The following is a 72,089-nucleotide window of genomic DNA, read 5'->3' as shown; positions in this document are numbered from 1 at the left end:
ATATTGAATGGACTCTTTCTGGTTCTCATAAGCTATGTGTAGGCAATGTGGCTTCCACCCACTGGGCACTTTCCTGCCTGAGTTTCCTTCCTTCCAGTGATGTGTAGGGCTAGACAAAAGATAAAATGGTGCTTGCATGACTCTGTGTCACTTTCTACAGGAGCTATCATTTTACATTTAATAGAATTTGTGACTTAGCAGCAGCAGCAGCATAACCTTCAATTGGGCTTCCCTGGGGCTCAGAGGGTAAAGAATCCATCTGCAATGTGGGAGACTTGGGTTCAATTCCTGGGTCAGGAAGATTCCATGGAGAAGGAAATGGCTACCCACTCCAGGATTCTTGCCTAGAGAAATCCATGGACAGTGGAGCCTGGTGAGCTACAGTCCATGGGGTCCCAAAGAGATGGACACACCTGAGCAACTAACACATTCACTTTTTACTTTCACAACATTCAGTAATTTTTTTAAAAAGAGTGGATCATAAAAATGAAAAAAAAAAGAGAGAAAAAGAGAAAGAAAAAGGGAAGTTAATTTTATTGTGTGGACTGAGACATATTTTAGGATTTCCACTCATTCTCTGAATGAATTCCCTGAGATGTGATAGGCTTCTAATTCTACTTCATATATATAAAATATTGGAGAAGAAATGGCAACCCACTCCAGTATTCTTGCCTGGAGAATCTCATGGACAGAGGAGCTTGGCAGGCTACAGTCCATGGGGTTGGAAGAGTCAGATATGACTTAGTAACTAAACCACCACCATAATAGAATATAAGATCATTAAACTAATATTAGAATTGTATTTCATTAGCTAACTACTTCAATAATAAACCAAATTCTGTACACCTAAAACTATCACAACATTGTTAATCAACTATGTGAAAGTGAAAGTGAAGTTGCTCAGTTGTGTCCGACTCTTTGCAACCCCATGGACTCTAGCCTACCAGGCTCTTCCATCCATGGAATTTTCCAGGCAATAGTACTAAAGTGGGTTGCCATTTCCTTCTCCAGGGGATCTTGCCAACCCAGGGATCGAACCCAGGTCTCCCACATTGTAGACAGACGCTCTACCATCTGAGCCACCAGGGAAGTCCTAAAAAAGTGAAAGTCGCTCAGTCATGCCCGACTCTTTGTGACCCCATAGACTATACAGCCCATGGAATTCTCCAGGCCAGGATACTGGAGTGGGTAGCCTTTCCCTTCTCAAGGAGATCTTCCCAACCCAGGGATCAAACCCAGGTCTCCCACATTGCAGGCAGATTCTTTACCAGCTGAGCTATAAGGGAAGCCCAAAGGAGAACTTTCAGTGCCTTATCCATCCCCACCCCAGATGGGACTCGAGCCCACGCCAGTGCCTTATCCATTAGGCCACTGGGACTTCAGAGAAATGAAATGAAAGTCACTCAGTCGGGTCTGAGTCTTTGCAACCCCATGGACTTCTCCATGGAATTCTCCAGGCCAGAATACTAGAATGGGTAGCCTTTCCCTTCTCTGGGGGATCTTCCCAACCCAGGGATCAAATCCAAGTCTCCCGCATTGCAGGCAGAGTCTTTACCAGCTGAGCCACCAGGGAAGCCCAAAACACAAGGTGTGGCAGTGGTGGGATACTCCAGTATAAAATAAAAATTTAAAAAATTTTTATTTAAAAACTGTGACTGAATATTTGACCTGGACAAAGGAGCCTGTCGGACTACAGTCCATAGGGTCACAAAGAGTTGGACATGACAGAAGCAACTTAGCACACACAGGGGCTCCCCAGGTGGCACTAGTGGTAAAGAATCCTCCTGCCAATGCAGGTGATGCAAGAGACACGGGTTCAATCCCTGGGTCGGGACGATCCCCTGGAGGAGGGCATGGCAACCCACTCTAGTATTCTTGCCTGGAGAATCCCATGAACAGAGAAGCCTGGGAAGCTATAGTCCTTTGGACTGCAAAGAGTCAGACACAACTGAGCCACTACTGGGGATCAGGTTGGGCTGCCCCAAAACACGCAAAATGGCATATTGGTTAGTTATAATTGATGTTATTTAAGAAGCAGCTGATTCAAGGAGATTCTGATTCTTGTCTCTTTCTCTGAAATTAGTAAATAAATCTCTCACATGAAAGGGGCTGTCCTGTATCTGGAGATAGAAGGACCCCTTTATCATCAGAGATGGGGGATTTGGAGCCTAGAAGTTATATGTAAGCAAAGCTTGTTATTTCTTTAATATACTACCCCAAGTCCAAGCTGTTAAGATTCTTTACTAATGAAGAACCCAAAGCCTAAATTTCTTTGTCCCATAAATTCCTCATCAATTTATTGTTTCTCTGAAAAGGGATACAAGTTGCCTGCTTCAGACACTTCTTAGGCCCCATCTATGAGACCTTCATGTGCATGAATTCAAATTTGTTATCCTTTTTCTCTGTTAATCTGACTTGTGTCAATGTTATTATTAGTTTGGCCACAAGCACTCAGCAGTGGTAGATGGAGAAATTTCCCCTTCCTCAACATCACACTGTCCTACAAATGATATTATTATTGGTCTGACTGCAATGTAAGGGATACCAGTGCAGAGAGGTGGGGAGATTTATACACACTCCACATTTAGTGGGTGAAAGATGCGAGTCTCACACAAAGGCTTCCTTATTCCCACCCCATGGCTCCCACCAGAGTGAACTGATTGTTTTCTTTTGAAACCTGCTTTAGTCCCAGATGAGCAAATGCAGTTAGAACCATAGATTCCTCCTGCTGGGATATGGTGAGTTTATCTGTGAATTAGCAGAATGGAACAAGTGGTTTTCAGGAGCATTTTACTTGAATATTATGAATGATGGAGTTTCTATGAATAGAAATACATTTTCCAGTGAAATGAAAATCATTCAGTTGTATCCGTGTCTGTGCTACCCTACAGACTGTAGCCCGCCAGCCTCCTGTCCACAGAATTCTCCAAGCAAGAATCCTGGAGTGGACAGCTAGTCCCTTCTCCAGGGGATCTTCTGAATGCTGAGGTTGAACTCAGGTCTCCTCTACTGCAGGCAGATTCTTTACTGTTTGAGCCACTATTTTCCAGACCATTCTGTAAATCTGAGCTATGGAAACATCATTCCCTATGCAAGTCGGAAGAAGGATCTTTTTAATTTTATCCCTTGACAGTCGGAGCGTGTACTTGCTTTTGTCTGATATCTTGGTCAGGAAAATAAGCCTAGGTCATTAATAGGAAAGTTGCCATTTCAATTTTTAGAACTGAGGCAATAGTCATAGGCTTATATATTTTGGAAATACTCTCTTGTGTAGGATGGAAGGCAGCATTAGAATTCTTTTATCTGTATCATAATAAGAAATTGAAAAATAAATGAATTCTAACCCTCAGGTAGTACTTTGCATGATTTTATATGCTGAAACACCTATATGGTCTTAGTTCCCCCACCAGGAATCAAACCTGAACCACCTGCATTGGAAGTATGGATTCTTAACCACTTGACCATCAGAGAAATCCAAAACCTCTCTATTTTTATCAGTAATAAATATAAGTTCTAAAGCAAGTATTGCTAAATTTTTGCATTTTAATATGTGAAGTGGATAATCATGGTATTAATGATGCCAAAATCTTGGCTCCCTGTCTGCCAAGGCCAAATATAAATACAGAGACAGAGTCTGGAGGAAATAGAAAAGAGTTTCTTTATTTTCTTTGCCAGGTAAAAGGGAAGCACAGCAGGTTAGCACCTCGAGAACTATGCCCCCACCCCTTTCTCAGGAATAGGGAGAGGTTTTATATCCTCTTGAAGGTCTTGGATTTTTTTCTTTTGCAAAGTTTCAAAATGGTCACAGCTGGCATCAGGCAACTCAGCAACCAGGTCTGGTGCCCCTGTGGTTATTGGCCCATGATCTTTCTGAAATGCAGAATACTACAAGACAGTGTAGGGGAGAAGATTGCCTGGTGCAGAGTAAGATCTATATGGAGTCAGAGAGTAATTCACTTTGTGAAAGATTGTCCAGCCACAGGTGTTTGTTAGGAGTAACAACTAAAGAATAACCAAGATTGTTTAACTCTTGTAGGCCTGTTTGGCTGGTGTGTGCCAAAGATTGTTCATTCATCTCCATTTTTGCTGCAATGAATATCCCGTTAGTTATTCTCTCTGTATCAGTGGGGGAAGGGAAGCAGGCATCGTTCTTGTGTGGCTAAAGACAAAAACTTCAGTTTTGCTCTGTTCGACAAACATTAGCTGTCTGGTCCAGTGGCCCATCTATCTCCTGCTTCACATTTGAGTGCTTCTTTGGGCTTCTCTGGTAGCTCAGCTGGTAAAGAATCTACTTGCAATGCAAGAGACCCCGGTTCGATTCTTGGGTTGGGAAGATCCCCTGAAGAAGCGATAGTTTATCCACTCCAGCGTTCTTGGGCTTCCCTAGTGGCTCAGATGGTAAAGAATTCACCCGCAATGTGGGAGACCTGGGTTCGATCCCTGGGTTGGGAAGATCCCCTGTAGGAGGGCATAGCAATCCACTCCAGTATTCTGGCCTGGAGACTCCCCATGGACAGAGGAACCTGGTGGGTTACAGTCCATGAGGTCATAAAGTGTTGGACATGACTGAGCAAGTAAGCACATTGTGTTCTTTAATGAGATTGATTTTTTTTAAAGAGAAGAGGAATTTTTAGTCCACATTTTTCCTTAACATGTAGGGAACAAATGTTTTACTATGTTCATGGATCTGTGATCTCAAAATGTCCTTACTTGTCTCATATTCTTTGGACCTATGCCTCAAAAACAGATGTGTGAAGAAACAAGTGAATGCCCTGGGAATCAATAAAGATGTGTTCAGACTCAGAAAATTGTGAAATAAACTGGGGGGTATGGTCCTCAAGCATGAACACGTTATTTATGAATTGCTCAAAGTATGAACACTTATCTGAGTACCTGTACAATTGTTGTGTGTATTCAACACTCGCTTCTTTTTCAAAAGGTGCCCCATCTACATGGAACCACAGAATCATACACGTGTCTCAGAATTCCTCCTCCTGGGCTTCTCAGATGATCCAGAACTTCAGCTCCTCCTCTTTGGGCTCTTCCTGTCCCTGTACCTGGTGACTGTGCTTGGGAATCTGCTCATCATCCTGGCTGTCAGCTCTGACCCTGACCTCCACAGCCCCATGTACTTCTTCCTCTCCAATCTGTCCTTGGCTGACATCAGTATCAGCACCACCACCATCCCTAAGATGCTAGTGAATTTTCAAACGCACAGCAAATCCATCACCTATGCAGGGTGCATTGCTCAGGTGAACTTTTTTGCTCTTTTTGCGTGTTTGGAGAGTCTGCTTCTGACAGTGATGGCCTATGACCGGTTGGTGGCCATTTGTCACCCCCTATACTATCTGGTCATCATGAACCCTCGCCTCTGTGGTTTGTTGGTCCTGGCATCACTTTCCATTAGCTTTTTGAACTCCCTGCTGCACTACTTGATGATGACACAGCTTGCCTTCTGTGCAGGTGTGGAACTTCCTCATTATTTTTGTGAATTTTCTCAACTCTTTAACCTTACTTGTTCTGACACCTCCATCAGTAGCATATTAATCTATTTCATTGGTACCATCTTTGGTGGAGTTCCACTGTCAGGGGTCCTTTACTCTTATTCTCGAATTATTTCCTCCATCCTCAGACTCTCATCATTAGGTGGGAGGTATAAAGCCTTCTCCACCTGTGGTTCTCACTTGTCAGTTGTTTGTTTGTTTTATGGAACAGGCATTGGGGTGTATATAAGTTCAGCTCTCTCATCTTCCCTAGGAAGAGTGCGGTGGCCTCAGTGATGTACACTGTGGTCATCCCTATGCTGAACCCCTTCATTTACAGTCTAAGGAACAAGGACATCAAGAGTTCCCTGTGGAGGATTAGCCACAGAATAGCCTAATCTCAAATCCTGTGCCATCTTGCTTTTTGGTTCATAAGACATGAGTTTGAGCCAACTCCAAGAGATAGTGAAGAATAAGGAAGTCTGGCATGCTGCAGTCCAAGGGGCATAAAGAATCAGACACAACTTAGTGACTGAACAATCACAAAAAAGATCTACAAAGGCAGTAAAATCAAATATGTGCAACAAGAAGTTCTGAATATGCAAACACATAGTGTATATATACTTATCTGGCTTCCTGCTTTCTGTTTATGCAGGTTTTCCTCTTAGAATAGCTTTAATCACTTAGGAGATTCTTTTTGAATTCTCCACATAAGTCATATTCCCACCAGGATTTTTCATAGTACACCAGTATACCATTCTGTCTTTCCTTATACATGATCCAGGACCTTTGATCATGGGCAGTCTTGTTTCTATCACTACAAAATAATCATAGCCCTCTCTTTCTGAAATTTACTGTTTCTATATTTTCCTATGATTTTTTCCACTATTTGATATGAGAATCCAAATCTTACCTGAAAGCCCAAGATGTTCAGGATGTTTTTATCCCCTAAAGATCTTGGGCAGGTTTTTGAGCAAATAGGGTGACTAATTTCCCATTTTAAATCACATACTTCCACTAACTCCCTTTCTTCCTGGATCACTGGACCTTGTATAGAGTGCTCTACAACTCCCCAAAGAAGCAATGTTTGGTTTATTTCTATTAGTATGTATACAGAGTAGGATCTGTTTTTGTCCAACTACTAGTGTGCACACGATTGTCACAAAATACAGGGTGTGTTTATATGATTCACAAAAAACAAAGTGATAAAAAGTGAGGATAGACATTTCTCAATTGGACGTCTCAAAAGACAATACAAGAAGGTGTTGATTTACCTGTTTCCTTGAAGAATAAGCATAATAGCAGGGAGGGGAGATTCAGAAAATCACAAAACAAATCTATGAAAAACACATCATGGTTTTCAAATGCCATGTCTTCTAAACTCATTTCGGTAGTTTTCTAACAACCAAACTCTGCTTCCCACTATGAAATGATTTCACTTACTTTTTACATTTTGTCACTGCTCAAGCATTCTATTAATAAAATTTATTGGTACTCACAGAAAACTAGTCAATCTAATCACACTAGGACCACAGCCTTGTCTAACTCAATGAAACTAAGCCATGCCCGTGGGGCAACCCAAGATGGACGGGTCATGGTGGGGAGATCTGACAGAATGTGGTCCACTGGAGAAGGGAATGGCAAACCACTTCAGTATTCTTGCCTTGAGAACCCCATGAACAGTATGAAAAGGCAAAATGATAGGATACTGAAAGAGAAACTCCCCAGGTCAGTAGGTGCCCAATATGCTGCTGGAGATCAGTGGAGAAATAACTCCAGAAAGAATGAAGGGATGGAGCCAAAGCAAAAAGAATACCCAGCTGTGGATGTGACTGGTGATAGAAGCAAGGTCCGATGCTGTAAAGAGCAATATTGCATAGGAACCTGGAATGTCAGGTCCATGAATCAAGGCAAATTGGAAGTGGTCAAACAAGAGATGGCAAGTGTGAATGTCAACATTCTAGGAATCAGTGAACTGAAATGGACTGGAATGGGTGAATTTAACTCAGATAACCATTATATCTACTACTGCGGGCAGGAATCCCTCAGATGAAATGGAGTAGCCATCATGGTCAACAAAAGAGTCTGAAATGCAGTACTTGGACGCAATCTCAAAAACGACAGAATTATCTCTGTTTGTTTCCAAGGCAAAGCATTCAATATCACACTAATCCAAGTGTATGCCCCAACCAGTAATGCTGAAGGAGCTGAAGTTAAATGGTTCTATGAAGACCTACAAGACCTTTTAGAACTAACACCCAAAAAAGATGTCCTTTTCATTATAGGGGACTGGAATGCAGAAGTAGGAAGTCAAGAAACACCTGGAGTAACAGGCAAATTTGGCCTTGGAATATGGAATGAAGCAGGGCAAAGACTAATAGAGTTTTGCCAAGAAAATGCACTGGTCATAACAAACACCCTTTTCCAACAACACAAGAGAAGACTCTATACATGGACATCACCAGATGGTCAACATCAAAATCAGATTGATTATAATCTTTGCAGCCAAAGATGCAGAAGCTCTATACAGTCAGCAAAAACAAGACCAGGAGCTGACTGTGGCTCAGATCGTAAACTCCTTATTGCCAAATTCAGACTTAAGTTGAAGAAAGTAGGGAAAACCACTAGACCATTCAGGTATGACCTAAATCAAATCCCTGATGATTATACAGTGGAAGTGAGAAATAGATTTAAGGGCCTAGATCTGATAGATAGAGTGCCTGATGAACTATGGAATGAGGTTCGTGACATTGTATAGGAGACAGGGATCAAGACCATCCCATGGGAAAGAAATGCAAAAAAGCAAGATGGCTGTCTGGGGAGGCCTTGCAAATAGCTGTGAAAAGAAGAGAAGTGAAAAGCAAAGGAGAAAAGGAAAGCTATAAACATCTGAATGCAGAGTTCCAAAGAATAGCAAGAAGAGATAAGAAAGCCTTCTTCACTGATCAATGCTGGGAAATAGAGGAAAACAACAGAATGGGAAAGACTAGAGATCTCTTCAAGAAAATCAGAGATACTAAGGGAACATTTCATGCAAAGATGGGCTTGATAAAGGACAGAAATGGTATGGACCTAACAGAAGCAGAAGATATTAAGAAGAGACAGCAAGAATACACAGAAGAACTGTACAAAAAAGATCTTCACGACCCAGATAATCATGATGGTGTGATCACTGACCTAGAGCCAGACATCCTGGAATGTGAAGTCAAGTGGGCCTTAGAAAGAATCACTACGAACAAAGCTAGTGGAGGTGATGGAATTCCAGTTGAGCTATTCCAAATCCTGAAAGATGATGCTGTGAAAGTGCTGCACTCAATATGCCAGCAAATTTGGAAAACTCAGCAGTAGCCACAGGACTGGAAAAGGTCAGTTTTCATTCCAATCCCAAAGAAAGGCAATGCCAAAGAATGCTCAAATTACCACACAATTGCACTCAAATCACACACTAGTAAAGTAATGCTCAAAATTCTCCAAGCCAGGCTTCAGCACTATGTGAACCGTAAACTTCCTGATGTTCAAGCTGGTTTTGGAAAAGGCAGAGGAACCAGAGATCAAATTGCCAACATCCACTGGATCATGGAAAAAGCAAGAGAGTTCCAGAAAAACATCTATTTCTGCTTTATTGACTATGCCAAAGCCTTTGACCATGTGGATCACAATAAACTGTGGAAAATTCCCCTGCCTCTTGAGAAATTTGTATGCAAGTCAGTAAGCAATAGTTAGAAATGGACATGGAACAACAGACTGGTTCCAAATAGGAAAAGGAATACGTCAAGGCTGTATATTGTCACCCTGTTTATTTAACTTGTATGCAGAGTACATCATGAGAAACGCTGGACTGGAAGAAACAGAAGCTCCAGCTCAAGATTGCCAGGAGAAATATCAATAACCTCAGATATGCAGATGACACTACCCTTTTGGCAGAAAGTGCAGAGGAACCAAAAAGGCTCTTGATGAAAGTGAAAGTGGAGAGTGAAAAAGTTGGCTTAAAGCTCAACATTCAGAAAACGAAGATCATGGCATCCAGTCCCATCACTTCATGGGAAATAGATGGGGAAACAGTGGAAACAGTGTCAGACTATTTTTTTGGACTCCAAAATCACTGCAAATGGTGACTGCAGCCATGAAATTAAATGACGCTTACTCCTTGGAAGGAAAGTTATGACCAACCTAGATAGCATATTCAAAAGCAGAGACATTACTTTGCCAACAAAGGTCTGTCTAATCAAGGCTATGGTTTTTCCTGTGGTCATGTATGGATGTGATAGTTGGACTGTGAAGAAGGCTGAATGCCAAAGAATTGATGTTTGAACTGTGGTGTTGGAGAAGACACTTGAGAGTCCCTTGGACTCCAAGGAGATCCAGCCAGTCCATTCTAAAGGAGATCAGCCCTGGGGTTTCTTTGGAAGGAATGATGCTAAAGCTGAAACTCCAGTACTTTGGCCACCTCATGTGCAAAGAGTTGACTCATTGGAAAAGACTCTGATGCTGGGAGGGATTGAGGGCAAGAGGAGAGGGGAAGACAGAGGATGAGATGGCTGGATGGCATCACTGACTCGATGGACGTGAGTCTGGGTGAACTCTGGGAGTTGGTGATGGACAGGGAGGCCTGGCGTGCTGCGATTCATGGGGTCGCAAAGAGTCGGACACGACTGAGCGACTGATCTGATCTGATCTGATTAATATTTGTCATAGAGTCTATCTTGTATTGTCTGATGTTTATCAGGATCCCTGGTCTCTACTCGTGAGATGCCAGCACTGAGTTGTGATAAGCAGAAACTGGTTATTCCAGTGTTCTCAGCCAGGCTGATTTTGCCAGTTGTTCCAGAGAGGGCAAATTCAGTCTGGTTGAGAACACTGGAATAAAATAAAATTCTGTGGGTACTAAAATTGATGGTGTATGCTTTCAAAGAGATGGGATCATAGAAAAAGCAACATTTTGGGGAGGATAAAATGTCAGGTTATCTTGGAAAGGTTGAGTTGATGGCCTTCAGAACACCCCACTATTATCTGAGAGGTAAATGGTATTGGTTTGGATATCATTAATCTGCATAAGTGACAGTAAAAGTTAATTAATCATACAGACAGAAGAAGTTTCTGCTGAGAGATTCAGGAGTTATTAATAGAAAAAGAAGCCCATGCTTGAATGAATCCTACACATGATGCTTCAGTTCTCAGTTGTAGAGCCTCATCTGGATATATGATCTCATTTGACCTGTTATAATATCCAATCATTCCCATTCCCATTTCTTTCAAGGGAAATAAAACACTCACAGACCCATACTCCCCTTTGGGTATCGCTCCAAACTTCTAAAGAATTTGGTCAGTATCTGTTACTTCCATTTTCACAACATTCACTCTCTTCTCAACCAACTCATCAGGAGTATTTCTACCTCCATCACAACTGCCTTCCCTAAGGTCTGCAGTGACCTCACATGCCAAATAAGTTATTTTTTTTTTTTTTTTAATTTACATTTATTTATTTTAACTGGAGGCCAATCACTTTACAATACTGTATTGATTTTGCCATATATCAACATGAATCCACCATGGGTGTACGCGTGTTCCCAATCCTGAACCCACCTCCCACCTCCCTCCCCATACCATCCATCTGGGTCATCCCATTACACCAACCCCAAGCATCCTGTATCCTGCATCAAACCTAGACTGGCGATTCATTTCTTATATGTTATTATACATGTTTCAATGCCATTCTCCCAAATCATCCCACCCTCTCCCTCTCCCACAGAGTCCAAAAGACTGTTCTATATATCTGTGTCTCTTTTGCTGTCTTGCATACAGGGTTATCATTACTATCTTTCTAAATTCCATATATATGCATTAGTATACTGTATTGGTGTTTTTCTTTCTGGCTTACTTCACTCTGTATAATAGGCTCCAGTTTCATCCATCTCATTAGAACTGATTCAAATGTATTCTTTTTAATGGCTGAGTAAATAAAGTTTTAAGGGATATTTTCCTTTTGTCAAAATGCTTGATGTCTCAGTAGCAATATCACTAATGGCTGCATTCCATTTCTTGAAATAGGAAACTTTCTAAAGCATTTTGTTTCTGTTACAATGGGATTCCCAGATTCAAGTCCACTGGGCAACTTGCAGCATTAACGCATCCCTGAGGGAGAAACTTCTAACTTTGAAATCAAATCCTATAAAGGGGAAGAAAGAATTAGGGCAGAATCTTACAGAGCCCTGGGAGACTTCTTCATGAAGAAAGCTTTTTAATCTCCAGGGGAATAATCTGGACTGCAAATGTTTGAGCATAGCCAGATAAATTAAGAATAATTGGAACAAAGAAATTTGCCTCTCTTTACTATGATCTTCAGGGAAACAGCAGTGGCAGAAAGTTTCTTTTCTATTATTCTCCTTCTACCCCAAGGGAGCTTAATTGTTTAAAGAGTAGAGTGACAACAGGCCAATTTATTTAATGAGACAGCCTGAGAATTCAGCTACCAAAGTTCTCGAAACTTTTGAAATAAGCTTTCTGTGTCCCCAAGGCAAAGCATCTTGGGCTTCCCAGACATATGGTGTGAATTCCCTTCTTGGATAATCTCCCTGTACTTTCTGGAAGAAAATGTGTGCTATAGGAAAACAATCAAGACAACTAGGGGTTTCCATGATGTCATCTGAAAGAGGCAGGGTACCAAAGTAAAGGTTGGGGGTGGTATAGAGGAGGGAGATGTAAGCAATGGAGGGAAAACTTATTAGACAGAGTCCTAGGGACACAAAGAAGAGTAGTGTTTCTCATAGTTTTGTCTCCAGACCAGCAGCATCAGCATCACCTGGGAGCTTGTTAGACATGCACATTTTTCCTTCATCCTAGATCTACTGATGCTAAGTCAGAAACTCCAGAGTCAGCCCTAGCTACTTGTGTTTAACAAGCCACCCAAGTGCATCCTATGGGTGACTAAAATTTGAAAACAACTGCCTTAAGGGATTTGTTGAAATGAGTGATGAAGGACCCTCACAAAGCTGCATCTTCAGAGATTTGAAAGATCTTCACCTCCAACATCTGATCAACAAATGATGATACATTTGTTGTCACTTTAAAATGTTTATCTCCCTTTCTTGTTTTCATTTTATGCATTTGTTTGAATTCTCAAAATAATATTAAATACTGTGGTTTATAGCAGTTAATTTTTGCATGTTTGCTAATTGCCATTTCTTAAAGCTTCCACATGGAACCCCACTCCAGTACTCTTGCCTGGAAAATCCCATGGATGGATGGAGCCTAGAAGGCTGCAGTCCATGGGGTTGCTGAGGGTCAGACATGACTGAGCGACTTCACTTTCACTTTTCACTTTCATGCATTGGAGAAGGAAATGGCAACCCAGTCCAGTGTTCATGCCTGAAGAATCCCAGGGACAGTGGAGCCTGGTGGGCTGCCGTCTGTTGGGTTCACACAGAGTCGGACACGACTGAAGCGACTTAGCAGCAGCAGCAGCAAAGCTTCCACATGCCATGGAATGTTACCTCTCATTTGAAGATCAAAATTTATTATTTTAAAGATATATCTTTGTTTTTCTAGCTTGAGATCCTGCACCCTTCCCTTCCACATATTCATGTACACATTGCCCTTTGCAGCAACGGCTGTTAAAAATGAACAAATACATTTTAAAAATTAATTTTTATTGGAGTATAGTTGCTTTGCAATGTGTTAGTTTTCACTATATAGCAAAGTGAATCAGATATAGAATCTGACATATATATATATATATATATATATATGTATACATATATATCCTCTCTTTTTGAATTCCCTTCCCATTTGAAAAAGTGAAAGTGTTAGTCCCTCAGTTGTGTCTGATTCTTTGTGACCTCATGGACTGTAACCTCTGTCCATGCACTTCTTCAGTCAAGAACACTGGCTTAGGTAGCCATTTCCTTCTCCAGGGGATCTTCCTGACCCAGGGATAAAACTTGGGTCTTCTGCATAGGCAGTTTCAGATTCTCTAAATAGGCAGATTCTCTACTGTCTGAGTCACTAGGGAAGCCCTGACTCTAGTTAGATCTCCAGAATTTATTCATCTTCTATCTGGAAGTTTGGATCCTTTGACCAGTATCTCCCCATTTGCCCCACCCTTAGTCCCTGGAGAAACTGCTTGCATGAAATAAAAATTAAATTGGGTAGAGTCAACAGAGATAAGGAAAGAGATTTATACCTGTGCCATTGAATGTAGGAGCATGTGAGAATACATAGCTGGGATCTTTGATTCTTGATTCTAAAAATATTATGGAAAATTGTAATTCTTACTGGCCCTATTTTAAAACTAAGAAACTGACATTTCAATAGACTGAGCAACAAACTCTTTAGAGACAGTAGATATTAATAGTTTCAACTACAATTCATACTTAGAATTACAAGTTGATTCAAGAGAGGGGTTATGGACTTCACTTTCACGTGTGCTCAGACGCTTTAGTCATGTCCAACTCTTTGTGATCCTATGAACTGTAGCCCACCAGACTCCTCTGTCCATGGAATTCCCCAGGCATGAATACTGGAGTGTGTTGCTATTTCCTCCTCCAGGGGATCTTTGACCCAGGGATTGAAGTGAGACCTTCCTCACTGCTGAGCCACCAGGGAGAGGAATATAAAAGAATTTGCAAACCATGTCTTAAAACTGCCACAAATTGTGTCAAATATGGGTTTACTGAAGGAGCTACATGGAGAATAGCAGAGTTCCTGCAAAGCTCTTAAATCAGTAAGACATGGAAAGAGACAGAGAGAAAGAAGGTGGTAAACTGTTCACCTCTTTTGCAAGGCACTCACCCAGTTCCACTCTCCTTATTTGCAATCCATGAAGCAGATGGTGTTCCATGTTTCTGTGCATTATGGCACTTGAGGCTCCCCTGAACATGCATTCCATCCCTTCCAAGTGTGACTGCAACTGTCTCCAAGACCACGGGGCTTGATTTTATTCTTGTCCCAACTGGCATCAAGTTACTCCAATTGAAGGTCCTGCCATTTTGAAGGCATTGACTTAGAGAAAGATACAATCTCCATGACTCAAGATATTCAGTTCCCTTATGGTTGTCAGGAGGAGGGCCTGGCAGTATTCTTGCCTGGAGAATCCTATGGACAGAGGAACCTGGTGGACTGCTGTCCATAGAGTGGCAAAGAGTCAGACACAACTGAAACCAGTCATGCATGGTTGCCGGAGAAGAAGGGAAGGGATACTTTGGGAGTTTGGTATAGACATGTACACAGTGCTATATTTAAAAGGGTTACCAACAAGGACTTACTGTATAGTACATGGAACTCTGCTCAATGTTATGTGGCATCCTAGGAGAGTTTGGGGGGAGAATGAATACATGTATGTGTATGGCTAAATCCCTTCTCTGTTCACCTTTCAGGATCCCAACATTTGTAATTGGCTACACCCCAGTACTAAATGAAAAAAAAAAAAAGATATTTAGTTACCCCTTCTCTCTGCCAAGTCCTAAGAGATTAAACTCTTGGAGACAGATAGGAAATGGATGGCCCATCAGTCTCATACACTGTCCAACTTAGCCCCTGCTTAGGACCAATTTGTACTTTCCATAGGTTCTGCATGCTGGAAGGAAGGGTGTTCAGGGTTCATTTCATTTCAATCACTCAGTCATGTCCTACTCTTTGCAACCCCATGGACTGCAGCATGCCAGGCCCCCTTGTCCATCACCAACTCCTGGAGCTTACTCAAACTCATGTCCATTGAGTTGGTGATGCCATCAAACCATCCTATCCTCTGTCATCCCCTTCTCCTCCTTCCTTCAGTCTTTCCCGGCATCAGGGTCTTTTCCAATGAGTCAGTTCTTTGCATCAGGTGGCCAAAGTACTGGGGCTTCAGCTTCAGCATCAGTTCTTCCAATGAATATTCAGGATAGATTTCCTTTAGGATGAACTGATTTGATCTCCTTGCAGTCCAAGGGACTCTCAAGAGTCTTCACCAACACCACAGTTCAAAAGAATCAATTCTTCAGCACTCAGTTTTCTTTATAGTTCAACTCTCACATTCATACATGACTACTGGAAAAACCATAGCTTTGACTAGACAGTCAACAAAGTAATGTCTCTGCTTTTTAATATGCTGTCTAGGTTGGTCATAGCTTTTCTTCCAAGAAGCAAGTGTTTTTTAATTTCATGACTGCAGTCACCATCTGCAGTGATTTTGGAGCCCCCCCAAAATAAAGTCTGTCACTGTTTCCATTGTTTCCCCATCTACTTGCCATAAAGTGATCAGACTAGATGCCATGATCTTTGTTTCTTGAATGTTGAGTTTTAAGCCATTTTTTTCACTCTCCTCTTTCACTTTCATCAAGAGGCTCTTCAGTTGCTTTTCACTTTCTGCCACAAGGGTGGTGTCATCTGCATATCTGAGATTATGGATATTTCTCCCAGATATCTTGATTCCAGCTTGTGCTTCATCCAGTCTGGTGTTTTGCATGATGTACTCTGCATATAAGTTAGATAAGCAGGGTGACAATATACAGCCTTGATGTACTCCTTTTCCTATTTGGAACCAGTCTGTTGTTCCATGTGCAGTTCTAGCTGTTATTCTTAACTTACATACAGATCTCTCAGTAGTAGATATAACAGTGTTCAGGGTAGCCATCCTGTTACTGAACCAAACCCGGGTTCTCTTGCCTGCATCCAGAAAAGCCAATCTACTAACTTCAGGTTCAGGTAAAGGAAAGTGCAGACTTTATTTGCAAGGCCAAACAAAGGGTATAGGCAGCTAATGCTCAAATGGCTCAGACCTCCCTGATGGCTTTCCAGGAAATGTTTCTAAAGACAGGGTGAGGAAGAGGATTGTGGAGTGCATGATCAGCTGGTGCACAATTCTCTGGTTGGTTGGTGATGGAGTAATCGAGGGTCAGTATCATTAACCTTCTGGTTCCAACCAGTCTTCTGGGCTCTTTGTGCTTGTAGTCAGCATGCATTTAAATTCTACCATCTGGTGGGGATTCAAATATGTTCAAAACAACTCAAACATATGGCTCAGGTTATAGCCAGCATTGGGTTGCCCAGGTGGCTCAGTGGTCAAGAATCTGCCTGCCAACCCAGGAGACTCAGGTTCAATCCCTGGTTCAGGAAGATCCCCTGAAGAAGGAAATGGCAACCTACTCCAGTATTATTGCCTGGGAAATCCCATGGGCAGAGGAGCCTGATGGGCTACAGTCCATGGGGTTGCAAAAGATTCAGACATGACTTAGCAACTAAACAACAACAATCAGCCCCTATATTACTCTTTGTTCCAGGTTCTTTCTTTGCAGATTTTTTTTCTTGGTTTAGGTTCAGGGTTTGAAGAAGCAGGTTTTGCTGAAAACCTGGCAAACTGTCTGGTAGGCCCCTATTCAGTTACTTTGGATCCATCCTTCCCCTATGTATTCTCTGGGGATTTTCTCTTTGGCATAATAACTATGTTCCTATGCTCATGCAGCTAAAAAGTAAAGCAGTGGGCTGGAACTGATGGCATTGCTGCTAAATAATGTTGCCCCCACAGCTGCTCAGGCCCCTTGAAATCCTTTTAAAGGTATATTTTCAGGATTCATCAATTCTGTGTATGTATATGCCCCAAAGTATTAAAGGCAGGAATTCAAACAGATTCTTGCACACCAATGTTCAGAGCAGCATTAATCACAGGAGCCTAAAAGATAAAAACAAGCCATGTGTCCATCAATAATGTAAGAATAAACAAAATGGGATATATACACACAATGGAATATTATTCAATCTTAAAACAGAATGAAATTTTGATAGGTGTTGCAGCATGGTTGAATTTTGAAAACATTTTACTAAGTGAAATGTTTACCATTAAGTATTTTAATGTCAGACATAAAAGGATAAATGTTATATGATTTCATTTACATGATATATCTAGAATAGGCAAATTCATAGAGACAAAAGGTAGAAAGGAGGTTTTCAGGGTCTGATCAGAGAGAAGAATGGGGAGTTGCTGTTTAATGGATTTAAAGCTTCTGTTTGGATGATGAAAATGTTATGGAAATAGATGGAGGTAATGGTTGCACAACATTGTGAATGTACTCAATGCCACAGAACTTTTATACATAAAAATGATTAAAATGATGAATTTCATTATATATACACATATACAATATAAAATATACAACATGAATATTGTATATATTGTATGTTGTTGTTGTTCAGTCACTAAGTGGTGTTTGACTGCAACCCCATGAACTGCAGCATTCCAGGCTTCCCTGTTCTTAACTATCTCTCAGGGTTTCCTCAAACTCATATCCATTGAATTTGTGATGCCATCCAACCATCTTATCCTCTGTTGGCCTCTTCTCCTCCTGCCCTTACTCTTTCCCAGCATCAGGGTCTTTTCCAATGAGTTGGCTGTTCCCCTCAGGTGGTCAAAATATTGAAGCTTCAGCATAAGTCCTTCCAGTGAATATTCAGGATTGATTTCTTTTTGGATGGACTGGTTTGATCTCCTTGTTGTCCAACGGACTCTCAAGAGTCTTCTCCAGCACCACAGTTCAAAAGCATCAATTTTTCAGCTCTCAGTCTTCTTTATGGTCCAAATCTCACATCTGTACATGACTACTGGAAAAACCATAGCTTTGACTGTATGGACATTTGCTGGCAAACTGATGTCTCCTCTTTTTAATACACTGTCTAGGTTTGTCATTGCTTTTCTACCAAGAAGTAAGTGTATTTTAATTTTATGTCTGCAGTCACTATCCACAGTCATTTTGGAGCCCAAGAAAATAAAATCTGCAACTGTTTCCACTTTCCCCCCATCTATTTGCTATAAAGTGATGGGACCAGATGCCATGATCCCAGTTTTTTGAATATTGAGTTTTGAGCCAGCTTTTTTACTCTGCTCTTTCACCATCATCAAGAGGCTCTTTAGTTCTTGTTGACTTTCTACCACAAAAGTGGTATCATCTGCATATCTGAGGTTATTGATATTTCTCCTGGCAATCTTGATCCAGCTTGTGAGTCTATATGCAATAAACATAAAATAAAGTAAAACTGTTGTTGCTCAGTCACTAAATAGTGTTTGACTCTTTGCAACACCATAGACTGCAGCATGCCAGGCTTTTCTTTCCTTCACTATCTCCTGGCGTTTACTCAAACTTATGTCCACTGATTCAGTGATACCATCCAACCATCTCATCCTCTGTCATCCCCTTCTCCTCCTGCCCTCAATCTTTCCCAGCATCAGGATCTTTTCCAATGAGTCAGTTCTTCCCATCAGGTGGCCAAATTATTGGAGCTCCAGCTTCAACATCAGTCCTTCCAGTGAATATTCAGGGTTGATTTCCTTTAGGATTGCCTGGTTTGATATCCCTCCTGTCCAAGGGACTCTCAAGAGTCTTATCCAGCACCACAGTTCAAAAGCATCAATTCTTTGGCACTCAGCCTTCTTTGCCATTCAACTCTCACATGCATTGTAATTTTCTTTCAAAAGTAACCCCTCAGTTAGGACTTCTCTGGTGGTTCAGTGATTAAGAATCCACTTTGCAATTCAGGGAATACAGGATGATATCCCTGGAAGGGGAACTATAATGCATGTGTAATGTGGGTGCAACTAAGCCCCCATGCCACAACTGCTGAGCCCTTGAGGTCTGGAGCCCTCTCACTACAACTAGAGCATCTGTAGGCTGCAACGAAGATCCTGTGTGCCACAGCTAAGACTCTATGCCAGCAAATAAATAAACATTTTTAAAAAGTAAATTCTCAAACTCTTCTCCTGGAGATGTTGAGTAGGTAAGTCTGGGATAAGATGGGAAGCTATATATTAACAAAAACCTCAGTCAATTGGATTATTTTTCACTGTCAACACTTCATTTCATTTTCTACCAGTCTCTTCTCTATACATACACATTTTTTACACACACACACACACACACACACACACACACACACAAACATACCCATAATTAGTATAATTTTGTGCCTATGTTTGTGTAAGTTTTCTTCCTTTCCATTAGTTTTATGGTAGTTTGGATAATACTCAAATTATTTTGTGTGGATCACAATAAACTTTGGAAAATTCTGAAAGAGATGGAAATACCAGACCACCTGATGTGCCTCTTGAGAAATCTGTATGTGGGTCAGGAAGCAACAGTTAGAACTGGATATGGAACAACAGACTGGTCCCAAATAGGAAAAAAGGAGTACATCAAGGCTGTATATTGTCACCCTGCTTATTTAACTTCTATGCAGAGTACATCATGAGAAATGCTGGGCTGGATGAAGCACAAGCTGGAATCAAGATTGCCAGGAGAAATATCAAGAACCTCAGATATGCAGATGATACCACCCTTATGGCAGAAAGTGAAGAACTAAAGAGCCTCTTGATGAAGGTGAAAGAGGAGAGTGAAAAAGTTGGCTCAAAGCTCAACATTCAGAAAACAAAGATCATGGCATCTGGTCCCATCACTTCATGTCAAATAGATGGGGAAACAGTGGAAACAGTGTCAGACTTTATTTTGTGGGCTCCAAAATCACTGCAGATGGTGATTGCAGCCATGAAATTAAAAGACACTTACTCCTTAGAAGGAAAGTTCTGACCAACCTAGACAGAATATTAGAAAGCAGAGATGTGACTTTGCCAACAAAGGTCCATGTAGTCAAGGCTATGGTTTTTCCAGAGGTCATGTATGGATGTGAGAGTTGGACTATAAAGAAAGCCGAGCACAGAATAATTGATGCTTTTGAACTGTGGTGTTGGAGAAGACTCTTGAGAGTCCCTTGGACTGCAAGGAGATCTAACCAGTCCATCCTAAAGAATATCAGTCCTGGGTGTTCATTGAAAGGACTGATGTTGAAGCTGAAACTCCAATACTTTGGCCACCTGATGTGAAGAGCTGACACATTGGAAAAGACTCTGATGCTGGGAAAGATTGAGGGTAGGAGGAGAAGGGGACGACAGAGGATGGATTGATATGGTTGGATGGCATCACCGACTCAATGGACATGAGTTTGAGTGGACTCCGGGAGTTGGTGATGGACAGGGAGGCCTGGCGTGCTGGAGGTTCATGGGGTCACAAAGTGTCAGACACGACTGAACTGAACTGAACTGAACCCCAGGACAGTAGTTCTCAAAAGATTGTCGTGGGGACTGGCAAAATTTGGAAACTTAAAAAAATCCAAACTATTAGAGCTAAGCCCCAAACATTGTTGTTGTTTAGTCACTAAGTTGTGTCCAACTCTTATGTAACTCCATGGACTTTAGCCACCAGGCTTCTCTGTCCATGGGATTTCCCAGGAAACAGTACTGGAGTGGATTGGCATTTCCTTCTCCAGTGGATCTTCCTGATCCAGGGACTGAACTCGAGTCTCCTGTGTTGGGAGGTGGATACTTTATCACTAAGTACCACCCAAAAAACTCAACCCCAAATCTACTGAGGCAGAAATTTCAGGTAGGACTCTGCAGTGTGTGGTGTAACACATTCTCAAGATAATTTTGATGCAGGCTTAAGTTTGAGAACTGCCCTAGTGAATCCTGGGCCCTTTGGTACTCTGCAATCTTTCTAATGTGGAAACTACAAATCCAAAATGCTGACACTTGTCTCAAAGAAGAGATTGAAGGGAGACCAGAGTGATTCTTCCCAGAGTAAACAGACCCAAAATAGAGGAATCACAGGTAGACCCTCTGTAAGTCTCACAGGGACAAGGAACTGGGCAGGTCAGAGATCCTTCCCTGTGTGCTCCTTGTCCTTAAGGAGTCAAACTGAACAGGGAATGGAAGATCCATTGATCAATTTGTCTAACAAGCTTCAGAAGGCATTCAGTCTCTAGGGGCACAAAAGCTGTAACACATCAACTTATAGTCACCAAGGCCTCCATGTGCGAGACCAAAGACACTTAATACCTTCTCCAGGAGAAATCAACAGACTCCAAACCATGTGTCTGGGCCTATATCCTTGTTTTCTGGTGGGACAGACCTTCTTCCTTCATCACCCACACTCCACGAGAGAACAGGGTTCAGGGAAGCTGGCCCCTGTGGTGATCCCATATTGGCAAGCCTGCGTATCCCAGTAAGTGTTGTGGGAAGTAGAAAAAACAGGTGATTGAGTGAAAACGGCATCGACTTATTAAGCACAAGACAAAGAAAACCCTATGATGTCTATGGAGAAAAAGCTCTAAAGGATAATTGCTTGGGAAGGTGAATGGCTACACTACTTGTGTGAAGTTGCCACAACAGAGTGAGATTTCACCTCAGTTATTTATATATATGGAGTTTATATATCTTTATATACAGTTATATATACAGCCTGCCAGGTTCCTCTGTCCATGGGATTCTCTAGGCAAGAATACTAGAGTGGATTCCATGCCCTCCTCCAGGGGATCTTCCCAACCCAGGGATCGAACCCACATTTCATTGGCATGCAGGTTGTTTACCACTAGCATTACCTGGGAAAGTACTATCCTCCCTGGTGTTCATAAATACTTATAAGAAGAGAAAAATTGCACCAGGATGTTTGTGTATGATCCTGAAAGGATGAGGGTCACCCATGAGGTGATGCTGAGAAGATGGACAGAGGGGGCATTTGTCTAGTGTCTGCCTACTCCCTGACTCTTTCCTTTCCAGTTTCTTAGGCCCTGTAACCAGAGGTAAAGGAATGAGTGTCTTTATCCTCTTACCTGCCATTGCTCAGATGGCTCAGTGGTCAAGAATCCACCTGTAATGCAGGAAACACAGGAGATGAGGGATTGATCCCTGAGTTGGCAAGATCCCCTGGAGGAGGAAATGGCAAGCCACTTCAGTATTCTTGCTGGGAAAACATCCCATTTGCAGAGAAGCCTGGAAGGCTACAGTCCATGGGGTCACAAACAGCCAAAAGACTAAGCTCGCACACACACCCCATTGTTCTGTCCTGGAAGGAGGTCTTCAAGTGTTTGAGGGGAGAGCACAAAAAAGGAAGGATCTCCTCATTCAGAGATTAAAGGTATTTAGCAGAAGTGAAAGAACTCAAAATATAAATGTTGAAGAAATTCCAGAAAGGGAAATCAGAAGATGATGAGTATCTTTACTTATCATCACAGAAAAATAGCTGTGTGATAATTCATCCTTTGTGAAATTTCTTGCAAATGTGGAATTTCCCTATTTAGTCTCTCAGTTACCTTAAGTTTGCACCTTTAGATAATTAGGACAGGAAGTCAGAGACACGTATGATGGTATTTCAGAGAAGGACTAGAAGAGCAATTGCTGATACTTTCCTGGGTAAAGACCCCAGGTGACAGAATGGACAAACCACAAGGTCCTACTGTATAGCACAGAGAACTATATTCAACATCCTGTGATAAACCATAATGGAGAAGGATATAGAAAACAATGTATATGTGTAAATGAATCATTTCACTCTTCAGCAGAGAGTACACATTTTAAATCAACTCTACTTTAATAAAAAATTAAAACTGAAAAGAAGAAAGATCCCAAGTGAAAGAATAAGTAAATATCATGGCCAGAGCAAAGAGGCTAAATTGTTGGAACTAGGGATGGTTCAACATTGGGAGTGAGCATGTTGCCCGTTTAATTTATTTTTGGCTATGTGGGTCTTTGTTGCTGTGCAGGCTTTTTTCTCTGATTGCAAAGAGCAGCGGGTATTCTCTAGTTGTGGTGCCTGGGTTTCTCAATGTGGTGGCTTCTTCTGTTGCAGAACATGAGCTCTAGGTGCTCAGTAGTTGCTATTTCCAGGTTCTACAGTGTGGGCTCTGTAGTTGTGGCGCATGGGCTTAGTTGCTCCACTGCATGTGGAATCTTCCCAGACCAGGGATAGAACTCTTGTCTCTTGCATTGGCAGGCAGATTGATTACAACTGAGCCGGCAGGGAAGTCTGGACTTGGTTATTTAATGTGCAGAAAGTTGATATTCCTTTTCTGCCTCTCTTTCTATCTCTCTTCTATTAATATTAACATCTTATTTCTTTTATCTTCTTTCCACATAGTAACTTCCTTGAGGACAAGAGTTGCTGAAGGTTTGGGAGTCATAGACACCCAGAGATTTTGGAGAAATACTGGTTTGTACACTCATCTACTTATTAATTCACTCATTGTAGTCATTTGAAGGGTTTCTGTGTGCCAAGAACTCTGCGATAGATCTGAGATCCCCACCCAGGGATCGAACCCTGGTCTCTTACATATACTGTGTTGGCAGGCAGGTTCTTTATCACCAGTGCCACCTGGGAAGCCCACAGCAGATCAGTAGGAGACAAAATTACTTTCCTCTCTTTCAAGGCAGTTGATCCATTAACTTACACAGCACACTCCAGGGAATACCTAGAATCTCATTCTCATATACCCTCTACTACTTTGCTGAATAAAGCAAGTTGGAATGCAAGAGAACAATCTACATTTATTAAAAATAATGGGAATCTTTTACAAACTATCATACTTCAAATATAAGTCATGGAAATTGGACTGCCTTTCAATTGATCAGAAGCCCTTATAGACAATTACAAACTGCCCATCTTCCCCAAAGTCAGATAGAATGAAGATACTCATGTGTAGTTAAACAATTTGCATATGATATGGTCATTTTTATCTTTCCAAAGACACTATCTGCCTTGAGTTATTTTAAATTATTGACTGACAATGGACATATAACACTATATTATTTTCAGATGTATACCAAAATGATTCAATATTTGAAGACATTCAATACTCAATATTTCAAAATGATTGCAACAAGCCAGTTAAGACCAAGTCACAAGATCACAAACTCAAGAAAAAGATTACAAAGTTTTTTCTTGTGATGAGAACTTTTAAATTCTACTCTCTTAGCAGCTTTCAAGTATGCAAACAGTCTCCATGTTATACAGTAGAACCCCATGGCTTATTTACTTCATAACTGGAAGTTTGCGCATTTGGACCCCCCTTCGCCCATTTGACCCATCCTTCATCCTCCTAAGGAAACTTAGGGGACTTGGATTTTAATACCAAAGGAGACTGACAGTGATGACAGCCAATGGTAGTCTTTCTCCTTTGTAATTAGGTGCATTACAGAATAGCAAGTGTGCAGAAAGACTTGTAAAAGGCAAACAGAACACTGACAGTCATTGTATTGTTCAGTCGCTGTTGTGTCAGACTCTTTGTGACCCTATGGACTGCAGGATGCCAGGCTTCCCTGTCCTTCAGTATCAATCATTGTATGATCTTATGTTATCCCTAATTGCTGGCTATAGGATCTATTACTTTGGGTAAAAGGCCCTCAGGACCAGGGATGGTGAGAATCAGAGGGCAGGTGGACTCTAGATGAGTGTCATCTTCTTAGCTCCATTCTAAACATCACTGTAATGTGGGTGCCACATACGACTCATCCTTTCAGGTTCATGTGTAAATATCTTGGTGCAATTTCTTTCCTCCCAATATTTAATGAGCACCATACTCCAGTACTCTTGCCTGGCAAATCCCATGGACAGAGGAGCCTGGTAGGCTGCAGTCCATGGGGTCGCTAGGAGTCAGACACGACTGAGTGACTTCACTTTCCCTTTTCACTTTCATGCATTGGAGAAGGAAATGACAACCCATTCCAGTGTTCTTGCCTGGCGAATCCCAGGGACGGGGGAGCCTGGTGGGCTGCCACCTATGGGGTTTCACAGAGTTGGACAAGACTGAAGCGACTTAGCAGCAGCAGCAGCAGCAGCATAGAGAACAAAATTTTATTTGTGACCATTCTAGTATCTAATGGTACTGAAATGGTTTAAGACTTGATGGACACATTTTCCTTGGACATTTAAACCAGTCCCTTAACTTCCCAGGTGAAGGGTGTTTCATCACATGACAAATGTCCAGGAAGCATATAGCCCTGTTTCTACAAGATAGTGATAGTCTTGGTATTTGTTGTTGTTTGGGCAATCAGTCATGTCCAGCTCTTTGTGACCCCATGGACTGCAGCATGCCAGGCTTCCTTGTCCTTCACCATGTCCTGGAATTTTCTCAAACTCATGTCCATTGAGTCAATAATGCTATCTAACAATTTCATCCTTTACTGCTCCTTTCTCCTCCTGCCCTCAATGTCCTTGTCATACCAGGCATTAAACATTTGTAGGTGAAACTTGCTCAGTTGTGTCTGACTCTGCAACACCATGGACAATACAGCCCATGGAATTCTCCAGGACAGAAAACTAGAGTGGTAGGTTTTCCCTTCTCCAGAGTGTCTTCCCAACCCAGGGATTGAACCCAGGTCTCCCTCATTGCAGGCAGATTCTTTACCAGCTGAGCCACAATGTAAGCTCAAGAATACTGGAGTGGGTAGCCTATCCATTCTCCAGCGGATCTTTTTGACCTAGGAATTGAATCAGGGTCTCCTGCATCACAGGTGGATTCTTTACCAACTGAACTATCAGGGAAGCCCCTAAACATTTGTAAATGTGTTTTATTATTTAGTGAAAATATTTTCTTCATTTTTACATAAGAAATAAACCTTAATTCTACTCATCCCACAGTACTCTGTCTAGATAGTTGAGATATTCTATCAAATTTTCTCACCTCTGAGGCATGGTTAACAAACTCATTTCTGGTCCCAGACAAGGTAAATAATCTAGAACAAGTTACTGTATTTCACTGGGCCTCATGTTCCACTTTTTCTTTAGAGCAAGAATGAACCATTTATCTTTAAGTTTCAAAGTTGCTTTTAACTTTTTTTTTTTTTTTTTTTTAGAAAATGTACTTGTTTGTTTTTCTCTACACTAGGTATTTGGTGCTTCATGGAGCTTTCTTTAGTATCAGTGAGTGGAATTCTCATTGCGGTGGCTTCTCTTGTGGAGCATGAGCTCTAGGGCATGAGGGCTTCAGCAGGTGTGACATATGGGCTTAGTTGTGCTGCAACATGTGGGATCTTCTTGGACCAGAGATCAAGCCCATGTACCCTGCATTGGCAGGTGAATTCTTATCAACTGGACCACCAGGGAAGTCCTGCACTAACTTTTAGATTTGATGATCCTAAACAAGAGAAGCGAAAAGCAAAGGAGAAAAGGAAAGATATAAGCATCTGAATGCAGAGTTCCAAAGAATAGCAAGGAGAGATAAGAAAGCCTGCCTCAGCAATCAATGCAAAGAAATAGAGGAAAACAATAGAATGGTAAAGACTAGAGATATGTTCAAGAAAATTAGAGATACCAAGGGAACATTTCATGCAAAGATGGGCTGAATAAAGGACAGAAATGGTATGGACCTAACAAAACCAGAAGATATTACAAAGAGGTGGCAAGAATACACAGAAGAACTGTACAAAAAAGATCTTTATGACCAAGATAATCGTGATGGTGTGATCACTGACCTAGAGCCAGACATCCTGGAATGTGAAGTCAAATGGGCTTTAGAAAGCATCACACAAACAAAGCTAGTGGAGGTGATGGAATTCCAGTTGAGCTATTTCAAATCCTGAAATGTGATGCTGTGAAAGTGCTGCACTCAATATGGCAGCAAATCTGGAAAACTCAGCAGTGGCCACAGGACTGGAAAAGGTCAGTTTTCATTCCAATCCCAAAGAAAGGCAATGCCAAAGAATGCTCAAACTACCACACAATTGCACTCATCTCACATTCTAGTAAAGTAATGCTCAAAATTGTTCAAGCCAGGCATCAGCAATATGTGAACCATGAACTTCCAGATGTTCAATCTGGTTTTAGAAAAGGCAGAGGAACCAGAGATCAAATTGCTAACATTCGCTGGATCATGGAAAAAGTGAGAATTCCAGAAAAAACATCTATTTCTACTTTATTGACTATGCTAAAGCCTTTGACTGTGTGGATCACAATAAACTGTGGAAAATTCTGAAAGAGATGGGAATACCAGACTACCTGACCTGCCTCTTGAGAAACTTGTATGCAGGTCAGGAAGCAACAGTTAGAACTGGACATGGAACAACAGACTGGTTCCAAATAGGAAAAAGAGTATGTCAAGACTGTATATTGTCACCCTGCTTATTTAACTTCTATGCAGAGTACATCATGAGAAATGCTGGACTGGAAGAACCACAAGCTGGAATCAAGATTGCCAGGAGAAATATCAAGAACCTCAGATATGCAGATGACACCACCCTTATGGCAGAAAGTGAAGAGGAACTAAAAAGCCTCTTGATGAAAGTGAAAGAGAAGAGTGAAAAAGTTGGCTTAAAGCTCAACATTTAGAAAACCAAGATCATGGCATCTGGTCCCATCACTTCATGTCAAATAGATGGGGAAACAGTGGAAACAGTGTCAGACTTTTTTGGGGGCTGCAAAATCACTGCAGATGGTGATTGCAGCCATGAAATTAAAAGATGCTTACTCCTTGAAAGGAAAGTTATGACCAACCTAAATAGCATATTCAAAAGCAGAGACATTACTTTGCCAACAAAGGTCCATCTAGTCAAGGCTATGGTTTTTCTGGCAGTCATTTATGGATGTGAAAATTGGACTGTGAAGGAAGCTGAGTACCAAAGAACTGATGCTTTTGAACTGTGGTTTTGGAAAAGACTTTTGAGAGTCCCTTGGACTGCAAGAAGATCCAACCAGTGCATTCTAAAGGAGATCAGTCCTAGCTGTTCTTTGGAAGGAATGATGCTAAAGCTGAAACTCCAATACTTTGGCCACTGATGTGAAGAGTTGACTCATTGGAAAAGACTCATGCTGGGAGGGATTGGGGGCAGGAGGAAAAGGGGACGACAGAGGATGGGATGGCTGGATGGCATCACCAAATCCTTGGAGATTAGTTTGGGTGAACTCCGGGAGTTGGTGATGGACAGGGAGGCCTGACATGCTGCAGTTCATGGGGTCACAAAGAGTCGGACATGAATGAGCAACTGAACTGAACTGAACTGAAGCCAGAGATAGAAGTTTCCCTGGTGACTCAGTAGTAAAGAATCTGCCTGCAATGCAGCAGACACGATTTTGATCCCTGCATCAGGAAGAGACTCTGGAGAAGGAAATGGCCACCCATTCCATTATTTTGCCTGGAAAGTCCCATGGACAGAGGAGCCTGGTGGGCTGTAGTCCATGCAGTTGCAAAGAATCAGATACACCTTAGTGACTAACCCAACAACAAGCCAGAGTGAAGAGGATGGATGTGTATCCCAAAGGTCAGTGGACAGTGGTTGAAATGCTGTATAGACAAATAGCAATACAGGATTCTGAAGCTTTGTCATGTTAATGCTTTTATACCCAATCATTCACTTTAAGAAATTAAAGAAGTAGAAAGACTCTATGGGCTTCCATGGTGGCTCAGACAGTAAAGAATCTGCTTGAAATGCAGGAAACCTGAGTTCGATCCCTGGGTTAGGAAGATCCCCTGGAGAAGGGATAGACTACCCACTCCAGTATTCTTGCCTGGAGAATTCCATGGACACAGGAGCCTAGTGGGCTCCTCTAACACACACAGAGAGACTCTAGAGTCAGTCCAGTGGTTATTTCATGTTTCTCCCCCCTTTCTTCAATCATCTAGCAGATGCATCAGCAACATGAAAGCAGGAAATCAAACACGTGTTTTAGAATTTTTACTCCTGGGATTTTCCCAAGACTCAGAGCACCAGCACATCTTATTTGAGCTGTTTCTATCTATGTTTGTGGTCACTGTCCTTGGGAACCTGCTCATCATCCTGGCCATCAGCTCAGACTCCCACCTCCACACCCCCATGTACTTCTTCATCTCCAACCTGGCCTTTACCGATGTCTGTTTCACTTCCACCACAGTTCCAAAGATGCTGGTGAACATCCAGACACAGAGCAAATCTATCAGCTACGCAGGCTGCATCACCCAGATGTATTTTTTCATGGTTTTTGGAGTTATGGACACTTTTCTCCTGACTGTGATGGCCTATGACCGCTTTGTGGCCATCTGTCACCCCCTGCACTACACAGTCATCATGAACCCTTGCCTCTGTGGTCTGTTGGTTCCTGTGTCTTGGTTCATCAGCTTGTTATACTCCTTGATCCAGAGTCTGCTGATGTTACAGCTGTCCTTCTGTACCAACTGGGTCATTCCACACTTTTATTGTGAATTTTCTCAGGTCCTAACACTTGCCTGCTCAGACACGCTCATCAGTTACATCCTGCTGTACGTGGTGACTGGCTTTCTTGGCATTGTTCCCTTCTCAGGGATCCTTTTCTCCTACACCCGCATTGTCTCCTCCATTCTGAGAATCCCATCAGCTCGTGGGAAATATAAGGCATTTTCCACCTGTTCATCTCACCTGTCCGTGGTTTCTTTGTTCTATGGGACAGGTCTTGGTGTGTATCTCAGTTTTGATTCATTTTCCTGGAGAGGCATGATTGCCTCGGTGATGTACACTGTGGTCACCCCCATGCTGAACCCTTTCATCTACAGCCTGAGGAACAGGGACATCAAGAGGGCTCTACAAAAAGTCCTTGGAAGAACACTCTGTGTTCAGTGATGGGAACACTGATCCAGGGTTTTGAGCTGACAGTGATAGCAGTAGTTGGCTAAAGAAATCCTGCCTCTTTCTTGTATGTGTGATTTGAATAAACATGTATTTTATTTAAGCAAAGCATATACATTTTAATGCAAATATCTTGCATTCAGCTCATTAAACAATTTCAGAATTGTCTTAGGAACACATTTCATGAACTTAGACTATCAACTATTATTTAATAATTTTACATATGTAGAGAGAGTGTTTTTTAATGACCACTGATTGAATTTTAGAATGTAGACCTATGCTTAATTACTCAACAGGTTGCATTTACTCAGTATACTATATTGGCATTCAAGTGTTTGAAATCCTGCCTCTTTTAAAAAATTTTTATTGAAGTATAGTTGATTTACAATGTTGTGTTAATTTCAGGTGCACAGCAAAGTGAATCAGTTATACATGTACCCAGATCTATTCTTTTTCAGATTCTTTTCCTGTATAGGTTACCACAGAATATTTTAAAAAATTTATTGGAGTATAGTTGATTCACAATGTTGTGTTAGTTTCTGCTATATAGTTAAGTGAATCAGTTATATGTATATATCCATACTTTCTCAGATTCTTTTTCCACATAGGTGATTACAGAATATTGAATAGGGTTCCTAGTGCTATTCAGTAGGTCCTTATTAGTTGTCTATTTTATACATAGTAGTGTATATATGTTCATTCCAATCTCCCAATTTATCACTACCCCCACCCTTCATGCTTCCCTTTGGTAATCATGAGGTTGATTTTGAGGTCTGTGAGTCTTTGTGTTTTGTGAGTTTGTTTGTATCATTTTTTATTGAATTCCACATGTAAGTGATACAATATATTTGTATGACTTACTTTACTTAGTTTGATAATCTCTAGGTCCATCTATGTTACTGAAAATGGCATTATTTTGTTCTTTTTCATAACGGAGTAATATTCCATTGTATATATGTACACATCTTCAATCATTCCTCTCTTGATGGACATTTGGGTTGCTTCCTTGTCCCAGTTTTGGTGAATAAACAGTTTTGTTGCAATAAACATTGAAGAGCATGTATCTTTTTGAATTATGGTTTTCTCTGGATATATGCCAAGGAGTGGGATTGTGGGATCATATATTCTATATGAACTTCTATATTTAGTTTTTTAAGGAATCTCCATAGTGGCTGTACCAATTTACATTCCCACCACCAGTATAAGAGGGTACCCTTTTCTCCACACTCTCTCCAACAAGAAATTTTGCCTTTTAGTCACATCAAGTTTTGTTTCTTATCCATCCTCCACAAGGGATTTTTGTCAAAATTGCCTAGTGAGTACTTTGTCTTCACCTCTCACAGTGTTGTCTCTATTAACCTCAGTTCTACTCTCTGTATCCCTCCTTTTACTAATCCATCACTGTAAATGGATTGGATTTCCAGTCTTGCAGGCTGATATCAGCCACTTCAAGTACAGACTCAGAATAGTTGAATGGGAGTTATGAAATAGTGCCTGTTCTTAATACCATTGCTAGTTCTTACCAAATTCATTTATTCAACAGTACTTACTGAGAAGTTCTCAGTGTGCCAGGCTGATGCAAATATCTGGAACACAGAAGTGAAGGGAGGAAAAAAAGACAAAAATCTTTGCCCTCATAGAGCTTAAATCCTGGATTTCAGCATTTATCAGATCATGTTCTATGTCCAAACAGAAAATACACTTTCTGCATATACTTAGTATGCTTCCAAAATAAGGTTTGAACATGTATCACTAGGACAGAAAAACTGCAAAGCCAAGAAGATTAGAACAGGTCAGGTGCTAATAAATTGTTGGGTCTAGCTGCCTCACTCTAGGTGAATTTACTGAGGTTGAAACACAAGATCCAGATGGTGACCAAATCTGAATGAAAGGGGACATATATTCAGGTATTGTGCCAGGACAGAGTGCTGGATTAGAGTTCAGGAGAGTAAGAATTAAATCACAGAATTGCCACCCTGGAGATATATGATGCTGAGCAGCTTCACGGGGTACAGAATATGTTCAAACTACTAGATGTCTTGATGGATGTTTATTTTCCCATATTCTTCACCATAAAGAAATTGAATGGGACTTTCCTTGGTGGTCCAGTGACTGAGAGTCTACCTGCCAGTTCAGGGCATTGAGGTTTGATCCCTGGCCCAGTAAGATTTCACATGCCATGGGGCAAGGAAGCCTGTGTGCCACAACTACTGAGCCTGTGCTCTAGAGCCCATAAGCCACAACTACTGAAGTCCATCCGTGCTAGAGCCTGTGCTCCACAGCAGGAGAAGTCACCACAAGGAGAAGCCCACACTTATCACTACCCTCACAACTACAGAGTAGCCCACGCTTGCCACAGCTAGAGACACTGCACATGCAATAAGGGAGACCCAGCACAACCAAAAGGAAATATAAATAAATACGTGTTAAAAACCAAAATTGGATGATGTGTTGTCTTTCAATGGTGTGTTTGCCAAGGCACTGCAGGCAGGAAAGGCAAACGCAAACACATAAATATTCAACTTGGTAAAGAAGAATCGCTGCTCACACCAGGACTGGAGTCCAGTGGAATCAACTGGCCACCAAGTTATGTCCTTGAAGAGTGTTACCATTTTGAAGAACAAGAATGGGCTTCCAAAAGGGGGGCTCATCTCCTATTTAATCCGTTTAATTTCTAAGCTTTGAGATTGAAAACAGTCTTGGGTCTGGCAACTGGGAAAAGAATCATGATTTTCTTTTTTTTTAATTTTTTATTTATTTTATTTTTTAACTTTACAATATTGTACTGGCTTTGCCATACGTCAACATGAATCCACTACAGGGATATAGGTGTTCCCCATCCTGAACCCTCCACCCTCCTCCCTCCCCTACCCTCCCTCTGGGTCGTCCCAGTGCACCAGCCCCAAGCATCCAGCATCGTGCATTGAACCTGGACTGGTGACTCATTTCATGATTTCCAATTGTGGGAACTGACTATTTTTTAAGAATTTATTTATTTTTAAGTAGAGGATAAATGTTTTACAATGTTGTGTTGGTTTCTGGCATACATCAGCACAAAGCAGCCATAAGTATACATATGTTCCCTCCCTCTTGAGTCTACCTCCCACCACCTACCCCATCTCATCCCTTTAGGCTGTCACAGAGCACCTGGTTGAGCTCTCTGTGTTATACAGCAGCTTCCCACTGGCCATTTGTTTTACATATGGCAATGTGTCTGTTTCTTTCTTTTTTTTTTTTTACTTTATAATATTGTATTGGTTTTGCCATACATCAACATGAATCTGCCACGGGTGTACACATGTTCCCCATCCTGAACCCCCCTTCCACCTCCCTCCCGTACCATCCCTCTGGGACATCCCAGTGCACCAGCCCCAAGCATCCTGTATTCTGCATTGAACCTGGACTGGTGATTCATTTCTTATATGATATTATACATGTTTCAATGCCATTCTCCCAAATCATCCCACCCTCTCCCTCTCCCACAGAGTCCAAAAGACTGTTCTAAACATCTGTGTCTCTTTTGTTGTCTCACATACAGGGTTATTGCTACCATCTTTCTAAATTCCATATATATGTGTTAGTATTCTGAAACAGATGGGAATACCAGACCACCTGACCTGCCTCTTGAGAAATCTCTATGCAGGTCAGGAAGCAACAGTTAGAACTGGACACAAAACAACAGATTGGTTCCAAATAGGAAAAGGAGTACATCAAGGCTGTATATTGTCACCCTGCTTATTTAACTTATATGCAGAGCACATCATGAGAAATGCTGGACTGGGACTTGAGCGACTGAACTGAACTGATACTGTATTGGTGTTTTTCTTATGCGTTCAGTTCAGTTCAGTTCAGTCGCTCAGTCTGGCCGACTCTTCCCGACTCCATGAATTGCAACATGCCAGGCCTCCCTGTCCATCACCAACTCCCGGAGTTCACTCAGACTCACGTCCATTGAGTCAGTGATGCCATCCAGCCATCTCATCCTCTGTCATCCCCTTCTCCTCCTGCCCTAAAATCCCCTCCCAGCATCAGAGTCTTTTCCAATGAGTCAACTCTTGGAAGCATGAGGTGGCCAAAGTACTGGAATTTCAGCTTTAGCATCATTCCTTCCAAAGAAATCCCAGGGCTGATCTCCTTCAGAACAGACTGGTTGGATCTCCTTGCAGTCCAAGGGACTCTCAAGAGTCTTTCCAACACCACAGTTCAAAAGCTTCAATTCTTCAGTGCTCAACATTCTTCACAGTCCAACTCTCACATCCTTTGGACATGAATGATGAAAAACCATAGCCTTGACTAGACGGACCTTTGTTGGTTGACTAATGTCTCTGCCTTTGAACATGCTATCTAGGTTGGTCAGAGGATGAACTTTCCTTCCAAGGAGTCAATGGTCTTTTAATTTCATGGCTGTAGTCACCATCTGCAGTGATTTTGGAGGCCCCCAAAAAAGTCTGAGACTGTTTCCACTGTTCCCCATCTATTTCCTTAACTGAAGTGATGGGACCAGATGCCATGATCTTAATTTTCTGAATGTTGAGCTTTAAGCCAAGTTTTTCACTCTCCTCTTTCACTTTCACCAAGAGGCACGCCAGGCCTCCCTGTCTTCATTTTGTGCCATAAGGGTGGTGTCATCTGCATATCTGAGGTTATTGATATTTCGCCCAGCAGTCTTGATTCCAGCTTGTGCTTCTTCCAGTCCAGAGTTTCTCATGATGTACTCTGCATGTAAGTTAAATAAGCAGGGTGATAATATACAGCCTTATGTACTCCTTTTCCTATTTGGAGCCAGTCTGTTGTTCCGTGTCCAGTTCAAACTGTTGCTTCCTGAACTGCATACAGATATCTCAAGAGGCAGGTCAGGTGGTCTGGTATTCCCATCTCTTTCAGAATTTTCCATGGTTTATTGTGATCCACACCGTCAAAGGCTTTGGCATAGTCAATAAAGCAGAAATAGATGTTTTTCTGGAACTCTCTTGCTTTTTCCATGGCAATTTTCTTGGCAATTTTTTCTCTGGTTCCTCTGCCTTTTCTAAAACCAGCTTGAACATCAGGAAGTTCACAGTTCACATATTGCTGAAGCTTGGCTTTGAGAATTTTGAGCATTACTTTACTAGCGTGTGAGATGAGTGCAATTGTGCAGTAGTTTGAGCATTCTTTGGCATTGCCTTTCTTTGTTTTTTTTTTTTTTCAGGTTTTACTTATTTTTTATTTTTATTTATTTAGTCAAGCACACTTTAATCCATCAAATGTGAGAACAGTCTATGTTTTTAGGTGCAAAGACTCTCCTCCCCAGCCCTATGTGTGTGCCAGTCTGTTGCTTCAGTCGTGTCTGACTTTTTTTTTTTTTTTTGACAGCTTTAATTTTTAGCACTTTATTTATTTTTTTTTGATAAATTTAACGCCTTTATTGCCATCCCTCATTTTACTGTGTTTGCTTTAGTGAGCTTTATAGATACATGTTTTTTTTTTTTTCCTTGTTAATTTTCTGTTTAGTTGATCTATCCATAAGTGTGAGTGGGGTATTAAAGTCTCCCACTATTATTGTGTTATTGTTAATTTCTCCTTTCATACTTGTTAGGATTTGTCTTGGAGAACTTTGTGCATTCCCATACTTGGGTGGATATATATTTATAATTGTTATATCTTCTTCTTGGATTGATCCTTTGATCATTATGTAGTGACCTTCTTTGTCTCTTTTCACAGCCTTTGTTTTAAAGTCTAATTTATCTGATACAGCATCATCTTTCAGGATTTGTGACTCCTGCTTTCTTTTGGTCCCAATTTGTTCATGGAAAATCTTTTTCCAGCCCTTCACATTTCAGTCTGTATGTGTCCCCTGTTTTGAGGTGGGTCTCTTGTAGACAACATATGTAGGGTCTTTTTTTGTATCCATTCATCCAGTCTTTGTCTTTTTGTTAGGTCATTCAACCCATTTACGTTTAAGGTAATTACTAATAAGTATGATTCCGTTGCCATTTACTTTATTGTTTTGGGTTCGAGTTTATACACCATTTTTGTGTTTCCTGTCTAGAGAATATCCTTTATTATTTGTTGGAGAGCTGGTTTGGTGGTGCAGAATTCTCTCAGCTTTTGCTTGTCTGAAAAACTTTTGATTTCTGCTTCATACTTGAATGAGATCCTTGCTGGGTACAATAATCTGGGCTGTAGGTTATTTGCCTTTCTTTGGGATTGGAATGAAAACTGACCTTTTCCAGTCCTGTGGCCACTGCTGAGTTTTCCAAATTTGCTGGCATATTGAGTGCAGCACTTTCACAGTATCACATTTCAGGATTTGAAATAGCTCAACTGGAATTCCATCACCTCCACTAGCTTTGTTCATAGTGATGTTTTCTAAGGCCCACTTGACTTCACATTCCAGGATGTCTGGCTCTAGGTCAGTGATCACACCATCGTGATTATCTGGGTCTTGAAGATCTTTTTTGTACAGTTCTTCTGTGTATTCTTGCCAACTCTTCTTAATATCTTCTGCTTCTGTTAGGTCCATACCATTTCTGTCCTTCATTGAGCCCATCTTTGTATGAAATGTCCCCTTGGTATCTCCAATTTTCTTGAAGAGATCTCTAGTCTTTCCCATTCTGTTGTTTTCTCTATTTCTTTTCATTGATCACTGAGGAAGGTTTTCTTATCTCTTCTTGCTATTCTTTGAAACTCTGCTTTCAGATGCTTATATCTTTCTTTTTCTCCTTTGCTTTTTGCTTCTGTTCTTTTCACAGCTATTTGTAAGGCCTATTGGTGTTTTTCTTTCTGGCTTACCTCACTCTGTATAATAGGCTCCAGTTTCATCCACCTCATTAGAACTGATTCAAATGTATTCTTTTTTGGCTGAGTAATACTTCATTGTGCATATGTATCACAGGTTTCTTATCCATTCATCTGCTGATGAACATCTAGATTGCTTCCATGTCCTGGCTATTATAAACAGTGCTGTGATGAATATTGGGGTACACGTGTCTCTTTCAATTCTGGTTTCCTCAGTGTGTATGCCCAGCAATGGGATTGCTGGGTCATAAGTCAGTTCTATTTCCAGTTTTTAAAGGAACCTCCACACTGTTCTCCATAGTGGCTGTACTGGTTTGCATTCCCACCAATGGTGTAAGAGGGTTCCCTTTTCTCCACACCCTCTCCAGAATTTATTGCTTGTAGACTTTTGGATAGCAGCCATTCTGACTGGCATGAAATGGTACCTCACTGTGGTTTTGATTTGCATTTCTCTGATAATGAGTGATGTTGAGCATCTTTTCATGTGTTTGTTAGACATCTGTATGTCTTCTTTGGAGAAATGTCTATTCAGTTCTTTGGCCCAATTTTTGATTGGGTCGTTTATTTTTCTGGAATTGAGCTGTAGGAGTTGCTTGTATATTTTTGAGATTAGTTGTTTGTCAGTTGCTTCCTTTGCTATTATTTCCCCCCATTCTGAAGGCTGTCTTTGCACCTTGCTTATAGTTTCTTTTGTTGTGCAGAAGCTTTTAATTTTAATTAGGTCCCATTTGATTATTTTTGCTTTTATTTCCAATATTCTGGGAGGGGGGTCATAGAGGATCCTGCTGTGATTTATGTTGAAAAGTGTATTGCCTATGTTCTCCTCTAAGAGTTTTATAGTTTCTGGTCTTCCATTTAGATCTTTAATCCATTTTGAGTTTATTTTTGTGTATGGTGTTAGAAAGTGTTCTAATTTCATTCTTTTACAAGTGGTTGAGCAGTTTTCCCAGCACCACTTGTTAAAGAGATTGTCTTTTCTCCATTGTATATTCTTGTCTCCTTTGTCAAAGGTAAGGTGTACATAGGTGTGTGGGTTTATCTCTGGGCTTTCTCTTTTGTTCCATTGATCTACATTTCTGTCTTTGTGCCAGTACCATGCTGTCTTGATGACTGTGGCTTTGTAGTAGAGCTTGAAATCAGGCAGGTTGATTCCTCCAATTCCATTGCAGCTTCACAGCTGAATTCTATCAAAAATTTAGAGAAGAGCTAATACCTATCCTAGTTAAACTCTTCCAGAAAATTGCAGAGGAAGGTAAACTTCCAAACTCATTCTATGAGGCCACCATCACTCTAATACCAAAACCTGACAAAGATGCCACAAAAAAAGAAAACTACAGGTCAATATCACTGATGAACATAGATGCAAAAATCCTTAACAAAATTCTAGCAACCAGAACCCAGTTCAGTTCAGTTCAGTCGCTCAGTCGTGTCTGATTCTTTGCGACCCCATGAATCACAGCACGCCAGGCCTTCCTGTCCATCACCAACTCCTGGAGTTCACCTAGACTCACGTCCATCGAGTTAGTGATGCCATTCAGCCATCTCATCCTCTGTCGTCCCCTTTTCTTCCTGCCCCCAATCCCTCCCAGCATCAGAGTCTTTTCTAATGAGTCAACTCTTTGCATTAGGGGGCCAGTGTACTGGAATTTCAGCTTTAGCATCATTCCTTCCAAAGAAATCCCGGGCTGATCTCCTTCAGAATGGACTGATTGAATCTCCTTGCAGTCCAAAGGACTCTCAAGAGTCTTCTCCAACACCACAGTTCAAAAGCATCAATTCTTCAGTGCTCAGCCTTCTTCACAGTCCAACTCTTACATCCATACATGACCACAGGAAAAACCATGGCCTTGACTAGCTGGACCTTTGTTGGCAAAGTAATGTCTCTGCTTTTGAATATGCTTATATCTTTCCTTTCTCCTTTGCTTTTCACTTCTCTTCTTTTCACAACTATTTGTAAGGCCTCCCCAGACAGCCATTTTGCTTTTTTGCATTTCTTTTCCATGGTGATGGTCTTGATCCCTGTCTCCTGTACAATGTCATGAACCTCATTCCATTGTTCATCAGGCACTCTATCTATCAGATCTAGGCCCTTAAATCTATTTCTCACTTCCACTGTATAGTCATAAGGGATTTGATTTAAGTCATACCTGAATGGTCTAGTCGTTTTCCCTACTTTCTTCAATTTAAGTCTGAATTTGGCAATAAAAGGTTCAGGATCTGAGCCACAGTCAGCTCCTGGTCTTTTTTTTTTTTTTTTTGCTGACTGTGTAGAGCTTTTCCATCTTTGGCTGCAAAGAATATAATCAATCTGATTTCGGTGTTGAACATCTGGTGATGTCCATGGATAGAGTCTTCTCTTGTTTTGTTGAAAGAGGGTGTTTGTTATGACCAGTGCATTTTGTTGGCAAAACTCTATTAGTCTTTGCCTTGCTTCATTCTGTATTCCAAGGCCAATTTTCCTGTTAATCAGAACCCAACAACACATTAATATGATCATACAGCATGACCAAATGGGCTTTATCCCAGGGATACAAGGATTCTTCAATATCTGCAAATGAATCAATGAAATACACCACATTAACAAATTGAAAATTAAAAGCCATATGATTATCTCAATAGATGCAGAGAAAGCCTTTGACAAATTTCAACATCCAGTTATGATAAAAACTCTCCAGAAAGCAGGAATAGAATGAACATACCTCAACATACTAAAAGCTATATATGACAAACCCACAGCAAACATTATCCTCAATGGAGAAAAATTGAAACCATTTCCCCTAAAGTCAGGAACAAGACAAGGGTGTCCACTCTCACCACTACTATTCAACATAGTTTTGGAAGTTTTAGCCACAGAAATCAGAGCAGAAAAAGAAATAAAAGGAATCAAAATTGGAAAAGAAGAAGTAAAACTCTCACTGTTTGCAGATGACATGATCCACTACACAGAAAACCCTAAAGACTCCACCAGAAAATTACTAGACCTAATCAATGAATATAGTAAATTTTCAGGATATAAAATCAACACACATAAATCCCTTGCATTCCTATACACTAATAATGAGAAAATAGAAAGAGAAATTAAGGAAAGAATTCCATTCATCATTGCAATGAAAAGAATAAAATACTTAGGAATATATCTACCTAAAGACACTAAAGACCTATATATAGAAAACTATAAAACACTGGTGAAAGAAATCAAAGAGGACACTAATAGATGGAGAAATAGACCATGTTCATGGATCAGAAGAATCAATATAGTTAAAGAGTATACTACCCAAAGCAATCTATAGATTCAATGCAATCCCTATCAAGCTACCAAGGGTATTTTTCACAGAGTTAGTACTCCTGCCTGGAAAATCCCATGGACAGAGGAGCCTGGTAGGCTGCAGTCCATGGGGTCACTACGAGTCGGATACAACTGAGCAACTTACTTTCACTTTTCACTTTCATGCATTGGAGAAGGAAATGGCAACCCACTCCAGGGTTCTTGCCTGGAAAATCCCAGGGATGGGGGAGCCTGGTGGGCTGCCGTCTATGGGGTTGCACAGAGTTGGACACGACTGAAGTGACTTAGCAGTAGCAGAGCAAATAATTTCACAGTTTGTATGGAAATACAAAAACCCTCGAATATCCAAAGCAATCTTGAGAGGGATGAATGTGTCTGTTTCAATGATGCTCTCAATTCATCCCACCCTCTCCTTTTCCTTCTGTGTCCATAAATCTGTTCTCTATGTCTGAGTCTGTATTCCTCCCCTGAAAATAGGTTCATCAGTACCATTTTCCTACTATATATATATATAATACAAAACTTGTTTTTCTCTTTCTGACTTACTTCACTCTGTATAACAAGTTTTAGATTCATCTACCTCATGACAACTGACTGAAATTTGTTCATCTTTATGACTGAGTAATATTCCACTCTATATATGTACCACAACTTCTTTATCCATTCATCTGTCAATGGACATCTAGGTTGCTTCCACGTCCTAGCTATTATAAACAGTGCTGCATTGAACATTGGGGTACATGCATCTTTTTCAATTTTGTTTTTTTAATTGGAGTATAGATGCTTTACACTCTTGTGTTAGTCTGCTGAACAACGAAGTGGATCAGCTTTTGTATACATATATCTCCTTCTGCCTTTTGCTGACTTGCTCTTGATTTTTTTGGTTAGCTAAATCTAACAATGCTCCTGATGTGTGCTTACCTGTAACTGTACCATTCCAGATTTATTGCCTTGCCTCTCACTGTTAACACCGACATTTGAGTTTATAATTTTACTTGTAAGCATAATTTAAAACTCCTGCTCAGTGTGGAGGTTAGCTTCCCACACCACAATCAAAATCCCAAGAATTGCAAAGTTGTAACAACAATAGAAATGTTGGATATTCATTGACTAAGACTACTTTGAGTTTCCCCTTCAGCTTAAATGAGTTTCTACCAATCTGTCCTCGCTCTCTTTTCTTAGAGTACTTACATTAGAAAACTTTTAAATTCTTTTTCTATTCCTTTTCTTTTTGGCCACGCCATGGGCATGTGGGAATCTTAGTTCCCTGACCAGGGACTGAACCCATGCCCCTTGCAGTGGAAGCACAGAGCCTTAACCACTGAACCACCAGGCAAGTCCACTCTGCTTCTTTTATTAGTAAATGTAGATAAATCTTCTCCAAGTCTCTCATCCTTTTTACAACCAAAGAATGATTTTCACAAAGCCTTCTCTTTGAAATCTAATCATCAAGAAAATTAGTTCCCCTGTCTCCCTGCTTCTGTGGGAATGTAAGAGCCTAAATTAAAAAAGCAGCAACCAAAGCAGTAGCATTGACATATATACACTATCATGTGTGAAACAGAAAGCTAGTGGGAAGCTGATATACGACGCAGGGAGCCCAGCCTGGCACTGTGTGATGACCTACAGCTGTAGGATGGGAGGTGGGGAGGGAGGGTCAAGAAGGAGGGGATATATGTACAGCTATGGCTGACTCCCTTTGTTGTCCAGCAGAAACCAACACCACATTGTAAAGCAATTATCCTCTAGTTAAAAAGAAAAGCGTGCATGTGTGCTAAGTCACTTCAGTCATGTCCGACTCTTTGGGACCCTATGGACTCTAGCCTGCCAGGCTCCTCTGTCCCTGGGGATTCTCATGGGGAATCTCTAGACAAGAAGGGTTGCCATTTCCTCCTCCAGGGGATCTTCCTGACCCAGGGATCAAGCCCCTGTCTTCTTTATTGGCAGGTGGCTTCTTCACCACTACCAACACCTGGGAGGTCCCAAAAAGGAAAGCAGCAATTAGCAAACACAAATGGCCTATCCTATCAACCCACCTTCCTTCCCTAACATCTTCCAGTGCTTTTCCGTTAGCTCGCCCCAGCTTGAAAAATCCTCCCATTTTTTGTTTCAGGAGAGATGAGACAGAGAGAAATAAATGCATGATCCAGAGGCTGAAAAGAATGTGGTCTGGTTGATGAACTAGAAGAAAACCAAGATGTCTAAACAACTGTGTTCTCAAGTTTATCAACCCAACATCTGGGGAGGGAAGCTGGAAATGGAGTTCAATCATATGGGCAAAAATTCAACTAGTAACATTTATGGAATTGGCCTCAATAAAAATTCTAGAGACTGAAGCTCAGGTGAGCCACCTAGTTTAGTTCAGTTCAGTTCAGTTGCTCAGTCTTGTCCGACTCTTTGCAACCGCATGAATCGCAGCACACCAGGCCTCCCTGTCCATCACCAACTCCTGGACTTCACTCAAATTCATGTCCATTGAGTTGGTGATGCCATCCAGCCATCTCATCCTCTGTCGTCCCCTTCTCCTCCTGCCCCCAATCCCTCCCAGCATCAGAGTCTTTTCCAATGAGTCAACTCTTCACGTGAGGTGGCCAAAGTACTGGAGTTTCAGCTTTAGCATCATTCCTTTCAAAGAACACCCAGGGCTGATCTCCTTTAGAATGGACTGGTTAGATCTCCTTGCAGTCCAAAGACTCTCAAGAGTCTTCTCCAACACCACAGTTCAAAAGCATCAATTCTTTGGCGCTCAGCCTTCTTCACAGTCCTACTCTCACATCCATACATGGCCATGGGAAAAACCATAGCCTTAACTACACAGACCTTTGTTGGCAAAGTAATGTCTCTGCTTTTGAATATGCTATCTAGATTGGTCATAACTTTCCTTCCAAGGAGTAAGTGTCTTTTAATTTCATGGCTGCAGTCACCATCTGCAGTGATTTTGGAGCACCAAAAAATAAAGTCTGACACTGTTTCCACTGTTTCCCCATCTATTTGACATGAAGTGATGGGACCGGATGCCATGATCTTCATTTTCTGAATGTTGAGCTTTAAGCCAACTTTTTCACTCTCCTCTTTCACTTTCATCAAGAGACTTTTTAGTTCTTCTTCACTTTGTGCCATAAGGGTGGTGTCATCTGCATGTCTGAGGTTATTGATATTTCTCCTGGCAATCTTGATTCCAGCTTGTGCTTCTTCCAGCCCAGCATTTCTCATGATGTACTCTGCATAGAAGTTAAATAAGCAGGGTGACAATATACAGCCTTGACATACTCCTTTTCCTATTTGGAACCAGCCTGTTGTTAGCAATATATATATATTAGTATTATTGTCATATATTGTAGCTAGGAGGAGGTAATGGATCTGGACTCCATGGAAAGAGGAAACCAAGAAACTTCACCTATGGGACTTTCCAGATCTTGTCTATGTTGTACCTTTCATCTGATTTAATTTGTGTCCTTTACTATTAAAAAAGATATAATCATAGAGTGTTAGTCACTCAGTCGTGTCCAACTGTTTGTGACCCCATGGACTGTAGCCCACCAGCCTCCTCTGTCTATGGACTTCTCCAGGCAAAAATACTGGAGTGGGTTGCCATTCCCTTCTCCAGGAGATCTTCCTTATCTAGAGATTGATCTCAGGTTTCCTACATTGCAGAAAGATTCTATACCATCTGAGCCAATAACTTTCCTGAGTTCTGTAAGTTTCTTGTGTACTATTAAACCAGAGGGATTCTCCTTAATTTGAACATTCTAGAAAATTACTGAATATGAGAAAGTCCTCGAATTTGTAGCTGGCTGACCTGAAGTGTGGGTCCCCCGGGAACCTGGGAACTTGTGCTGGTGTCTGAAATGAGGACAGGCTTGTGAGGACTGTTTTCTCAGCCATCACAGTTTGGCAAACTTTGTAGCCAATTTCTTTCTTAAGTTGAAGAAAGTAAGGAAAACCACTAGACCATTCAGGTATGACCTAAATCAAATCCCTTATGATTATACAATGGAAGTGAGAAATAGATTTAAGGGACTAGATCTGATAGATAGAGTGCCTGATGAACAATGGATGGAGGTTCGTGACATTGTACAGGAGACAGGAATCGAGACCATCCCCATGGAAAAGAAATGTAAAAAAGCAAAATGGCTGTCTGAGGAGGCCTCACAAATAGCTGTGGAAATAAGAGAAGTGAAAAGCAAAGTAGAAAAGGAAAGATATTCCCATTTGAATGCAGAGTTCCAAAGAATAGTAAGGAGAGATAGGAAAGCCTTCCTCAGTGATCAGTGCAAAGAAATAGAGGAAAACAATAGAATGGGAAAGACTAGAGATCTCTTCAAGAAAATTAGAGATACCAAGGGAACATTTCATGCAAAGATGGGCTCGATAAAAGACAGAAATGGTATGGACCTAACAGAAGCAGTAGATACTAAGAAGAGGTGGCAAGAATACACAGAAGAACTATACAAAAAAGATCTTCATGACCCAGATAATCACAATGGTATGATCACTAACCTAGAGCCAGACATCCTGGAATGTGAAGTCAAGTGGGCCTTAGAAAGCATCCCTACGAACAAAGCTAGTGGAGGTGATGGATTTCATCCCATTCCCAAAGAAAGGCATTGCCAAAGAATGCTCAAACTACCACACAATTGCACTCATCTCACATGCTAGTAAAATAATGCTCAAAATTCTCCAAGCCAGGCTTCAGCAATACGTGAACTGTGAACTTCCTGTTGTTCAAGCTGGTTTTAGAAAAGGCAGAGGAACCAGAGATCAAATTGCCAACATCTGCTGGATCATGAAAAAAGGAAGAGAGTTCCAGAAAAACATCTATTTCTTTTTTTTTTTTTTTTTATTCTTCCAATTTTATTTTATTTTTAAACTTTACATAATTGTATTAGTTTTGCCAAATATCAAAATGAATCCGCCACAGGTATACATGTATTCCCCATCCCGAACCCTCCTCCCTCCTCCCTCCCCATACCATCCCTCTGGGCCGTCCCAGTGCACCAGCCCCAAGCATCCAGCATCATGCATTGAACCTGGACTGGCAACTCGTTTCCTACATGATATTTTACATGTTTCATTGCCATTCTCCCAAATCTTCCCACCCTCTCCCTCTCCCACAGAGTCCATAAGACTGTTCTATACATCAGTGTCTCTTTTGCTGTCTCGCACACGGGTTATTGTTACCATCTTTCTAAATTCCATATATGTGCGTTAGTATACTGTATTTATGTTTTTTTCCTTCTGGCTTACTTCACTCTGTATAATAGGCTCCAGTTTCATCCACCTCATTAGAACTGATTCAAATGTATTCTTTTTAATGGCTGAGTAATACTCCATTGTGTATATGTACCACAGCTTTCTTATCCATTCATCTGCTGATGGACATCTAGGTTGCTTCCATGTCTTGGCTATTATAAACAGTGCTGCGATGAACATTGGGGTACACGTGTCTCTTTCCCTTCTGGTTTCCTCAGTGTGTATGCCCAGCAGTGGGGTTGCTGGATCATAAGGCAGCAACGGAAAGAATAAAATACTTAGGAATATATCTACCTAAAGAAACTAAAGACCTATATATAGAAAACTATAAAACACTGGTGAAAGAAATCAAAGAGGACACTAATAGATGGAGAAATATACCATGTTCATGGATTGGAAGAATCAATATAGTGAAAATGAGTATACTACCCAAAGCAATTTATAGATTCAACGCAATCCCTATCAAGCTACCAACAGTATTCTTCACAGAGCTAGAACAAATAATTTCACAATTTGTATGGAAATACAAAAAACCTCGAATAGCCAAAGCGATCTTGAGAAAGAAGAATGGAACTGGAGGAATCAACCTACCTGACTTCAGGCTCTACTACAAAGCCACAGTTATCAAGACAGTATGGTACTGGCACAAAGACAGAAATATTGATCAATGGAATAAAATAGAAAGCCCAGAGATAAATCCACGCACATATGGACACCTTATCTTGACAAAGGAGGCAAGAATATACAATGGATTAAAGACAATCTCTTTAACAAGTGGTGCTGGGAAATCTGGTCAACCACTTGTAAAAAGAATGAAACTGGACCACTTTCTAACACCATACACAAAAATAAACTCAAAATGGATTAAAGATCTAAACGTAAGACCAGAAACTATAAAACTCCTAGAGGAGAACATAGGCAAAACACTCTCCGACATACATCACAGCAGGATCCTCTATGACCCACCTCCCAGAATATTGGAAATAAAAGCAAAAATAAACAAATGGGACCTAATTAACCTTAAAAGCTTCTGCACATCAAAGGAAACTATCAGCAAGGTGAAAAGACAGCCTTCAGAATGGGAGAAAATAATAGCAAATGAAGCAACCGACAAACAACTAATCTCAAAAATATACAAGCAACTCCTACAGCTCAACTCCAGAAAAATAAACGACCCAATCAAAAAATGGGCCAAAGAACTAAATAGACATTTCTCCAAAAAGACATACAGATGGCTAACAAACACATGAAAAGATGCTCAACATCACTCATTATCAGAGAAATGCAAATCAAAACCACTATGAGGTACCATTTCACACCAGTCAGAATGGCTGCGATCCAAAAGTCTACAAATAATAAATGCTGGAGAGGGTGTGGAGAAAAGGGAACCCTCTTACACTGTTGGTGGGAATGCAAACTAGTACAGCCACTATGGAGAACAGTGTGGAGATTCCTTAAAAAACTGGAAAAACATCTATTTCTGCTTTATTGACTATGCCAAAGCCTTTGACTGTGTGGATCACAATAAACTGTGGAAAATTCTTCAAGAGATGGGAATATCAGACCACCTGACCTGCCTCTTAAGAAATCTGTATGCAAGTCAGGGAGCAACAGTTAGAACTGGATATGGAACAACAGACTGGTCCTAAATAGGAAAAGGAGTACGTCAAGGCTGTATATTGTCACCCTGCTTATTTAGCTTATATGCAGAGTACATCATGAGAAATGCTGGGCTGGAGGAAGCACAAGCTGGAATCAAGATTGCTGGGAGAAATATCAATAACCTCAGATATGCAGATGACACCACCCTATGGCAGAAAGTGATGAGGAACTAAAGAGCCTTTTGATGAAAGTAAAAGAGGAAAATGAAAAAGTTGGCTTAAAGCTCAACATTCAGAAAACGAAGATTATGGCATCCGGTCCCATCACTTCATGGGAAGTAGATGGGGAAACAGTGTCAGACTTTATTTTTTGGTGCTCCAAAATCACACAGATGGTGACTTCAGCAATCAAATTAAAAGACACTTGCTCCTTGGAAGGAAAGTTCTGACCATCCTAGATAGCATATTAAAAAGCAGAGACAATACTTTGTCAACAAAGGCCCGTCGGGTCAAGGCTATGTTTTTTCCAGTAGTCACGTATGGATGTGAGAGTAGGACTGTGAAAAAAGCTGAGTGCTGAAGAATTGATGCTTTTGAACTGTGGTGTTGGAGAAGACTCAAGAGTCCCTTGGACTGCAAGGAGATCCAACCAGTCCATCCTAAAGGAAGTCAGTCCTGGGCGTTCATTGGAAGGACTGATGTTGAAGTTGAAACTCCAATACTTTGGCCACCTCATGTGAAGAGTTGACTCATTGGAAAAGACCCTGATGCTGGGAAGGATTGGTGGCAGGAGGAGAAGGGGATGACAGAGGATGAGATGCCTGGATGGTATCACCGACCATATGGACATGAGTTTGGGTAAATGCTGGAAGTTGGTGATGGACAGGAGACCTGGCATGCAGCAGTTCATGGGGTCATAAAGAGTTGAACACAAGTGAGTGACTGAACTGAACTCAACTTGGAGCCAGAAAAGACATTGGAAAAAATAGTCAAGTTCAAACTCATCACAGGCCTTTGAAAACCCCCAGGGAGCTCTGGAGCTAACCTTAGAGTTGGCTGGAACTGGGGGCAAAAGAGATAAATGTTTACACACCCTCATCATATAGTCATTGAATTGGGCTGCCTAGTGATGCTCTGTAGCTGAGGCTGATCCCTCTCGGAGTTGATTGCTGACAGCTGAGTAACACCCAACATTGGAGGAATATGTCTGTCATGCCTGACAGGATAATATAACAATATAAAATTTACCCTCTTAGCCATTTTATCTTTTTTTTTTAATTGAAGAATAATCGCTTTACAGAATTTTGTTGTTTTCTGTCAAACCTCAACATGAATCAGCCACAGGTATACATATATCCCCTCCCTTTTGAACCTCCCTCCCATCTGCCTCCCAACCCACCCCTCTAGGTTGATAGAGTTTGTTTCCTGAGCCATACAGAAAATTCCCATTGACTGTCTATTTTACATATAGTAATGTAAGTTTCCATGTTACTCTTTCCATACATCTTACCCTCTCTTCCCCTCTCCCCATCTCCATAAGTCTATTCTCTATGTCTGTTTCTCCATTGCTTCCTTGTAAATAAATTTTTCAGCACAATTTTTCTAGATTCTGTATATGTGCGTTAGAATATGATATGTATCTTTCTCTTTCTGACTTACTTCACACTCTGTATAATAGGTTGTAGGTTCATCCGCCTCATCAGAACTGACTCAAATGTGTTTGTTTTTATGGCTGAGTAATATTCCATTGTGTACCACAACTTCTTTATCCATTCATCTGCTGATGGGCATCTAGGTTGCTTCTATGTTATAGCTATTATAAATAGTGCTGCAATGAACAATGGGATACATGTGTCTTTTTCAATTTTGGTTTCCTCAGCGTATACGCCTAGGAGTGGGATTGCTGGGTCATATGGTGGTTTTATCCCTAGTGTTTTAAGGATTCTCCATACCGTCTTCTATAATGGCTGTATCAATTAATATTCCCACCAACAGTGCAAGAGCGTTCCTTTTCCTCCACACCCTCTCCAGAATTTATTATTTGTAGAAACAATAAATGATGATGGCCATTCTGATTGGTATGAGGTGATATCTCATTGTGGTTGTAATTTGCATTTCTCTAATGAGCAATGTTGAACATCTTTTCATGTATTTGTTAGCCATCTGTATGTCTTCTTTGGAGAAATGTCTGTTTAGGTCTTTTTCCCACTTTTTGATTGGGTTGTTTGTTTTCCTTGTATTGAGTTATATGAGCTGCTTGTATATTTTGGAAATTAATCCTTTGTCAGTTGTTGCATTTGCTATTATTTTCTTACCCTCTTAGACATCTTAAGTGTCCAATTCAGGAACATTTGTGGCTCAGTGGTAAAGAATCTGCTTGTAAGACAGGAGATGCAGGAGACATGGGTTTGATCCCTGGATCAGGAATATCCCCTGAAGGAGGAAAAGGCAACCCACTCCCATAATCTTGCCCGGGAAATCCCAGGGAGAGAGGAGCCAGGTGGACTACAGTCCATGGGGTTGCAAAGAGTCAGACATGACTGAACAACTGAGCATGCACGCACACACCACTATCCATCTCCAGAACTTTTTATCTTCCCCAAGTGAAACTCTATTTCCGCTAAACTAATTCCCCATTCTTCTTTCCAAAGCCTCTGGTAACTATCATCCTACCCACTGTCTCTATGACTTTGATTACTTTAGGTGTCAAATCATTCAATTTTTGTCTCTTTGTGTCTTGCTATTTAATATGATTGGGAAGAAGTTAGATAGAATGGGAAGGAGAATTATCAGCAAGACTGGGAACTGACTTTGCTTTGGTAGGTACCCTCTCATCTACTCCTTGGGAAGCATACACCTCACTTTTCCCAGGAAAAACCCAGTTGATAAGTGTTTATTCAAACTTAATATTCATAGTGTCCTATTTCAGTTTCAAAATACTCCAGTTTAGAAATCAAATATCCACTCTATTTACTTAAAAATCACTAAAGAGCAAAAATATACTAGGTGTCTTGGTCATTAAGGTAGGGTTTAGATCCACCTAACACATAGGGAATACTCATAGGAAAGTTATAGAAACAATGCAAAACAAGAAAGAGAGAGGTGTATTTATTTTGTGATGATGGAAACAAGATTGCTTGTGACCAAATGTCTTGAGTAATACACAAGGAAAGAGAGATGGCTATACTGATGTGATATGCAAAGTCCCATAAGGGTTATAATTCACACGGGGCATCCAGCTAATCTCCCAATTCCATTAGAGCTATGCTACAAAGAGGAAAAATTGTGTAAACATAAAGTAGAGAGCCAGATAGGTACATTTTCAGTAAGTGACTTCAGATTCAGAATCACTTATTGCAATCACTTATTGTTTGATTTTGTTGTATTTTGTACTCCCATGAACCGAAAAACAGGGGTTGGGATAAGGCTATTCTGCTGATAATCCTCCAGGGGCACTCTTGATGTCCTTGTTCCTTAGACTGTAGGTGAAAGTGTTCAGCATAGGGGTGACCACAGTGTACATCACTGAGGCCACTGCACTCTTCCTGGGAGATTGTGAGATGGCTGAGCTGAGTTACACCCCAAGGCCTGTTCCATAAAACAAACAACTGACAGGTGAGAACCACAGGTAGATAAGGCTTTGTACTTCCCACCTGATGAGGAGACTCTCAGAATGGAGGAAACAATTTGAGAATAAGAGTAAAGGATTCCTGAAAGTGGAATCCCACCGACAATGGTACTGTTGAAATAAATTAATATGATATTGATGGAGTTTTCAGAACAGGCAAGATTGAGGAGTTTAGAAGGGTCACAGAAGAAATGAGGCATTTCCACCTCTGCACAGAGGTAAGCTGTGACATCATCAAGTAGTGAAGCTGGGAGTTCAAAAGTCTGATGGAAAATGACACCAGGACCAAGAAGCCACAGAGGCGGGGATTCATGATGAACAGGTAGTATAGGGGGTGACAGATGGCCACCAACTGGTCATAGGCCATCACTGTCAGGAGGAGACTCTCCAAACATGCAAAAAGAGAAAAGACGGTCACCCCAGCTAGGCAGCCTGCATAGGTGATGGATTTTCTGTGTGTGTGGAGGTTCACTAGCATCTTGGGGACAGTGGTGGTGTTGAAACTGATGTCAGCCAAGGACAGGTTGGAGAGGAAGAAGTAAATGGGTGTGTGGAGGTGGGGGTCAAAGGTGACAGCCAGAATGATGAGTACCTTCCCAAACACAGTGACCAAGTACATGGACAGGAAGAGCCCAAAGAGAAGGGGCTGCAGGTCTGGATAACCTGAGAGGCCCAGGAGGAGGAATTCTGAGACATCTGTTAGATTCTGTGGTTCCATGTAGAGGGGACACCTTTGAAAAATAAGAGAGTATTGAATAAACAGAACAATTGAAGGGGCATACAGATAAGTGTCCATACTTTGGATTTAATAATTCACAAATATTAAAAAAATTTTTATTATGATGCAGTTCTGAAAATTCTTGCAATCCTCTGTATATTACACTAGTGAGAATTTCCAAAAGATATATGCATTCAACAGTATTGCTTCCATTTAAAAAATTGATATCTGGCAAAACTAATACAATTATGTAAAGTTTAAAAATAAAATTAAATTAAAAAAATTGAAACATTAAATTTTTCTATAAGTATCTCTACAAGTTATGCTAATGGAAAAATCAGACAAAATCAACCACATGGTCTGATTTTCAAGGTGTAAAACTAGAAAGATCCTAGAAGGCTGACTAGGAATAGTCTTTTCATGATAGAGTCACATGAAATTTAGCACCTTATATAGGGAATGATGGAGAAGGCAATGGCACCCCACTCCAGTACTGTTGCCTGGAAAATCCCATGGATAGAGGAGCCTGGTAGGCTGCAGTCCATGGGGTCGCTAAGAGTTGGACACAACTGAGCAACTTCACTTTCACTTTCCACTTTCATGCATTGGAGAAGGAAATGGCAACCCACTCCAGTGTTCTTGCCTAGAGAATCCCATGGACGGAGAAGCCTGGTGGGCTGCGTCCATGGGGTCACACAGAGTAGGACCCGACCAAAGTGACTTAGCAGCAGCAGCATAGGGAATGATGGGGCTTCCTTGGTGGCTCAGGTGGTAAAGAATCTGCCTGCCAATGCAGGAGATGCAGGAGACTGGGATTTGATTACTGGGTCAGGAAGATCCTCTGGAGGAGGAAATGGCAACCCACTCTAGTATTCTTGCCTGAAAAATTCCATGGACAGAGGAGCCTTGTGGGCTATGGTCCATGGGGTCGTTAAGAGTCCGACATGACTGAGCAACTGAGCACAAGGAATGATATTATTATAACTATTATCACTCAGATTTACAAAATGGGCTGGAAAATTCATTACTATCCATAGACAAGCCCATCATCCATAATATTCATACAGTAAAGATCCCTTGCAAGCAGTTTGGTCCATTCTGCCTATTTACCTATAAACTCACCACATCTCAAAAGAAGGAATTCATGGTTTTACTTCTATTTGATCATCTGGGACTAACATAGGTTTTAAAAGGAAATAATCTGGTGAGACAGAGCCTTGGGGTGGGAATTAGGAGGCCTTTGTCTGAGTTCCACATGTTTCACCCACTTAATGTGCAGTGTGTAAATCTCCCCACTTCTCTGCACTTGTATCCCTCACACTGAAGTAGGGCCAATAACACCCATTTGTAGGATGTGTGTGGTGTGGAGGAAGGGGAAATTTCCTCTTCTACCCCTCTAGAGTTCTTGTGGCTGGAATAATAACAAAATTGATGCAAGACAACAGGAGAAAAAGAAACAAATTTGAATTCTTACACACAGAGGTCTTATTAAAATAAGACCTAAGAAGTGGCCAAAGCAGGCAGCTATTATCTCTTTTAGGCAAAGAAACAGTAAGTTGATGAGGAATTGACAGGAGAAAGACACGTAGGCTTTTGGTATTTCATGAATGAAGAATATCAACAGATTTAGGCTTAGGGTGGTAAATAAAAGGAAAAATAAGATTTGTTTACATTGGCTTCGCAAAGAGTTGGACATGACTGAGTGACTGAACTGAACTTAATTGAACACTGGCTTCTAATCTCCAAATTCCCTATAATTGATCATAAGGGGAGGTCTTTCCATTCCTGATGCAGGAGTGCCCATTTCAAGTATAGATGTGAGAGTTGGACCATAAAAAAGGCTGAGCACCAAAGATTTGATGCATTCGAACTGTGGTGCTGGAGAAGACTCTTGAGAGTCCCTTGGACAGCAAGGAGATCAAGCCAGTCAGTTCTAAAGGAAATTAACCCTGAATTTTCACTGGAAGGACTGATGCTGAAGCCAAAGCTCCAATACTTTGGCCACCTGATGCGAAGAACTGACTCATTGAGAAAGATCCTGATTCTGGAAAAGATTGAAGGCAGCGGGAGAAGGGGACGACAGAGGCTGAGGTGGTTGGATGACATCAGTGACTCGATAGACATGAGTTTGAGCAAACTCCAAGAAATAGTCAAGGACAAAGAAGGCTGGTGTGCTGCAGTCCTTGGGGTTAAAAAGAGTCAGACACAACTGAGCGATCAAACAACAACAAATGCAGGCTTCTAGGCTCTGAATTCCCTATCTTTGATCATAAGGAGGTCCTTCCCACTTCTGATGCAGGAGTGCCCCTTTCTTGTCAGAGATTTATTCCCTGCTTTTCCAGGAGACAAAGGAATTTCCTCTTGCACTGGCTGATTCTCAAGTAACTTCTGTAGAAACTAATCAATAAACCATTGCAGCACATTTTGGGACCAATCTCCTTAATCCTCAGTAGTGGCACATAAGAGTGGTCAGTACTTAAGAAATATTCAGTTACAGTTATTTAATTTTTTTAAAAGTTTTTTTATGTGGGTCATTTTTAAGGTTTTTTCTTTTGTTGTTACAGTATTGTTTCTGCTGTAGTTTTTTGGCCATGAAACATGTGGAATCTTAGCTCCCCAACCAGGGATTGAACCCAAACCTCGTGCATTGGAAGGTAAAGTCTTAAGCACTGGGCCACCAAGGAAGTCCCCAGTCATGGCTTTTACATCAGAAGTTGAATCATTATTGGGCTATTTATCTTATTGATGAAATGAAATCCTAATAAAGTTTTAATGATCTTACATTCTATTATATGAGAGAGAGAGAGAGAAGCCTGTCATGTCTCAGGGAATTCATCTACAGAATGAATGGAATCCTAATATGTGTTTCAGTCCACCCAATAAAATTAGCTTTCCTTGTTCTTTAACTGATTCTGCTTTAAAAAAAAACCTTTTACGTTCTCACAGCCAGTGCTCTGTGATAACCTATAGGGATGTGATAGGGAGGGAAGAGGGAGGGGGTTCCAAAGGGAGCGGATACATGTATACCTATGGCCAACTCATGTTGATATATGGCAGAAACCATCACAACATTGAAAAGTAATTACCCTCCAATTAAAAATAATAATAAAGTTAAAAAATTTTTATGATTCACTACTTGTTTAAATAATGGTGTTGTACACAAAAAAGAATTCTACTTTTTGAATGTTTTTCTTTTTGCCAGCTTTCTAAATGTTCTATGGACATCTAATAACAATGTATGAGATACAAAATTTAAATATATTTGTGTAGGATATGATTAATATAAATTAATTAAATATAAATTTATTATATTTTAATTATTAATGACATAACTCAAGATGCCCCTATTCTTACTTTTTCTGCATTTGATAAAATATTGTCAGAGAAATGTTAATATGTCATACTATGATTATGTATTTTTTCTTTCCCTTATATTTCTTCTGATTTTTGCTTTATGTTTATTGTTAAGGTATCTAATGGTATATGATGTCTATCTTTGTGAATTGTACCTTTAACCATTAAAAATATTCATCTTTGTTTCAGACATAGAGGACAGACTTATGGTCATGGGGAGAGGGGAGGAGTGGGTGAGATGTATGGAGAGTAACATGGAAACTTCATTACCATATGTAAAATAGACAGCTAATGGGAATTTGTGTTTTGTCTCAGGGAACTAAAACAGGGGCTCTGTATCAACCTAGAGGGGTGAGATGGGGAGGGAGATGAGAGAGATGCTCAAACAGGAGGGGACATATGTATACCTATGGCTGATTCATGTTGATGTTTGACAGAAAAACAACAAAATTCTGTAAAGCAATTATCCTTCAATTAAAAAATAAATAAATTAAAAAAAATTTTTAATTCATCTTTGTTTCATTTAAAATAAATGATTTTTTTAAAGAATAATTGAGTGTTGTAGATTTTATTAAATGGAAAATGATAGATCCCTTAGAAAGTGACACAGAAGCATACAAGTACTGGTTTATGTTTTGTCTAGTCCTGTAAGACATTGTGCTGCTGTCCATGGGGTCACAAAGAGTTGGACACAACTTAGCAACTGTACAACAACAACAGGAAGCTGTAGGAAGGAATGAAGGGACAGACAGAAATGACCCAGCATATGGAAGCCTTAGCCTTATTGCCTACGTTGTGTTTCTGAGAACTTTTTAACAGAGATTTTTGTTCTTGTAGCCTATTCTGTGCCAAGCAAAGAGAGGCGCTGAGAAATCGGAGATGAATACGACTCAGTTTTCCCTGGAGGCATTCAGAATCTATTTGCATAAGGACAAGAACTATCGTATAAAATGTTCTTTCAGGATCTGGGAAAAATCAAACCTCAGATCACAGAATATTTTGATTGAGTAATTGGTACTTAAACTCAAGGGTAATAATAATAAAGCAATACCTAAAATTTACTCTGTCATTATGGTAATGCAAATGCATCCAGGGAACATTTAATCACATGCTTTTTACTTCTTTTGTTTCATTCTTACTTAGGCAGTTGTATCAATTGGATATCAATTTTGATGACCAGTTTCAGGCTCAAAGATATTAAGAGCTTGTCCAGTGTGGTTCAGATAATAAATAGAGCATAAGATTCAAAGTTAAATTGTGGGTTTCTGAAGCCCATGCACTGAACTTAGGCACTCCGTTTATGTACACTTCAGAGAGTTGAAGCACAGATTGAGAAGTCTCTTCCAAACTTTCTAACATATACCTTTATACTGTTTCTTGTTTTCTAATCAGCACCCTAACACGATACTCTCTTAGAGATCCAGAGGTTATAAATTATAAGAATGAAGGAGCAGGTTGACAGTGAAGCAAAATTTGAGATCAAAGACAAGAGAGAGAAGTGCCTTGAATTGTCAAAACTGATACTTTCTGGGATCCTCAGACAGTTAAGAATCAGCCTGCAATGTAGGAGATATGGGTTTGATCCCTGGGTTGGGAAGATCCCCTGGAGAAGGGAATGGCTACCCGCTCAAGTATTCTTGCGTGGAGAGATCCATGGACCGAGAAACCTAGCAGGCTACCGTCCATGGGGTTGCAGAGTCAGACGCGACTGAGTGACGAACACTTTTACTTTTTCACTTTCACTTTCAACTCAGTCTTCTTTCCTATCACTGATGTAGCAGGTGCCACTCATACTGTCCATTGTGTCTACTGTGAACACCCAAAAGGAAGAGTACAGTGATCAGGGGGTCTCTGTGTGCTGTGCTGTGCTTAGTTGCTCAGTCATGTCCAGCTCTATGTGACCCTATGGACTGTAGCCCACCAGGCTCCTCTGTCCGCAGGGATTCTCCAGGCAAGAATACTAGAGTGGGTTGCCATGCCCTCCTCCAGGGTTTCTTCCCAACCCAGGGATTGAACCCAGGTCTCCTGCATTGCAGGCAGATTCTTTATCAATTGAGCCACCAGGGGAGCCCAGGGGGTCTCTGCCTGGGAAGAAAAGGAAGAGAGTTTGCTTTTTGGTGTTTTCCTTTTTTTATAGCTTAATAAAACTTCTTCGATATGTCTCAAATCCTAAACATTTGTGAAGGGTTGATTTATCATCAAATCCAACCCTCTTATGTACAGTTGAACAATTTAGGACCAAAGCAGTTCTCAAATGCTAAGTTGGCCTTTGTATGCCAACTAAAGAGCTTTATTTTTTTTTTTTTAATTTTGAATTCTTATTTAAAATTTTTAATTGGAATATAGTTGATTTACAATGTTGTGTTAGTTTCAGGTGTACAATCAAGTGAACCAGTTATTCACATACATACATCTGCTCTTTTTTAGATTCTTTTCCCTGTAATGATAGTATATTGAGAAGATGTGCTATACAGTAGGTCCTTACTAGTCATCTATTTTATATAACAGTGTGTATATGTCAATCTCAATCTCCAGATTTATCCCTCCCACCCTTACCCCCTGGTAACCACAAGTCTCTTTTCTACATCTGTGACTCTATTTCTGTTTTGTAAATAAATGCGTGTGTACTGTTTTTTAAAAAGTCCACATATAAGTGATATCATATATTTGTCTTTCTCTGTCTGACTTACTTCACTCAGTACGACAGTCTCCAGCTCTAGCAATCTAAATATCCATCGACAAACGAGTGGATAAAGAAGGTTTGGTAGATATATACAATGAAATATTACTCAGCAATTTTAGAAAAGAAGGATATAATGTCATTTGCAGTCACATCGATGGAACTAGAAATTACTATGAACTTTTCAATAAACTCTTATGTAGGTGTTACATTTTCCCCAAATTCACCCTTGCATGAAGTTTGGATTGGCAGGAGAGAATACGGTCTAGGTGCCCTATGAAAGGAGATTCAATGTTTACATTAAAATCTGACTATACTCCCTTTTTATCCCAGGGCTTGATAAAAATTGCAGTAAAATACTGTGATCTTATCCTCAGTTGTAAAATAATGATAATGCACACTGCTGTCTTTTGAGGCTGGTAATGTGACAGAGGATGAGATGGCTGGATGGCATCACTGACTTGGTGGACGTGAGTTTGAGTGAACTCCGGGAGTTGGTGATGGACAGGGAGGCTTGGCGTGCTGTGATTCATGGGGTCGCAAAGAGTCGGACACGACTGACAAACTGAACTGAACTGAACTGAACTGAACTGAATGCATACAAAAGGAAAGAAACAAGCTACTTAAAAACTAAGCTAAAAACAAAAAACAAAAAAATCTAAGTTTCAGTTCAGTTCAGTTGCTCAGTCATGTCCAACTCTTTGTGACCCCATGAATCGCAGCACACCAGACCTCCCTGTCCATCACCAACTTCCAGAGTTTACTCAAACTCATGTCCATCAAGTCAGTGATGCCATCCAGCCATCTCATCCTCTGTCGTCCCCTTCTCCTCCTGCCCTCAATCCCTCCCAGCATCAGGGTCTTTTCAAATGAGTCAACTCTTAGCGTGAGGTGGCCAAAGTACTGGAGTTACAGCTTCAGCATCAGTCCTTCCAATGAACACCCAGGACTGATGTCTTTTAGGATGTACTGGTTGGATCTCCTTGCAGTCCAAGGGACTCTCAAGAGTCTTCTCCAACACCACGGTTCAAAAGCATCAATTCTTTGGTGCTCAGCTTTCTTCACAGTCCAACTCTCACATCCATACATGACCATTGGAAAAACCATAGCCTTGACCAGATGGACCTTTGTTGGCAAAGTAATGTCTCTGCTTTCGAATATGCTATCTAGGTTGGTCATAACTTTCTTTCCAAGGAGTAAGCGTCCTTTAATTTCATGGCTGCAGTCACCATCTGCAGTGATTTTGGAGCCCAGAAAAATAAAGTCAGACACTGTTTCCACTGTTTCCCCATCTATTTCCCATGAAGTGATGGGACCAGATGCCATGATCTTCGTTTTCTGAATGTTGAGATTTAAGCCAACTTTTTCACTCTCCTCTTTCACTTTCATCAAGAGGCTTTTTAGTTCCTCTTCACTTTCTGCCATAAGGGTGGTGTCATCTGATATCTGAGATTATTGATATTTCTCCCAGCAATCTTGATTCCAGCTTGTGCTTCTTCCAGTCCAGCGTTTCTCATGATGTACTCTGCATAGAAGTTAAATAAGCAGGGTGACAATATACAGCCTTGACGTACTCCTTTTCCTATTTGGAACCAGTCTGTTTTTCCATGCCCAGTTCTAACTGTTGCTTCCTGACCTGCATATAGGTTTCTCAAGAGACAGGTCAGGTGCTCTGGTATTCCCATCTCTTGAAGAATTTTCCACAGTTTATTGTGATCCACACAGTCAAAGGCTTTGGCATAGTCAGTAAAGCAGAAATAGATGTCTTTCTGGAACTCTCTAGCTTTTTCCATGATCCAGTGGATGTTGGCAATTTTTTCTCTGTTTCCTCTGCCTTTTCTAAAACCAGATTGAACATCTGGAAGTTCATGGTTCACGTATTGCTGAAGCCTGGCTTGGAGAATTTTGAGCATTACCTTACTAGTGTGTGAGATGAGTGCAATTGTGCAGTAATTTGAGCATTCTTTGGCATTGCCTTTCTTTGGGATTGGAATGAAAACTGACCTTTTCCAGTCCTGTGGCCACTGCTGAGTTTTCCAAATTTGCTGGTATATTGAGTGCAGCACTTTCACAGCATTATCTTTCAGGATTTGAAATAGGTCAACTGGAATTTCATCACCTCCACTAGCTTTGTTCGTAGTGATGCTTTCTAAGGCCCACTTGACTTCACATTCCAGGATGTCTGGCTCTAGGTCAGTGATCACACCATCATGATTATCTGGGTCGTGAAGATCTTTTTTGTACAGTTCTTCTGTGTATTCTTTCCACCTCTTCTTAATATCTTCTGCTTCTGTTAGGTCCATACCATTTCTGTTCATTATCAAGCCCATCTTTGCATGAAATGTTCCCTTGGTATCTCTAATTTTCTTGAAGAGATCTCTAGTCTTTCCCATTCTGTTGTTTTCTTCTATTTCTTTGCATTGATCGCTGAGGAAGGCTTTCTTATCTCTCCTTGTTATTCTTTGGAACTCTGCATTCAAATGGGAATATCTTTCCTTTTCTACTTTGCTTTTTGCTTCTCTTCTTTTCACAGCTATTTGTGAGGCCTCCTCAGACAGCTATTCTGCTTTTTTGCATTTCTTTTCCATGGCGATGGTCTTGATCCCTATCTCCTGTACAATGTCATGAACCTCTGTCCATAGTTCATCAGGCACTGTGTCTGTCAGATCTAGTCCCTTAAATCTATTTCTCACTTCCACTGTATAATCATAGGGGATTTGATGTAAGTCATACCTGAATGGTCTAGTGTTTTTCCCTACTTTCTTCAATTTAAGTCTGAATTTGGCAATAAGGAGTTCATGATCTGAGCTACAGTCAGCTCCCAGTCTTGTTTTTGCTGACTGTATAGAGCTTCTCCATCTTTGGGTGCAAAGGATACAATCAATCTGATTTCAGTGTTGACCATCTGGTGATGTCCATGTGTAGAGTCTTCTCTTGTGTTATTGGAAGAGGTGCATTTGCTATGACCAGTGCATTCTCTTGGCAAAACTCTATTAGCCTTTGCCCTGCTTCATTCCGTATTCCAAGGCCAAATCTGCCTGTTACTCCAAGTGTTTCTTGACTTCCTACTTTTGCATTCCAGTCCCCTATAATGAAAAGGACATCTTTTTGGGGTGTTAGTTCTAAAAGGTCTTGTAGGTGTTCATAGAACCATTCAACTTCAGCTTCTTCAGCATTACTGGTTGGGGCATAGACTTGGATTACTATGATATTGAATGGTTTGCCTTGGAAACAGAGAGAGATCATTCTGTCATTTTTGAGATTGCATCCAAGTACTGCATTTCAGACTCTTTTAGACCATGATGGCTACTCCATTTCTTCTAAGGGATTCCTGCCCACAGTAGTAGACAGAATGATCATCTGAGTTAAATTCACCCATTCCAGTCCATTTTAGTTCACTGATTCCTAAAATGTTGACATTCACTCTTACCATCTCCTATTTGGCCACTTCCAATTTGCCTTGATTCATGGACCTAACATTCCAGGTTCCTATGTAACATTGCTCTTTACAGCATTGGACCTTGCTTCTATCACCAGTCACACCCACAACTGGGTATTATTTTTTCTTTGGCTTATTCCCTTCATTCTTTCTGGGGTTATTTCTCCACTGATCTCCAGTAGCTAATTGGGCACTTACTGACCTGGGGAGTTCCTCTTTCAGTATCCTATCATTTTGCCTTTTCATACTGTTCATGGGGTTCTCAAGGCAAGAATACTGAAGTGGTTTGCCATTCCCTTCTCCAGTGGACCACATTCTGTCAGACTTCTCCACCATGACCCATCCGTCTTGGTTGGCCCTACATGGCGTGGCTTAGTTTCATTAAGTTAGACAAGGCTGTGGTCCGTGTGATCAGATTGGCTATTGGTATATCAGTTCCTACATAAGACTTTGTGATTCTATGTTTACAGTCATCATTTTCATCACCATCACTTTCATGATCATTTGGAGCACTTAGGAGATGATTTAGAGGGACCTATGTCGTGATTAGGTAGACCAGATGCCCATGGAAGACAGACCCAGTGTGCAGGGGAAATAGAAATTTAAATTAGAGTTCTAGGATGCCCAAAAGGTGCAACAACATCAACTTCATAAGCCTCTGAGCTGATCTTTGCATTTTGGTGCCCTCCCACTGACTATCTCAACTGCCCCACTGCCTTGATGATAAGAAAACAAGTTTCCTCCAATCCCTTCTACCTTCAGTGTCTTCCTCTGCATTGGCACTCACTGGGCTGTGCTGTGTCTCTGCTGGAGCAGGGATGAAGGATGCAGATTGCTTTCCCCTCCCCTACCTGCTCTTGGATGAGGAATGAAGCTTCGGGCTGGCGGCAAGACGTACTTAAGTATGGGCCTCCTGGTGCAGACAACAACTCCAGGAGGGTGAGACACACAGGTATCAACCCCACTGGACTTAAGCTGGCTAACTGAAGAGCTGAGAATCACAGGCTTATTTACAGTGATGCAGCCTTGAGACCTCAATGCGGGTAGCACATAATTTGCCAGATTTGTCCAAGGTGTCTCAGTCTCTGAGGGTTTTATAATTTCGTGGAGGAAGAAAAGGAGAAAAGTGAGAGATTTAGACTTGTCCTCTTCTTGGGGGAGTTTGACTTCTACTCATAGTCTCTGACTTTCACAATGTTTATCTCATCATAATATTCAGGCAACTTTTTTTTTTTTTTTCAATTAGAGAAAACACTAAGAGAAATGACTTTTTAATCTGCAGATCCACTTAATCAGTTATGTGATTTGGAGAGATTTAGATCTTATAAAACATGATTTTTTTCCATTTCCTTAATTAAGACTCCTGTCTTGGGAAACCTTATTTTTCATTCTTTGGTTCTGGTTTAGGGTTTTGGGATATCATATTTGGAGATTTATGGGTTTTTCTTTTTTCTATTTTGAATGAGAGTTCCAACTCTAGTTCTAACATTACAGAATTTTAAATTTTAAGTTCTAGTTAACTTAATATTCTAGCTCTAATTTTTCTGTTCAGTTGTTGTATATTGTATGTTATTGCATGCATACTCAGTCATGTATGGTTTTTTATGACCCCATGGACTGTAGCCCACCAGGCTCCTCTGTCCATGGGATTTCCCAGGCAAGAAAACTGGAGTAGGTTGCCATTTCCTCCTTCAGGGGATCTTCCTGACCAGGGATTGGACCTAGTTCTCCTGTGGCTCCTGCATTAAAGGCAGATTCTTTACTCACTGAGCCACTGTGACATATTACACAACTATGAATTTTGACATATTATTTGGAAACTTGCTAGCTTGCTTGAACACTTCAAGGGGCCTCAGAGAGTCTACATTCAAAATATAGGTGAGGACTTCAGTCTTATCAAGGCTTAACTAGGATAGTATCTGATTCCAAGCTCACTTTTATGGCTCTTGGTAGGACTGAGTCCTTTGAGGGCCAGAGGACTCCCTTAGCTTTTTACCAAATAGGCTTCTGACAGCATGGCAGCTGGCTTCCATTAGAGCAAGGTGGTCATTTAGTGGGAGCAGGTTGGCAAGATGAAACCAGAGCTGGTCTACACATTAAGGTTGGAAGGGACAATCCAATATTTTCCAAATTCAATTCATTGAAAGGAAGTCACTGTATCCAGTCTATACTCAAGGAGACAGATATACAAGGGCATGAATATAGGAGGAAGGGTTCATTATGAGCATCTTTGAAGCTACCCCCATATAGACCTCACACTTTTTCAGAAGCATTGACTCTAAGAAAAATTAAAACTATAGAGATGCTTCTGTGTTTGGTAGCCTTGTCTCCAACCCATCACAGTATCATCTTTTCAAGAAAAGTTAGCTGGAGAAGACCTGGCACAGGGAAGAGTATGCTCTGTTGTGGGTACTTCTGCAGATCCCACCACGCTGCTTCTGGCCATACAGTCAGGAGTCCAGAGGTAGCCTCCTTTAGGCATTGATTACTGAGGGCTGAGTACATCTAACATTGGAGCATATGTCCCTCATTTCTGACAGGACATATTATTATTATTATTTTTAAATCATTTTACAGTATACAGTTCAATGGCATCAGTACATTTACATTGCTTTGCAGCCATCACCACCATCCATTTCTATATCTCCAGAACGTTTTCATCTTCCCCAACTGGAACTCTATGCCCATTAAACACTAACTCCCCCTCCTCCTCCCAAAGCCTCTGGCAACCACCATTCTACTCTCTCTCTATGAATTTGACTATTATATCTGTGGAATCATTCAAATTTTGTCACTTTGTGTCTGGTTATATAATATGACTGGGGCAAAGTTAGATGGAATGGGAAGGAGAGTTATTAGAGAAACTGGGAATCAATTTTACTCTGATAGGTTCTCTCCTATCTTGGGAAACACGCATCCCTGTTTTCCTAGGAAAATTCCAGTTGATAAATGTTTATTCAAACTTAATGTTAACTGTGTCCTGTTTCAATGTCAAAATACTCTGGCTTGGAAATGAAGTGAAATAGGCATCCCATTTGCTCAAAAATCCTTAAGGAGCAAAAATATATTAAATGCCTTGGTCATTAAGTTAGGGTTTGTATGCATGTATGCTAAGTCGCTTCAGTCATGTCTGACTCTTTACAGCACTATGAACTATAGCCTGCCAGGCTCCTCCATCCATGGGGATTCTCCAGGCAAGAATACTGGAGTGGGTTGCCATGCCCTCCTTCAGGGGATCTTCCTGACCAGGGATCGAACCCATGTCTCTTATGTCCTGCATTGGCAGGTGGGTTCTTTACCACTAGCACCACTTGGGAAGCAAGTTAGGGTTTAGATTCACCTAATATATAGGGGAAAATCATAGAAAAAGTACATAAGTAGTAAACTTCTCCCTCCCAAGAAAGAGGGAGCTATGATTATTTTGCAATGATAGAGACAAAACTACCCATTATGAAGAGTCTTGAGTAGTACATGATGAAAGTGAAAAGAATATACTGCTGTGTATGCAAAATCCTGGAAGGGATATGACTCATAGAGGTGTCCAAATAAGCTCTCAATTACATTAAACTTATTCTAAGAGGAGAAATCTGGAATCAAGATTGCCAGGAGAAATACCCGTAACCTCAGATATGCAAGTGACACCACCCTTATGGCAGAGAGCAAGAGGAACTAAAGAGCCTCTTGATGAAAGTGAAAGAGGAGAGTGAAAAAGTTGGCGTAAAACTCAATATTCAGAAAATGAAGATCATTGCATCTGGTCCCATCACTTCATGGCCAGCAGATGGGGAAACAATGGAAACAGTGAGAAATTTTATTTTGGGGGCTCCAAAATCACTTCAGATGATGACTGCAGCCATGAAATTAAAAGACACTTACTCCTTGGAAGAAAAGCTATGACCAAGCTAGACAGCATATTAAAAAGCAGAGACATTGCTTTGCCAAAAAATGTCCATCTGGTCAAATCTATGGTTTTCCAGTAGTCATGTATGTATGTGAGAGTTGGAGTATAAAGAAAGCTGAGCGCCGAAGAATTGATGTTTTTGAACTGTGGTGTTGGAGGAGACTCTTGAGCGTCCCTTGGACTGAAAAGAGATCCAACCAGTCCATCCTAAAGGAAATCAGTCCTGAATATTCATTGGAAGGACTGATGCTGAAGCTAAAACTCCAATACTTTGGCCACCTGATGTGAAGAACTGACTCTTGGAAAATACCCTGACGCTGGGAAAGATTGAAGGCAGGAGGAGAAGGGGATGACAGAGGATGAGATGGTTGGATGGCATCACCGTCTTGATGGACATGAGTTTGAGTAAGCTCCAGGAGTTGGTGATGGACAGGGAAGCCTAGTGTTCTGCCATCCATGGGTCACAAAGAGTCAGACATGACTGAGTTTCTGAACTGAACTGGAGGAAAAAAATGTGTAAACAGGAAGCAGATCCAGAAAGACATAGATATGCTGTGGGACTGAAGATCAGAATTTCTTCTCGCACATGATTGACCTTGCTGCCTTTTCTAGTCCTATGAATGGAAATAAATAGAACTGCCTTATGATCCAGCAATCCCACTGCTGGGCATACACACTGAGGAAACCAGAAGGGAAAGAGACACGTGTACCCCAATGTTCATCGCAGCACTGTTTATAATAGCCAGGACACGGAAGCCACCTAGATGCCCATCAGCAGATGAATGGATAAGAAAGCTATGGTACATATACACAATGGAGTATTACTCAGCCATTAAAAAGAATACATTTGAATCCGTTCTAATGAGGTGGATGAAACTGGAACCTATTATACAGAGTGAAGTAAGCCAGAAAGAAAAACACCAATAGTGTATACTAACGCATATATATGGAATTTAGAAAGATGGTAACAATAACCCTGTGTACAAGACAGCAAAAGAGACACTGATGTATAGATCAGTCTTATGGACTCTGTGGGAGAGGGAGAGTGTGGAGAGATTTGGGAGAATGACATTGAAACATGTATAATATCATGTATGAAACGAGATGCCAGTCCAGGTTCGATGCACGATACTGGATGCTTGGGGCTGGTGCACTGGGACGATCCAGAGGGAGGGTATGGGGAGGGAGGAGGGAGAGGGGTCCAGGATGGGGAACACAGGTATACCTGTGGTGGATTCATTTCGATATTTGGCAAAACTAATACAATATTGTAAACTTTAAAAATAAAAAAAAATAAAAAAAAAGAAAATAAATAGAAAGAAGATAACGTGGATGTTGACCTTAGGCTATTCTGCTTATAATCCTCCAGAGGGCACTCTTGATGTCCTTATTCCTCAAGCTGTAGATGAAGGGGTTCAGCATAGGGGTGACCACAGTGTACATCACTGAGGCCACTGCGCCCTTCCTGGGGGAAGACAAGGCAGCTGAGCTGAGATACACACCAAGACCTGTTCCATAAAATAAGCAAACAACTACCAGGTGAGAGCCACAGGTGGAGAAGACTTTATACCTCCCACCTAATGATGAGATTCTCAGAATGGAGGACATAATTTGAGTATATGAGTAAAGGATTCCTGAGAGTGGAATTCCACCAAAGATTGTACCAATGAAGTAGATTAATATGTTATTGGTGGAGGTGTCAGAACAGGCAAGGTTGAGGAGTTGAGAAAGGTCACAAAAGAAATGAGGGATTTCCACTTCTGGACAGAAGGTAAGCTGTGACATTACCAAATAGTGCAACAGGGAGGTCAAAAGGCTGATGGAAAATGACACCAGGACAAACAAGCCACAGAGGAGGGGGTTCATGATGACCAGATAGTGTAGGGGGTGACAAATGGCCACCAACCGGTCATAGGCCATCACTGTCAGAAGGAGACTCTCCAAACATACAAAAAGAGAAAAGAAGGTCACCTGAGATAGGCACCCTGCATAGGTGATGGATTTGCTGTGTGTCTGGAGATTCACTAGCATCTTAGGGATGGTGGTGGTGGTGAAACTGACATCAGTCAATGATAGGTTAGAAAGGAAGAAGTACATGGGGGAGTGGAGGTGGGAATCAGAGGTGACAGCCAGGATGATGAGCAGGTTCCCAAGGATGGTGACCAGGTACATGGACAGGAAGAGCCCAAAGAGGAGGAGCTGAAGTTCTGGATCATCTGAGAGGCCCAGGAGGAGGAATTCTGAGACACTTGTTAGATTATGTGGTTCCATGTTGATGAAACACCTTTTGAAAAAGAAGAGAATATTCAATAAACAAATCAATTGTAGAGGGACCCAGATAAATGTCTATGCTTTGGATTTAAGTGGGTCACAAATAAAATGTTTAGGCTTGAAGACCATACATCCCATGGTCTTCAGAAATACTTCTTAGCTGTGAACACATATTTTGTTATTGTTGTTCAGTTGCTAAATAATGTCCAACTCTTTGCAACCCCATGGACTGTAGCATGCCAGGCCCCTCTGTCCTCCACTATCTCCTGTAATTTGCTCAAAATCATGTCCATTGAGTCAATGATGCTATCTAACCATCTCATCCTCTGCTGCCTGCTTCTCCTGCTGCCCTCAATCTTTCCCAGTGTCAGGGTCTTTTCCAATAAGTTAGCTCTTTGCATTAAGAGGCCAAAATACTGGAGCTTCAGCTTCAACATCAGTCCTTCCAATGGATATTCAGGGTTGATTTCCTTTAGGATGGACTGGTTTGATCACCTTGCAGTCCAAGGGACTCTCAAGAGTCTCCTCCAGCACCAAAATTCAAAAGCATCCAATCTTTGAAGGATCACAGCTGTGTTGTGGTGAAGGGGCTTGCAGAAGTCAATGAAACTATAAGCCATGCCGTGCAGGGCCACCCAAGATGGATGGGTCATGATGAAGAGTTCTGAGAAAATGTGGTCCATTGGAGAAGGAAGTGAAACCCATTCCAGTATGCTTTCTATGAGAACTCCATGGATAGTATGATAAAGCCGGAACACATCTTTACTGATGCTCAAAGTACTGACCAGTGTTTTTGTACTACTTTAAAAGTATGAGGCCGAGGAGGAGCCAAGATGGCGGAGGAGTAGGACGGGGAGAACACTTTCTCCCCTACAAATTCATCAAAAGAGCATTTAAACGTCGAGTAAATTCCACAAAACAACTTCTGAATGCCGGCAGACGACATCAGGCACCCAGAAAAGCAATTCAACTCTTCGAAAGGAGCGCGACTGAACAAAGAGAAGAAATACAGCTCCACCCATCAGAACACCGACACAAGCTTCCCTAACCAGGAAACCTTGACAAACCACCTGTACAAACCCACACACAGCGAGGAAAAGCCACAATAAAGAGAACTCCACAAACTGCCAGAATACAGAAAGGACACCCCAAACTCAGCAATTTAAACAAGATGAAGAGACAGAGGAATAGCCAGCAGATAAAGGAACAGGATAAATGCCCACCAAACCAAACAAAAGAGGAAGAGATAGGAATCTACCTGATAAAGAATTCGAATAATGATAGTGAAATTGATCCAAAATCTTGAAATTAAAATGGAATCACAGATAAATAGCTTGGAGACAAGGATCGAGAAGATGCAAGAAAGGTTTAACAAGGACATAGAAGAAATAAAAAGAGTCAATATATAATGAATAATGCAATAAATGAAATTAAAAACACTCTGGAGGCAACAAATAGTAGAATAACAGAGGCAGAAGATAGGATTAGTGAATTAGAAGATAGAATGGTAGAAATAAATGAATCAGAGAGGATAAAAAAAAAACGAATTAAAAGAAATGAGGACAATCTCAGAGACCTCCAGGACAATATTAAACGCTACAACATTGAATCATAGGGGTTCCAGAAGAAGAAGACAAAAAGAAAGACCATGAGAAAATACTTGAGGAGATAATAGTGGAAAACTTCCCTAAACTGGGAAGGAAATAATCACCCAAGTCCAAGAAACCCAGAGAATCCCAAACAGGATAAACCAAGGCGAAACACCCCAAGACACATATTAATCAAATTAACAAAGATCAAACACAAAGAACAAATATTAAAAGCAGCAAGGGAAAAACAACAAATATCACACAAGGGAATTCCCATAAGGATAACAGCTGATCTTTCAATAGAAACTCTTCAAGCGAGGAGGAATGGCAAGACATACTTAAAATGATGAAAGAAAATAACCTACAGCCCAGATTATTGTACCCAGCAAGGATTTCATTCAAGTATGAAGGAGAAATCAAAAGCTTCTCAGACAAGCAAAAGCTGAGAGAATTCTGCACCACCAAACCAGCTCTCCAACAAATACTAAAGGACATTCTCTAGACAGGAAACACAAAAATGGTGTATAAATTGAACCCCAAACAATAAAGTAAATGGCAACGGGATCATACTTATCAGTAATTACCTTAAGCGTAAATGGGTTGAATGCCCCAACCAAAAAGACAAAGACTGGCTGAATGGATACAAAAACAAGACCCTACATATGTTGTCTACAGGAGACCCACCTCAAAACAGGGGACACATACAGACTGAAAGTGAAGGGCTGGAAAAAGATTTTCCATGCAAATAGGGACCAAAAGAAAGCAGGAGTAGCAATACTCATATCAGATAAAATAGACTTTAAAACAAAGGCTGTGAAAAGAGACAAAGAAGGTCACTACATAATGATCAAAGGATCAATCCAAGAAGAAGATATAACAATTATAAATATATATGCACCCAACACGGAGCACCGCAGTATGTAAGACAAATGCTAACAAGTATGAAAGGAGAAATTAACAATAACACAATAATAGTGGGAGACTTTAATACCCCACTCACACCTATGGATAGATCAACTAAACAGAAAATTAACAAGGAAACACAAACTTTAAACGATACAATAGACCAGTTAGACCTAATTGATATCTATAGGACATTTCATCCCAAAACAATGAATTTCACCTTTTTCTCAAGCGCACATGGAACCTTCTCCAGGACAGATCACATCCTGGGCCATAAAGCTAGCCTTGGTAAATTCAAAAAAATAGAAATCATTCCAAGCATCTTTTCTGACCACAATGCAGTAAGATTAGATCTCAATTACAGGAGAAAAACTATTAAAAATTCCAACATATGGAGGCTGAACAACATGCTGCTGAATAACCAACAAATCACAGAAGAAATCAAAAAAGAAATCAAAATTTGCATAGAAACGAATGAAAATGAAAACACAACAACCCAAAACCTGTGGGACACGGTAAAAGCAGTCCTAAGGGGAAAGTTCATAGCAATACAGGCACACCTCAAGAAACAAGAAAAAAGCCAAATAAATAACCTAACTCTACACCTAAAGCAACTAGAAAAGGAAGAAATGAAGAACCCCAGGGTTAGTAGAAGGAAAGAAATCTTAAAAATTAGAGCAGAAATAAATGCAAAAGAAACAAAAGAGACCATAGCAAAAATCAACAAAGCCAAAAGCTGGTTCTTTGAAAGGATAAATAAAATTGACAAACCATTAGCCAGACTCATCAAGAAACAAAGGGAGAAAAATCAAATCAATAAAATTAGGAACGAAAATGGAGAGATCACAACAGACAACACAGAAATACAAAGGATCATAAGAGACTATTATCAACAATTATATGCCAATAAAATGGACAACGAGGAAGAAATGGACAAATTCTTAGAAAAGTACAACTTTCCAAAACTCGACCAGGAAGAAATAGAAAATCTTAACAGACCCATCACAAGCACGGAAATTGAAACTGTAATCGAAAATCTTCCAGCAAACAAAAGCCCAGGTCCAGACGGCTTCACAGCTGAATTCTACCAAAAATTTAGAGAAGAGCTAACACCTATCCTGCTCAAACTCTTCCAGAAAATTGCAGAGGAAGGTAAACTTCCAAACTCATTCTATGAGGCCACCATCACCCTAATACCAAAACCTGACAAAGATTCCACAAAAAAAAGAAAACTACAGGCCAATATCACTGATGAACATAGATGCAAAAATCCTAAACAAAATTCTAGCAATCAGAATCCAACAACACATTAAAAGATCATACACCATGACCAAGTGGGCTTTATCCCAGGGATGCAAGGATTCTTCAATATCCATAAATCAATCAATGTAATACACCACATTAACAAATTGAAAAATAAAAACCATATGATTATCTCAATAGATGAGAAAGCCTTTGACAAAATTCAACACCCATTTATGATAAAAACTCTCCAGAAAGCAGGAATAGAAGGAACATACCTCAACATAATAAAAGCTATATATGACAAACCCACAGCAAACATTATCCTCAATGGTGAAAAATTGAAAGCATTTCCTCTAAAGTCAGGAACAAGACAAGGGTGCCCACTTTCACCATTACTATTCAACATAGTTTTGGAAGTCTTGGCCACAGCAGTCAGAGCAGAAAAAAGAAATAAAAGGAATCAAATTGGAAAAGAAGAAGTAAAACTCTCACTATTTGCAGATGACATGATCCTCTACATAGAAAACCCTAAAGACTCCACCAGAAAATTACTAGAACTAATCAATGATTATAGTAAAGTTGCAGGATATAAAATCAACACACAGAAATCCCTTGCATTCCTATACACTAACAATGAGAAAACAGAAAGAGAAATTAAGGAAACAATTCCATTCACCATTGCAACAGAAAGAATAAAATACTTAGGAATATATCTACCTAAAGAAACTAAAGACCTATATATAGAAAACTATAAAACACTGGTGAAAGAAATCAAAGAGGACACTAATAGATGGAGAAATATACCATGTTCATGGATTGGAAGAATCAATATAATGAAAATGAGTATACTACCCAAAGCAATTTATAGATTCAATGCAATCCCTATCAAGCTACCAACAGTACTCTTCACAGAGCTAGAACAAATAATTTCACAATTTGTATGGAAATACAAAAAACCTCGAATAGCCAAAGCGATCTTGAGAAAGAAGAATGGAACTGGAGGAATCAACCTACCTGACTTCAGGCTCTACTACAAAGCCACAGTTATCAAGACAGTATGGTACTGGCACAAAGACAGAAATATAGATCAATGGAACAAAATAGAAAGCCCAGAGATAAATCCACGCACATATGGACACCTTATCTTTGACAAAGGAGGCAAGAATATACAATGGATTAAAGACAATCTCTTTAACAAGTGGTGCTGGGAAATCTGGTCAATCACTTGTAAAAGAATGAAACTAGAACACTTTCTAACACCATATACAAAAATAAACTCAAAATGGATTAAAGATCTCAACGTAAGACCAGAAACTATAAAACTCCTAAAGGAGAACATAGGCAAAACCCTCTCTGACATACATCACAGCAGGATCCTCTATGACCCACCTCCCAGAATATTGGAAATAAAAGCAAAAATAAACAAATGGGACCTAATTAAACTTAAAAGCTTCTGCACATCAAAGGAAACTATTAGCAAGGTGAAAAGACAGCCTTCAGAATGGGAGAAAATAATAGCAAATGAAGCAACCGACAAACAACTAATCTCAAAAATATACAAGCAACTCCTACAGCTCAACTCCAGAAAAATAAATGACCCAAT

The 72,089-nt window shown here is 40.7% G+C and overlaps 3 protein-coding genes and 1 pseudogene across 3 annotated transcripts; 2 read left to right on the top strand and 2 right to left on the bottom strand.

Annotated features, from left to right (window-relative positions):
• The first annotated feature begins 4,952 nt into the window (after positions 1-4,952).
• LOC102264675 (olfactory receptor 7E178-like) lies at positions 4,953-5,881 on the top strand. Its single transcript, XM_070374812.1, is given in 2 exon segments — positions 4,953-5,751; positions 5,754-5,881. Coding segments are annotated over 2 exon segments (927 nt in total).
• Positions 5,882-28,902: 23,021 nt separating this feature from the next.
• Positions 28,903-29,835, top strand: LOC138988626 (olfactory receptor 7D4-like). Its single transcript, XM_070374811.1, has one exon. The coding sequence runs from the start codon at positions 28,903-28,905 to the stop codon at positions 29,833-29,835; it is 933 nt and encodes a 310-aa protein (XP_070230912.1).
• Positions 29,836-50,185: 20,350 nt separating this feature from the next.
• On the bottom strand, positions 50,186-51,119 carry LOC138988585 (olfactory receptor 7E24-like; annotated as a pseudogene).
• Positions 51,120-65,819: 14,700 nt separating this feature from the next.
• LOC102271976 (olfactory receptor 7E178) lies at positions 65,820-66,749 on the bottom strand. The gene has a single exon (XM_005910441.3). It carries the CDS (start codon positions 66,747-66,749, stop codon positions 65,820-65,822), a length of 930 nt encoding a protein of 309 aa, XP_005910503.1.
• Positions 66,750-72,089: the final 5,340 nt, after the last annotated feature.

The sequence above is a fragment of the Bos mutus genome, chromosome 7 (assembly GCF_027580195.1).
Source record: "Bos mutus isolate GX-2022 chromosome 7, NWIPB_WYAK_1.1, whole genome shotgun sequence".
NCBI classification, from domain to species: Eukaryota; Metazoa; Chordata; class Mammalia; order Artiodactyla; family Bovidae; genus Bos; species Bos mutus.
This window is presented reverse-complemented; position numbering and strand designations above follow the sequence as displayed.

Coding starts and splice junctions, on each gene's coding strand:
- LOC102271976 (XM_005910441.3), bottom strand. CDS start 66,749: ATGGAACCACATAATCTAACAAGTGTCTCAGAATTCCTCCTCCTGGGC.
- LOC138988626 (XM_070374811.1), top strand. CDS start 28,903: ATGAAAGCAGGAAATCAAACACGTGTTTTAGAATTTTTACTCCTGGGA.